Raw genomic sequence first — 72,089 nt, 5'->3', positions numbered from 1 at the left:
GTTTTGGTGTGCTAGGGTAGTCAGCGGCGGTCGTGGCAACGTTGGAGATGCCCTTTGCTCACATGCGATCCCCGCATGTCATTGAAAAAGCAAGACGACCCGGCATGGTCTCAGGTCCAGAGGATGCAGTTGGCCGCGCACACCACTCCGTAGACGTGTCGCGGCGCCCCGTGCATCCTCGACGAGCCGGGTGTTGGGGTGTGTTTGGATTGTGGCCAAAGTGCACCTTACCAAAATTTTGGTCATCACCCAAAGATTGGTCTTTGTTTGGATGGTTGCCATTTTTTGGCATGCCAATGAACTCTAGCCAACTCTAGTACATTTTTCTTGCCAATGTCGGCCAAATCATGGGCAACCAATACCTCAACCAAAATTTTGGTCATGACCCAAAGATTGGTCTTTGTTTGGATGGTTGCCATTTCTTTGGCATGCCAATGAACTCTAGCCAACTCTAGTTCATTTTTCTTGCCAATGTCGGCCAAATCATGGGCAACCAATACCTCAACCAAAATTTTGGCTACCCAATGCTTTGATGGGGCAACCTTGGGCACAAACCAAACATACCGTTGGTCGTGCCACAGCACTAACGCCACCCTCGGCACACTGAAACCGACCGTGTCTAGCGACGATATGAGCGTGTCACTCACCGCGGTCGCCGTGTCCAGAGGCGGTGCTGGAGCTGCGCCCCGTTGTTGGCCCCAACGACCCACATGAACGGTTGTCGGTGGCGAGGAGTTCGTGGGCCAGCTCCTCCATTGGACTAGTCTGCGCTACGTCGTCCCGACGGGTGTGCCCCACATGTCAGTTTCCCTATTTTCTCGACCATAAGTGCTCTGCGTTGCGCATTAGGCCTTTTCACTATGTAGGCCAAGCGAGACAACTTATTGTTTATTTGAGCCATTCAAGTATAATCATGTGGCGTTTGCTTATTTCTCATTCCTATCCAACCCTCTTCTCCATCGATCATGTCGCCCTCCAGTCGAGTCCATCCTGCCGCATGCCTCAGTTGAACATTCCGTCGAGTATCATTCGCATGTACCCACCCTAGTCCTCTTTCAATAGATCTCCGAACCCCGAGATGAAAAGAGGGAACGAGTGGGGGCACGTGATACCTAAGGCGGATTCAAAACTTTGAACCGGTGATCATAGCATCCGCAAATCAAATATAAAGGGTATTTAATGTTTGTTTCGTTTTTGAACGTACAATATACTCCCCCTATCCTTTCTAGTTTAGATATAAGTTTTATGTGTAGTCAAAGTATCTCTACTTTGATAAAAAAGGTATCAACATTCAACAACGCCCAATCAATATTGTTAGATTCGTACGTACTCCTAGATTTGTACTCGAGATGGTTTCCAATTTGACTATTGACAAGATTAATAGTACATGAGATGTATAATGTGAAAATTATATCATTGGAAACTCCTTTCACATACGAATTTGACCGTATGCTTTGTGTAAGTTGCATGTCATATATTATTACTCTAACATTTGGTCAAAGTTAGCCTCGAAAACCGCATTAGACACTGTATGCTTTGTGTAAGTTGCATGTCATATATTATTACTCTAATATTAGTGTAAGTTGCATGTCATATATTATTACTCTAACATTTGGTCAAAGTAGTATAGTGGAAGTGGATCCTCTGACCTAGGTATCCCTGCCTTACCCTCCCTTTCGGTCACTTACTGGTGGACCCCATGCTTGCTAAGCCCCGCATGTCAGTTACTCAATGGGTTCCGCCACGTCAGGGGATCCTCATCCGTAGTATACTCCCTCTGTTTTTATTTACTCCGCATAAAATAGAGGGAGTGGTGGTATAATAAATGACGCGGGCGGGGGAGGGGAGGGACGTCGGTCTGCTCTCAACTGCAGTCCCACAAGCGAGCGAAAACGCAAGACGAAGCGCGTTCCATTCGGTGAGCGACGTGGAGGGTCCAGCGTGCCGGGCTGCAACGCGAACGCGACAAGAGTAATGTACAGTCAAAACCGATTGACCGGTCGTCACCGGAACCACTATTCACACCAGAACCTTCGCTGCTCGGCCTACGCCAGCCACTGCCCTAAAACAACACCAAATCTCCAGCCCATTACCCCACCTTTCAATCCCCTAGCCCGCATCAAGCGTCCCCTAGTTCGCCGAAAAGCCATGGTGCGCCGCAAGATCACTTACTACAAGATGCTGGCGCCGGAGCGCCGCGCAAAAATCGCGGCGGCGGTCGGCGCCACAAACCTCTGTTCCCAAGCTCGCTTTGCGGCGGGCCAATCCCCGAGTTCTCTGGAGCCAAGCTACGAGGAGGAGGAAGCCGATCCAATGTTCATGGCGGAGGTCGCGGCGCAGAAGGCCCCCGATGGGTATGAGACGATGGACATCGACTTCATGTCGGCGTCCGAGTCCCCCATGGTGCAGGTGGACCAGCGGTTCAACATGGCGATACTAAAGGAGGACCGGGAGGCAGAGGCTCAACTCGATGCGGATCGCGCGCATTCCGCTGCTATCGAGGCTCTCCTGCAGGCGGAACCGGATGTCGTGCATGTGAACCGGGCGGCGGAGGCTCAACTTGAGGCGGAGCGCGCGGATGCCGCTGCCATCGAGGCCCTCCTGCAGGCGAAACCGGACGTCCTGGACTTGAACCGGGCGGCAGAGGCTCGACTCGACGTAGAGCGCGCGGATGCCGCTCTCATCGACGCCCTCCTGCAGGTGGAACCGGATGTCCTGGACTTGAACCGGGCGCAGAGGCTCGACTCGACGCGGAGCGCGCGGATGCCGCTGCCATCGAGGCCCTCCCGCAGGCGAAACCGGACGTCCTCGACTTGAACCGGGCTGTGCTCTCGTCCGTGTAGAGCGCCCACACGCTCCGCTTGAACGAGTAGCTGGAGGCCGAGGACAACCACGGTGCGGAGACACACGCCGGCAGCGACGGCTGGTTCGCGCCGGCAGCCAAAGACGACGAGGTCGTCTCTTTCCGCGAGCAGTGATAGTTTTTCTTTATGTTGTTGTTTTTATGGATCTTTTGCTGTGTAAAAACATATATTTGTTATGCAAGTCGCCTGACTTGGGTCAGTCTACCATTTCAGGCGGTTGGATGAATACCCTACGTCTCCTAACCCTTCTTTCCTTCTTCCTCACCTCTTCTTCTTCCCCAACAGACCACCGCACGGGCCGTACGGATACTCCCCAACATGCGGTTGGATAAACATACTCTATGAACGAAAATTATGTGTCAGCGATAGGATGGCTGAGTTTGGTTTGTTCACATGCGATAGCACGTGTCAGTGAGGGTGCGTTCCCTTGGTTGGGTTTGCGGCCTGCAGGAGCGACTGTGTGAGGGTGCGGTGCGACCGCGGCGTGCAGGAGCGACCGTGTGAGGGTGCGGTGCGACCGCGACAGCCGTGCGCAAGTGTGCCTCCTTCTCATTTTGAAAACTTTAGGCAAGCTTGGCAAAAATGTGTGGCGAAGTTTGGCAATGCAAGGCCTAGACCCAAACAGGATAAGTACGTACGTACTAGGAGTACTAGTGTTAAAAAAGAAAGGCGGGGTTTTCCTTCGTGGGATTTAATCGATACAAATCCTCATTTCACGTGTCAATTAATGCGTATTTTTTTCTCCAAAGACCAAAGAGCTAACCATCTCACTCCTCATCGCTTGATTAATGCAGCGCCATGCAAACCAACCTTCTCACTTCCGCATGCATGCAGGGGATATTAATGTCCTTGGTTGCTAACCCCATCAATTTTGCCTCGATTAGTGTTAGTGGCCCTTTGCAAATTGTAATTTTGATATACTGGCCTTGTGTACAAAAAAATGGAGGTAGTAACTATATTTGACTTCCTTCCCTATTGCGGTGACGTCGACGATATCTTTTTTTGGTGGTTTGGCGAAGTGCGTTCGAGGGAGAACACCATTGAGGGAGACCATGGTAAGTCGTTCGCAAGTGCCTCCTGCAAGCCGAGACAACCGCCTTATTTGCATCCAGGAAGTCCTTTACTAGTACTACTAGGAGTACTAATGCGGTGAGATGGTTTCTCGAAGAAGACGATGGAGAAGCGGAGTCAGTGAAGAGTGAAATGATGGTTGCTTCGTCCGTGCTTTTGTGATTTGACACCTCACTGCTTTGTGATTTGTGATAGAAGGGACAGGGGAGTAGACTCTGAGCTCTATACTGTACTACATGCGTCCAAGCATGGGAGAAAGAGGAGAGACGTTGCATTTTTCTATTCCTTCAATCAATCAATCAGGGAGCTTCGGTTTCATCTTTTTGGCTTTGGCTACACCGTCCACAATGGTTCCCACGATGCCAAAAGCTATTTTCACATTTGGCTACACATTGTGGATGCCCTTAACCGTACCACTTGGTTTTGCTCCTGTGTGCTATCTATACAAATCTCAATTATATTGATCTAAAAAATTATAGAATCAAGATTAGTAAAAAGGAGGTGATTTTGCCACGCGGATGGCGGGGGAGGTTTCTTATTTGAGCAATGCTACACCCACGTAATGGTTTACGTAAAGTTACGAACTGATGTGATGTGGGACATTTGATTGGATTAAAGGAGAGGATTAGGCCCACCCCACCTGAAAATCAGAGGGGCATATATAGATTAGATGGAAAGTATACGTAGCAGCTACGTAGCCCTTTGTAAGTCTAGGATTAGGCTTCTTATTTTCGGAGGACGTTGTCCTGGCGGTTTGCTAACATGCGGTCCCACGTGTCAGTCTTTATCAAGCCGATCCGCGTCCCACATGAGGCAGAACAATGGCAGAAGCAACACGTGGTTAAGTTGAAGAAGATGAGGGAGAAGTGGATTCAGCAACGAGTGAAATGATGTGATGGTTGCTTCGTCCCTCCAACTTAACTGCGGGAAAGGTGCAGCTTTGTGATTTGACGCATCATTGCTCATTACTACGCCGGCGCCATGACTGGGGTGCTTCACCCCGGCTGCTCTGCACTGTATTCTGGTATGGCATGTGGACCCGGTAGCTTGATGTCCCACATGTCGGTGAAAGGGACTAGAAGATTTATGAAAGCGAGCGCTCCACTCTTACGACGGAGGAGTAGACGACACGACGGCCCAGTGAACTGTCACTTGTAGTACTGTATAGTACTATAGTTTTGTTGCTTCGCATGATCCATCGATACAAACCCAATTAAACAGGAAAGGGCGGGATTTTTCCCGCGCGGTAGATGATACTGGCCATACATTTCAAAGGCAATTTTAATGTATGCAAACTGAATAATTATAAGTAACAATATGATATCTAGTAAAACTAAAAACACATATGATTTATTGTGTTAGAGTGTAGTAGTTGTTGTATTGCATAGTTGTTAGATGTAACATGCGAGAACGTGTAGAGATGTAGTTTTGGAGGGCCTACAGAGAGAAAAGCGTAATACGGTCACCGAACTTCAGAATAAGCTGATTACGGTCACTATATACTTTTTGCGGTGATTATACGGTCACTTGCTCACAGTTCAGCATCGGATTGCACTCTGTTGACCGGCCAAATAGTCTGCGTGGCGCCATGTTGACTAGTTAAATTGACCACGTTCCTTGTGGGTCCCACCTGTCAGTTCGCATAGGCAAAAGGTCAGATAAACACAAATTTACGCAGGCGCGACAAGGCTCCAACCCGTTGGCGGGAATCACCTGGTTGTGTATGTGTCTGTCAGGGCCTGATGTGTGCGCATGCACGTGTAGGTCGAGCACTTGAGCGTGAGAGAGTGTGTTGGTCGTGTGGTGTACTGGTGTGTGCATGCATGCGTGCGTGTGTGCATGTGAGTGTTGCGTGCGTGCGTGGCTCCGTGTGTACGTGTGAGTGTTGCGTGCGTGCGTGGGTGCATGTGTTTGTGTGAGTGTTGCGTGGATGCAGTTCGTGTGCATGCGTGCGTGTGTGTATAATCACCACACCAGCTCCTGTGTGTTAAAACAGACGGCTCAGCATACCAATACAAGGCCACCTTGTCCGTTGTGCCCGCGGTCATGACTTCGAACCACCGTCCAAATATTTTTTTGTCGTTTGTTTTCATTCTTACTAGCAAGATGCCCGTGCGTTGCACATAACATCAAGATGCATTTGTATGACTTGTTTATCTTGTGAGAGAAAAGGATGAACGAGGGAAGGCCTTATTTGCAAATGTGGAGAGGTGTGTGGATACCTTTTTGCAAAATTGTCATAGTTTCTTTCCTATCCGTCAGATATAAATCGGACGGCCTGTATTGCAGGATGGCAGGCACACCATCATCACCAACTCTGTTTTTTATAAGAGTGTATTTTATGTATTTTATAAGAGTGTAGATGTAGAGTAGATACAAGTCGACAGGTGGGCACGATGGTAGTGAGATAATGTGATGCAACACTAGAGGTGCCATGTGCAGCGTTTAACTGGTCAACTAGTCATGTCATGAGCAAATACAGAGTTGTACGGTGAGCCCGTGACTGTATAATAACCATTAAACGTAAATGGTGACCGTAATGAGTGGATTTTGAAGTCCAATGTACGTATCATGCTTTCGCTTCAAATACAATGATCGCCATTGCATATATTGCGAGAGAAAGATGAAACATGCGTGAATTTTCTGGAGGCTTACTTTTAGAGGACCTGGAGATAGTTTTGTGTGCATATGTGAAAGGGGCGTACAGGGGGGGTATGCGATGGAGAGAGAGATGCTCTTCATTTCTCTTTATTATGACTAAATTTGTATATAGTATAAAAATATACAAATTCACAGTGCGGAATAAATATCATTGTGGGCACCATGCAATGCAAATTAGCGTTCGTACTCCTCCATATAACTTTGTAATGTTGTATATATGTAGAAACTCTAAAATAATTTTTTGGCCACACTTTATTCAAAAGGAATCTTGTATGTGAAATAAATGTGAAGAGAGGGCTTTTGAGATCAATGGGGTATGTGATGTAACATGTGTGAATGTGTAGTTGATGCATTTGGCAGGGCCTAGAGAGGTATGTGTGTGTATTACGTATTCGAGAGAGGCATGGATAGAGGGGCCGACGGGGGGCGTGGGAGAGATAGCACGAGAAATGAGAGTGGTCTAGAGAGAGAGACGAATATGACGTCACGACAAGAGATTCCATTCCCTTGAGTGTGTATATGCAAGGGGGGAGGAAATAGAGGCACCAGGAGAAATTTTCTGTGTGTGTGGTGTTTGTGTTGGTATGTGTGGGTGTGAGAAGATAATGAGACTTGGGGGCAGAGGGTGTGTCACCGCGTGAGGTCCGGTGGGTCGAGGTGAGGCCCTTCGTTCGGTTCCGTCCTGCGCCACATCGGTCGGCCCGTGACGCATTTAGGAAGACCCATGGATGACTAGTCATACAAGACAAAGATAGCAGAATTGTGAAGGACTCTGTGTCCACAGACAAAGCCGGCTAGGATTTGTAACCCTAGGTTCTCGGACTAAGGTAACCCCTTTATCTCTGATATTACTATTCATCCAACCTAACTTTAAGGGGCATCCTACAGAATGCTCTGCTAGAATCGTACTCATCGATTAGGAAGAGAGGTGTGAGACAATGTGTGAGAGACAGGCGTAAAGATAATGTGCGTACATGAGACACGTAGGCAGGTCCATGTATATAGAAAGGGTCGATGAGGATTGTGCGTGTGTATGTTTGCGAGAGGAAGAGTGCTTGTGATAAAGGTTAGTGAAAACAGTTGTAAATGGTTACGAGAGGGAGGGAGGGTTATATCTAGAGCATGTGTGCGAGAAAGACACCTCGGGAGAGAGTGTGTGAGCATGTGTGAGAAACCACCGATGGAGAGTGAAACTACACGTAAAAGACTACTCTACACATTGATTAAAGATATAAATTGTATCCAAATATTAGGATGAGATCATGATATTTGCAATTCGCGTAAGGAGCGGTCATTGATCCATCGGACATCTAGATTCTATCGAATTTGAGCATGTCTATGTTATTATTCGACACAATTGATCCACATAGTTAGTATTTTGAACTCCAGACAATGCATCGCTTTAGCAATCGAATATAAACGTGAGTATAGTTCATGTTGTGTGTGTAAAGCACATTATACATACGAAAGTTACACAATGGACATTATAAATAGCTACCTATGAACTAGCATACATTTGAATTCAACTTAAGGTGGTTTAAAAAAATCGAATTCAACATGAAGTCCATTCAATTATTTGAATTTGATATCATGGCATTTGTAAACCATACCTAAATTATGGGGGCACCAATCTTTGCTCAGATTTTGTACATAATAGCATATGTAGTCGTGTACAAAATAGATTCAAATTTAGCTCCTCCATTCCAAAATAATCGTAGTTATAGGATTTTCAAGTGTCAAAATTTCAAAAAGAAGCGGATAATTTAATGAGGTTTTCAAACATACAAGGTCAAATATAACGTTGTCTATTTAGGTCAATCCTCATAGTTCAAGAGTACTCTAAACGTGAATGCTTGTGTTTCAAAATTTCGAACGAAGCGCCAAAAGAGCCTCTACTCACCCGAAACCGCGTGAGACCAATGTTTGGTAGTACAAGGAAATTACATTTCTAATAACTCCGACCCGTGAAACCTACCGGCCCGTCGTCCAAAGGTCTAAACCGGGGTAGGTTTGTAGCTTCATCTAGACGCCACGCAACCGCATCCGAAAAACATTCATACACAATGGCCGCCTAAGCACACATGCGCGCGGCCGAAATCGCTCCCGCCCACTATTTGGGACACCTGGGATTACCATCCTACCCCCGACCCGCAGTAGGTCCGAAATTTAAGAGGGGGCAAAGTTTGTACTTTCCCCAAATTTCAAACAAGCGCGTCCCATCTTCTGTTCAAAAAAGCCAAAAACAAGCACGTCCCAGACCGAAACATGGTTCCCCCCCACCCGTCTGATTCCCCATTCGTACTCCGTGGGTGCCAAAACTACCTCTCCACCAGCCGCGAAACCCCGGCGTCCTCCGTCCGCCACCCCATCCCACCCATCAACCGCCGCCCTCCTCCATCATGCCGGAGCCGATACCCCAACGTCGTCGTCCACCGCAACCTCAACCGCAACGCCCTCCACGGCTAGTAGTTGAAGCCGAGGCCGAGCCGTCCGTACCAGAGCCAGTTCAACCACGCCGTCCTGCGCCTCACCGCTGCCGCTCCAACTTCGCCACCCTCCACCGCACCGGAGATGTTCCTGCTACGCCGTCCTTCGCCGCCTCAGATCTGCTTCCCCTCCGCCAACATACAGCCACGGCAACACAGTCAACAATTTGGCCATGGGTTCGTCCAAGCCTGCACCCTCCAGAACATCGGTTTCCCCAGTAAAAAGAAGAAGATCGGCGCGACATGCGGAGGTGACCACACCGGCAACCGAAAAAGGTACTCCTCTTCCCTTATTCATGCAAATCTTACGTCTCTGCTTGCACGGTATTCATCCCACAGAAGACACTAGTTGACCGCTTCTTCTTGATACTAGATGTTCCTAGTAACTCGCGATGCACAAGGTTTCTCCTCATATACTATTTCACCTTAGCTAGAGGTCCGTCGCCCCCCTGAATTTCAATTCCTGGCCAGTTGATTCCCAATTAATGGAAGCATTCCCAGGCGTAACAGGCGCTAGTATGCCTATTACGCCGGGGAAGCAGCGCCTTGGTGTTTATCTTAGGGGCGTGTGCGGCCTAGAGCTACTGGCGGCCGATCTGGAGGTCGGCCGGGATTAAAGGGATGGCCTGGGGGCGCTGCCAAGCACGGCAGTGGTGTGAGGTCGATGGGAGGGCGGGGCGGCGGAGGCAGGGGTCTGGGCCGGTGGTCGCTGGCGGTTCGAGAAAGATCGTCAACAGTGACTGGCGGGAGGTAGACGAAGGCCATCTGCCCGTTCCTTATAGATCGGACGGTTCATTAAAAAAATCGACTAACCTATTTATTTTCAGTCGACTGTTATCTTAGATATGACCACATGTGGTGGTGTGCTGGAGGAGTACTTGCATTTCCTGTGCTCATATATTACAAAATCATACGGAGTAGAATCTAATTTTGTTTGCCATGCAATGTTGTAGAGCTATCATATGTCTCCATGCAATGTTACAGTGCACTAGTTCTGCACACACTTCACCCTTACTCTCACTATTGTGTTTTTATGCAAGGGTATTTCAGATTCTGCTGCCATGAGAGAAGCCAAAAAGAAAAGAGAGAAGTCGCTCCAGCTTCGTATGCGGGTAGGCAAGACACGTTACAGCGCTATAAAGGGTGCAGTGTCAGCAGATGGAGATGGTAAACGTAGCTCTGGAGTTGATGACCTCGCTCGCAATGAACCACCATCCCAGGTGCTTGCTTTAACTTCACGGTGTCATATGTGGTTGCATGTTCCATATGGTGTCTAGCTTGTATTCGAAAGGCCGAAGTCGGTAAGATAAGGAAAGATATTTTTTTACATGAACCACCATCCCGTGAGCACCAGAAGACAAATAGCTAGTCAGGGCACTGGCCGAGCCTGTGACAAGCCCAGGAAAGATAGGCATCACCTGGAAGCCAACTAAAAAGCTGCGATGGTGGCGAAGCAGCCCGCCTCCCACCAGGCTCTCAGGTCCTAGATGATCATGCTCACCACTCCTGCTGGATGTCTAGCTTGTATTGCTTCCAATTTGGTTAAATTGCATCTGCTTAGCTTACACATTATACCTTTGAATATGACATACCTTTTTGTTTTTGGTACATACTAGTACATCTGTGTATTAACCATGTTCTTACATCAAACTAATGTTCTTGTGTATCCCTCATCAATCACTTATGACGAGGCAGGCAGGCAAGGGGACTACTCCTCATTTAACGAATGCAGCGTCAGCCTCCCGACATGATTCTCAAGAAACAGAAATGCTAGATGAAGATAGTGAACGTAGCTCTGTAGTTGATTACCGCATTTCCCCTACACTAGCATCGCAGGTGCTTGCTCTAACTTGGCAGCGTGATATGTGGTTGCATGTTGCATATGGTGTCTAGATTGTAATTCTTCCAATCTGGTTAAACTGCATGTGCTAGTCTGCTTAGCTTATACATTATACTTGTTAATGTGACATGCCTTCCTGTATTTAGTACATAGTACATCTGTCTATTAAGCATGTCCTTACATAAAACTATTGTTTTTTTGTATCCCGCATCAATCAACATGACGAGACACCTTTATTATATGCAATGCGATATTAGTTGCATCTTTCATATGATTTATAGCATGCGCTGCTTCTAATTTGTTGAAATTCCATTTATGATGGGACGCAATTAACTTGGCGGAGTCATATTGGTTGCTTCTTTCATGTGGTGTCTAGCTTGCATTGCTTCTTATTTGCTGGAATGGTTTCTGCTTAGTTTACACAAACAGTTGTGAACATGCCATGCCGTCCTGTTTTTGGTACATATTCCATCCTGGTATCATGTGTTTGCCTTACATCAAAGTAGTGATTGTCAGTATCATGCATGAATGAGTTATGAAGAGAGAATTTTATTGCTTTTTCTTGTCGGTTTTACTTGACAATTCAAAATCAATAAAGCGGAAGGAAGTTAGCAAGGCAGCGGATAAAGGTGCTCCTTCCGAACGGAGGGCCTCTATAGTTTCTACTCCTCCACACCCCCAAGATGATTTCCAAGACAACACATGCATAGACACTCAACAAAGCTGTGTTTATGATGAGCACGTCTCCCCTAGTGTAGCATCACCGGTGCTCCCTCTAACTTGGCACTGTTATATGTGGTTGCATGTTATTTGTGATGTCTAGCTTGTATTGCTTCTAATTTTGTTGAATTCCATCTGCTTACTTTACACATTACACTTGAATAAGACACGTGTTCCTGTTTCTAGAACATACAATATCTGTCTATCACACCATGTTCTTACATCAAATTACTACTGTTGTGTAACCTGCAATAATCACTTATCATAAGACACGTTTGACTTCGGAGTGTGATATAGGTTACATCTCACATTCTTTTCTAGCTTGTACTACTAATTTGTTGAAATGGCACTTATGACGAGACAGTTTTAACTTGGTAGAGTGATATTTGTTGCATCTTTCATATGGTGTCTAGCTTTCATTGCTTCTAATTTGTTGAAATGCCTTCTCCTTAGTTTACACATCATAAGCTGTGAATATGCAATGCTGTGAATATGCAATGGAACTAATGACGAGAGACCTCTAACATGGTAGTGTGATGTTGTTTGCATCTTGCATATGATTTATTTCTTGTACTGCTTCACATTTGTTTAAACGCCATTTATGATGAGACACTGTTAACTTGGCAGAGCGATATTTGTAGCATCTTTCATATGGTGTCTACCTTCCATTGCATTGCTTCTAATTTGGTGAAATGTCTTCTTCTTAGTTTACACATCATAGTTCTGGTTATCTCTTCCGTCCTGTTTTTCATACATATTACATCCTCCTATCATGTGGTTGTCTAACATCAAAGTTCAGTTCGTCTGCATCACGCATCAATTTGTTCTGAAGAACTAAATTGTTATTCATTTTTCTTGTCGGCTTGACTTAACATGGCACAGAGAAAGAGGAAGAAACACAGAATGGCAGGGAATGAGAAGCGGATGAATCCTGCAGATTCTGCTGGTATTGATGGTGCAATAGAAGGTCAAAGTCCAGCGGAAAATTCTACAAACACGGCATCCCATGCTACACGAGTTGCAAAAAAAGCCAAACAGAAACAAATAGCTGCCACCAAACAAGTAGAGACAGCCCTAGTTCTTGCAACACCTACCACAGTACTACCAGCTGCATGACTTACTCGTGCGTCAACTGAGCTAGCAGCACGTTCCCAAGCTCCCTTGCCACCTGACACTACTTCCCAAGCACTCTTGACACAAGACGAGTTGGCAATATCAGATGAACCTTGTGAGCTTCAACAGCAAGAAGGTAGTTGCTGGAGTCAAGTTACAGTTGCATGCTTTTTTATATGTAGTCTCACAGTTTGATGTACACTAACACTTCCTATGTTCGTTGTTGGACTAGCACCTAGGCGCAAGAGGAAACAAACATCAGGGATAATGCTCGATAGGTTAACTAAATCTAGAGGAGGAAGAATGAAGATCCATTTTGAGGCAGGTTTAAAAAGGCCACGTGATGCTACAGAGTCAGCCAAGTTAGTATCAGAGGCAGCGGTTGCCGTTAGGTGTCATGTATGTATCCTCCCAACATGGATTCAGTACAGGAATGACAAAGACGAAACCCAGTTCAACACCTTCCTCGACCATTTATCTGTAAGTATGGTTATTTATGGAAACTAGTAATATCGTCTTGCTCTGTCCCATACTTTCTAGGTTGCTGATAATGAGACTCCCATAATTTTCAATAGATGAGGTTCAAGTTGGATAGCCAAGATGATGCAACCAGACAAGCTTGCACCCATGTTTTCAAGTCTGCTTTGCGACAGTATCGGTATAACTTGAGGAAAACTCACTTTGAAGGCAAGGCTAACAGTGAACTTTCCCAAACATCTCCAGTGGAAAATATATCGGATGAAGACTGGAGGGGCCTTGTTAAACACTGGTCTGATCCGAAGTGTTAGGTACATTATATATATGTGATTAGATCACATGTTGAAGTCCTATTTACGCATGTGCCACACAAATCTATCTTCTTGTAGGTGAAATGTTCAAAGAACAAGGCCAACCATACGAAAGTGAAATTCCAACAGACAACATGATCTCGTAGCTATATTGCACACTGCGAGCTCTTGTAATTAGCTGTTGTTTCACTCTTTTCGCTGTACCATATTATCAGATCTATATTGACTTGTTCGAAATGCAAAGGAAAGCCCGCAAGGACCAAAAAGTACCTGAACCAAATGATGTGGAAATCTTCAAGGACTATCACACCAGCAAGAAGAAGGGCATGACTACACCAGTCAAAGCCGTTGTTGTAAGTCCTTAATCCTCATGCCTTTTAACTACTACTTACTCTGACTTGTGCGTTGAACAGGATGGTTTGCAGCCAATGTCTATTACTCTTTTCAATTTTATACACAATTGTCTTAGCGTATCATTGCACCTTACAAGGTTTAAAAGAGAGGAGTGATGTTTTTTGATCTTGACCCGTAATCTAGTTCCGTCCTGGACTTGCCCACACAACGTTACAATTGCATGTTTGTCTGTTCTCAGTTGTTTTGCGATATGAATGATGACATACTATGCTTACCGTATTATAAACTTCGTCTCTTTATCCTTAGCCCTCAATACAATGTGAAGAAATAGACAATACATTAGCGATGGTACATGGTCATATGTTTGGAACCTGGTTTTATTATGTACTTTGCAATAAAATACAACTAATATTTTACATAGGTTCACCAGAATAAGTTCTGTATATAGACCAAAGCTATTTATTTTGGTTTTGCTGCCTCCTTAATATCTTCTGTTCTGGTACTACTAATGTAAAACCTCAACTTTTCAGCGAGCTATGGGAAAAATGGTGGAACTGCCACCTTCTGAAGGTGGCGAGGCAACTATAACCGCAATGTCAGCTCTTGCTGCAGTGGGTCAGTACCTGTCCACTAACAGTGCCAAAAGCACGTTCCTGCGTAATACTGGGTTGGTTGTTAAGGCAATATCATCCAAACTGCCTCATGATCAAGATATGCAAGCTCAAAGCAATGTTGTATCTGCGCTCTAGACACAAATCCATTCCCTAACAGAGACCCTTTGTGAAACAAGGAGAAACATTGCTCAATGTCGTCTAGATATGCATGGTTTTGAAACCAGACTATCAGACATTTGCTATGTTGTTCAGGAGCCTAGGGGAAATGAAGGCGAGGGTTATGGTGCTCCATCGGACAATACAGCATGAAAACGTAACAGTCAGGTCAAATGAACTGAGCTTCTGAACTTCTGGTGGTGCATTTATCTGCTAGACTGTTAAGTTTTATGCCAACCTTCCTTTTGTTATATAGTTGTAATTTGTTTTGGTGCGATACAAAATTTATTCTTAACGTGCAGCCACCGGCTGAAGAAAACAGCAAGCCATTTTTGTATAGTGTAGGGTGTTCCCTATATTTGCACTGGTGGCGATCTTTGATGCCAAGTGGATGTAATCTGTGCAATCGCCTTAATAGCCTAGCGTTAGTTTCGGCCTTATTTATTTCCTAGTCTTCTTTTTCCCTGGTTTGCTAGTGGCCGCAACTACCATGGGCCATATACGGGCCGTAGGATCCATGGGTCTCCTATGGGCCGTCGATAAATGGGCCTGTAATCGGTGGGCCTCGGGCCGTCGGATAAATGGGTCTACATGGGCCGTAATTGGTATCGGCCCAGCACGGTAATAGGCCGTTAACAGGCCGTAGGACAGCAAAGGCTTAATTCTGTCACAGGCATAATGGGTCATTAATGGGCCAGAATATAGGACGGGCTGGAAACAGCGCAACGGTTTAACAGGCCAGAAACAGGCCGACTCTTGCCATGGGCCGAATTTGGCCCATTAGGGTAACAGGCCAGTAACGGGCCGACTCTTTCCATGGGCCGAATTTGGCCCATTAGGGGAACAAGCCAGTAACGGGCCGACTCGCCATGGGCCGAATTTGGCCCATTAGGGGAACAGGCCAGTAACGGGCCGAAAATAATCGAGGGCCGAAAAGGAGCCCAAGAACGTATGGGCCGTCAATAGGCCAAAAGCTAACACGGGCTGGAAACGGCCCATGTAAATCACGGGCCGTTAACGGGTATAAAGAAAATTACTGTTCATTATGGGCTAGAGTCACCGTGGGCCTGTAAAGGGCCAAAAGATACGAAGGCCTCATATGGGCCGAAAGACGTCGTGGGCCATACATGGGCCGAAAGTGAAACGGGCTGGTGTTATATTCGACGGCCCACATGACGTTGTTGGGCCGATTTCGTTTAGGGCCTAAAGGGCCGTGAGTTAACGGGCCGTAAAATGGGCTATTTGCAAAGAGACCGTTAGCAGGCTTTTCATGGGCCAGCCCATTAACTTTTGACCAAGTCAAACGGGCCGGCTTTGTAAGCTAAATGGGCCAATGGTGGGTCGTGGCAAGTGTCGACATATCATGGGTGCCTATCTGACCCACTGACGAGCTGACACGTGTTTCGTCCGGCCAATAAGAATTTTACACGTGGAAATTTCCCATTGGTCGGGGCTGTTAATGGGTTATCGGATCCAAAACCCGACCCGATAGCTTAACGGCGTTCCGTTACTGTGGATGCCACGTGTCGGTCACCCTTGACGAAAGCACTTCTGTGACACGCGATTTATCGTCATGGAAGTGGACACTTTCGTGATGATAATTTTGGTAATGTCATGGAACACTTCTACGACAGCACAGGTATGACTATCTTGATTCTGTCATAAAATCGTCATGGATGTACATGCATGACAAAAAATGCGACCTACTGTGACAAACACATATCATCACGGAAGTGTATTTTTTTGTAGTGTACCTCTCGACTCGGGCATGAGTCTGAAATACCAATTTCAGCTCTTGGAACATCTTATATGCTCCGTGGCGTTCAAAACGTTTTTTAAGTCCCGGTTCTTAGCCGTAAAGCATGGAGCACTAAACTATCAAGTAGTTATCATACCAGGCTTGCCAAACATTCATAACGTCTGCATCTGCTCCTGCAATAGGTCCGTAACCTAGCGGTGCATCAAGGACATAATTCTTCTGTGCAACAATGAGCATAATCCTCATATCACGGACCTAGTCCGCATCATTGCTACTATCATCTTTCAACATAGTTTTTCTCTAGGAACATATCAAAAATAAACGAGGAGCTACATCGCGAGCTATTGATCTACAACATAGATATGCTAATACTATCAGGACTAAGTTCATGATAAATTAAAGTTCAATTAATCATATTACTTAAGAACTCCCACTTAGATAGACATCCCTATAATCATCTAAGTGATCACGTGATCCATATCAATTAAACCTCCGATCATCACGTGAGATGGAGTAGTTTTCAATGGTGAGCATCACTATGTTGATCATATCTACTACATGATTCAAGCTCGACCTTTCGGTCTCAGTGTTCCGAGGCCATATCTGCATATGCTAGGCTCGTCAAGTTTAACCCGAGTATTCTGCGTGTGCAAAACTGGCTTGCACCCGTTGTATGTGAACGTAGAGCTTATCACACCCGCTCAACATGCAGTGTCTCGGCACGATGAACTATAGCAACGGTGCATACTCAGGGAGAACACTTGTACCTTGAAATTTAGTGAGAGATCTGTTGGGGAACGTAGCAATAATTCAAAAAAAGTTCCTACGGGTCACCAAGATCAATCTAGGAGATGCTAGCAACGAGAGAGAGGGAGTGCATCTTCATACCCTTGAAGATCGCTAAGCGGAAGCGTTGCAAGAACGCGGTTGATGGAGTCGTACTCGCGGCGATTCAAATCGCGGAAGATCCGATCTAGCGCCGAACGGACGGCGCCTCCGCGTTCAACACACGTACAGCTCGGGGACGTCTCCTCCTTCTTGATCCAGCAAGGGGAGAGGAGAAGTTGAGGGAGAACTCCAGCAGCACGACGGCGTGGTGGCAATGGAGCTCGTGGTTCTCCGGCAGAGCTTCGCCAAGCTTCGCGGGAGGAGTAGGAGGTGTTGGGGAGGGGGAGGGTTGCGCCTTGGATGTGGTGCGGCTGCCCTCCCACCCCCTCACTATATATAGGGGAAAGGGGGCCGGCCCCTCTAGATGCATCTAGAGGAGGAGGCGGCGGCCAGGGGAAACCCTAGATGGGTTTGGGCGCCCCCACCCCCTAGGAAACTTGCCCCCCAAGCCGGGAGGGGCGGCTGCCCTAGGGGTGGCGCCCCCACCTCTCCTGGTTACGTGAGAGGGGTTGGGAGGGGCGCACAGCCCCTTAGTGGGCTGGTTTGCCCCTTCCCCTTGGCCCATAAGGCCCCCCCAACACTTGCCGGGGCCTCCGAAACCCCTTTCGGACATGCTGGCCATAGCCTGGTACCCCCGGAACAATTCCGGACTCCAATACCCTTCGTCCAATATACCGATCTTCACCTCCGGACCATTCCGGAGCTCCTCGTCATGTCCAGGATCTCATCCGGGACTCAGAACAACCTTCGGTAACCACATACTATTTCCCATAACAACTCTAGCGTCACCGAACCTTAAGTGTGTAGACCCTACGGGTTCGGGAACCATGCAGACATGACCGAGACACCTCTCCGGCCAATAACCAGTAGCAGGATCTGGATACCCATATTGGCTCCCACATGTTCCACGATGATCTCATCAGATGAACCACGATGTCGGGGATTCAATCAATCCCGTATACAATTCCCTTTGTCCATCGGTATGTTACTTGCCCGAGATTCGATCGTCGGTATCCCAATACCTCGTTAAATCTCGTTACCGGCAAGTCTCTTTACTCGTTTCGTAACGCATGATCCCGTGGCTAACTCCTTAGTCACATTCAGCTCATTATGATGATGCATTACCGAGTGGGCCCAGAGATACCTCTCCGTCATACGGAGTGACAAATCCCAGTCTCGATTCGTGCCAAACGAACAGACACTTTCGGAGATACCTGTAGTGCACTTTTATAGCCACCCAGTTACGTTGTGACGTTTGGTACACCCAAAGCATTCCTACGGTATCTGGGAGTTGCACAATCTCATGGTCTAAGGAAGCGATACTTGACATTAGAAAAGCTCTTAGCAAGCAAACTACACGATCTTGTGCTATGCTTAGGATTGGGTCTTGTCCATCACATCATTCTCCTAATGATGTGATCCCGTTATAAATGACATCCAATGTCCATGGTCAGGAAACCATAACCATCTATTGATCAACGAGCTAGTCAACTAGAGGCTTACTAGGGACATGTTGTGGTCTATGGATTCACACATGTATTACGGTTTCTAGTTAATACAATTATAGCATGAACAATAAACAATTATCATGAACAAGGAAATACAATAATAACCATTTTATTATTGCCTCTAGGGCATATTTCCAACAGTCTCCCACTTGCACTAGAGTCAATAATCTAGTACACATCACTATGTGATTGTAATGAATCCAACACCAATGGGGTTTGTTCATATCTCGCTTGTGAGAGAGGTTATTAGTCAACGGGTCTGAACCTTTCAGATCCGTGTGTGCTTTTACAAGTCTCTATGTCATCTTGTAGATGCAGCTACCACGTGCTACTTGGAGCTATTCCAAATAACTGCTCTACTATACGAATCCGGTTTACTACTCAGAGTCATCCGGATTAGTGTCAAAGTTTGCATCGACGTAACCCTTTACGACGAACTCTTTTACCACCTCCATAATCGAGAAAATTCCTTAGTCCACTAGTTACTAAGGATAGGTTCGACCGCTGTCATGTGATCCATTCCTAGATCACTATTGTACCCCTTGACTAACTCATGGCAAGGCACACTTCAGGTGCGGTAGACAGCATAGCATACTGTAGACCCTACGTCTAAAGCATAGGGGACGACCTTCGTCCTTTCTCTCTCTTCTGTCGTGGTCAGGTCTTGAGTCTTACTCAATACTCACACCTTGTAACACAGCCAAGAACTCCTTCTTTGCTGATCTATTTTGAACTCCTTCAAAATCTTGTCACGGTATGTATTCATTTGAAAGTACTATTAAGCGTTTTTTGATCTATCCTTATAGATCTTGATGCTCAATGTTCAAGTAGCTTAATCCAGGTTTTCCATTGAAAAACACTTTTCAATTAACCCTGTATGCTTTGCAGAAATTCTACATCATTTCTGATCAACAATATGTCAACAACATATACTCATCAAAAATTCTATAGTGCTCCCACTCACTTCTTTGGAAATACAAGTTTCTCATAAACTTTGTATAAACCCAAAATCTTTAATCATCTCATCAAAGCGTACATTCCAACTCCGAGATGCTTACTCCAGTCCTTAGAAGGATTGCTGGAGCTTTGCATACTTGTTAGCATCTTTCAGGATTGACAAAACCTTCTGGTTGTATCACATACAACCTTTCCTCAAGAAAATCGTCGAGGAAACAATGTTTTGACATCCTATCTGCAAGATTTCATAAATAATGCAGTAACTGCTAATATAATTCCAACAAACTCTTAGCATCGCTACGAGTGAGAAAGTCTCATCGCAGTCAACTCCTTGAACTTGTCGGAAAACATCTTAACGACAAGTCGAGCTTTCTTAATGGTGACACTTACCATCATTGTCCGTCTTCCTTTTAAAATCTATCTGCACCCAACAGCCTTACGAACATCAAGTAGTTCTTCCGAAGTCTATACTTTGTTTTTATATATGGATCCTCTCTCGGATTTTATGGCCTCGAGCCATTCGTCGGATTCCGGGCCCACCATCGCTTCTCCATAGCTCGTAGGTTCATTGTTGTCTAGCAACATGACTTCCAAGACAGGATTATGTACCACTCTGAAGTAGTACGCATCCTTGTCGACCTACGAGGTTTGGTAGTGACTTGGTCTGAAGTTCCATGATCACTATCATAAGCTTCCACTTCAATTGGTGTAGGTGCCACAGGAACAACTTCATGTGCCCTGCTACACACTAGTTGAAGTCATGGTTCAATAACCTCATCAAGTCTCCACCATCCTCCCACTCAATTCTTTCAAGAGAAACTTTTCCTCGAGAAAGGACCCGTTTCTAGAAACAATCACTTTTGCTTCCAGATCTGAAATAGGAGGTATACCCAACTGTTTTGGGTATTCTATGAAGATGCATTTATCCGCTTTGGGTTCGAGCTTATCAGCCTGAAACTTTTTCACATAAGCGTCGCAGCCCCAAACTTTTAAGAATTTACAGCTTAGGTTTCTCTAAACCATAGTTCATATGGTGTCGTCTCAACGGAATTGCGTGGTGCCCTATTTAAAGTGAATGTGGTTGTCTCTAATGCCTAACCCATAAACGATAGTGTAATTTGATAAGAGACATCATGGTATGCACCATATCCAATAGGGTGCAGTTATGATGTTCGGACACACCATCACACTATGGTGTTCCAGGCAGTATTAGTTGTGAAACAATTTCCACAATGTCTTAATTGTGTGCCAAACTCGTAACTCAGATATTCATCTCTATGATCATATCACAGACATTTTATCCTCTTGTCACGATGATCTTCAACTTCACTCTGAAATTACTTGAACCTTTCAATAATTCAGACTTGTGTTTCATCAAGTAAATATACTCAGCATCTACTCAAATCATCTGTGAAGTAAGAACATAACGATATCCACTTCATTCCTCAGCACTCATTGGACTGCACACATCAAAATGTATTACTTCCAACAAGTTGCTTTCTTGTTCCATCTTACTGAAAACGAGGCCTTTCAGTCATCTTGCCCATGTGGTATGATTTGCATGTCACAAGTGATTCATAATCAAGTGAGTCCAAACGATCCATCTGTATGGACTTTCTTCATGCATATATACTAATAGACATGGTTCGCATGTCTCAATTTTTTCAAAAACGAGTGAGTCCAAAGATCCATCAACATGGAGCTTCTTCATGCGTTTTATACCAATATGACTCAAGTGGCAATGCCACAAGTATGTGGTACTATCTTATATCTTTTGGCATGAACATGTGTATCACTACGATCGAGATTCAATAAACCATTCATTTTAAGTGCAAGACCATTGAAGGTATTATTTAAATAGACACAGTAACCATTATTCTCCTTAAATGAATAACCTTATTGCAATAAACATAATCCAATCATGTCTATGCTCAACGCAAACACCAAATAACAATTATTTAGATTTAACACCAATCTCGATGGTAGAGGGAGCATGCGATGCTTGATCACATCTACCTTGGAAACACTTCCAACACATATCGTCATCTCACCTTTAGCTAGTCTCAGTTTATTCCGTAGCCTTTTATTTCGAGTTACCAACACTTAGCAACCGAACCGATATCTAATACCCTGGTGCTACTAGGAGTACTAGTAAAGTACACATTAATATAATGTATATCCAATATACTTCTGTCGACCTTGCCTACCTTCTCATCTACCAAGTATCTAGGGTAGTTCTGCTTCAGTGACCGTTCCCCTCATTACAGAAGCACTTAGTCTCGGGTTTGGGTTTAACCTTGGGTTTCTTCACTAGAACAGCAACTGATTTGCCGTTTCATGAAATATCCCTTCTTTCCCTTGCCCTTCTTGAAACTAGTGGTTTTACTAACCATCAACAGTTGATGCTCCTACTTGATTTCTACTTTCGCGGTGTCAAACATCGCGAGTTGCTCAAGGATCATCATGTCTATCCCTGATATGTTATAGTTCATCACGAAGCTCTAATAGCTTGGTGGCAGTGACTATGGAGAACCATCACTATCTCATCTGGAAGATTAACTCCCACTCGATTCAAGCGATTGTAGTACTCAGACAATCTGAGCACATGCTCAACGATTGAGCTTTTCTCCCTTAGTTTGCAGGCTTAAGAAACTTGTCAGAGGTCTCATACCTCTTGACGTGGGCACTAGTCTGAAATCCCAATTTCAGTCTTTGGAACATCTCATATGTTCTGCGATGTTTCAAAACGTCTTTGGTGCCACAATTTTAAACCGTTAGCATTACGCACTGAACTATCACGTAGTCATCAAAACGTGTATGTCAGATGTTTCACAACATCTACAGACGACGCTCGAGGTTCAGCACACCGAGCGGTGCATCAAGGACATAAGCCTTCTGTGCAGCAATGAGGACAATCCTCAGTATACGGACCCAGTCCGCATAATTGCTACTGTCAACTTTCAACTAAATTTTCTCTAGGAACATATCTTAAACAGTAGAACTAAAGCGTAAGCTATGACATAATTTGCAAAGACCTTTTGACTATGTTCATGACAATTAAGTTCATCTGATTATTTAATGAACTCCACTTAGATAGACATCCCTCTAGTCATCTAAGTGATACATGATCCGAATCGACTAGACCGTGTCCGATCATCATGTGAGACGGACTAGTCATCAACGGTGAACATCTCCATGTTGATCGTATCTACTATACGACTCATGTTCGACCTTTTGGTCTCTTGTGTTCCGAGGCCATGTCTGTACATGCTAGGCTCGTCAAGTCAACCTAAGTGTTTCGCATGTGTAAATCTGGCTTACACCCGTTGTATGCGAACGTTAGAATCTATCACACCCGATCATCACGTGGTGCTTCGAAACAACGAACCTTCGCAATGGTGCACAGTTAGGGGGAACACATCTCTTGAAATTTTAGTGAGGGATCATCTTATTTATGCTACCGTTGTTCTAAGCAAATAAGATGTAAACATGACAAACATCACATGCAAATCATAAAGTGACATGATATGGCCAATATCATCTTGCGCCTTTGATCTCCATCTTCGAGGCGCGACATGATCACCCTCGTCACCGGCATGACACCATGATCTCCATCATCGTGTCTTCATGAAGTTGTCTCGCCAACTATTACTTCTACTACTATGGCTAACGGTTAGCAATAAAGTAAAGTAATTACATGGCGTTTTTCATTGACACGCAGGTCATACAATAAATTAAGACAACTCCTATGGCTCCTGCCGGTTGTCATACTCATCGACATGCAAGTCGTGATTCCTATTACAAGAACATGATCAATCTCATACATCACATATATATAATTCATCACATCCTTTTGGCCATATCACATCACATATATACCCTGCAAAAACAAGTTAGACGTCCTTTAATTGTTGTTGCATGTTTTACGTGGCTGCTATGGGTTTCTAGCAAGAACGTTTCTTACCTACGCAAAAGCCACAACGGTGATATGCCAATTGCTATTTACCCTTCATAAGGACCCTCTTCATCGAATCCGATCCGACTAAAGTGGGAAAGACAGACACCCGCTAGCCACCTTACGCATCAAGTGCATGACAGTCGGTGGAACCTGTCTCACGTAAGAGTACGTGTAAGGTCGGTCCGGGCCGCTTCATCCCACAATGCCGCCGAATCAAGATAAGACTAGTAACGGTAAGCAAATTGAACAAATCATCGCCCACAACTACTTTGTGTTCTACTCGTGCATAGAATCTACGCATAGACCTAGCTCATGATGCCACTGTTGGGGAACGTAGCAATAATTCAAAAAAATTCCTACATGTCACCAAGATCAATCTAGGAGATGCTAGCAACGAGAGAGAGGGAGTGCATCTTCATACCCTTGAAGATCGCTAAGCGAAAGCGTTCCAAGAATGCGGTTGATGGAGTCGTACTCGTGGCGATTCAAATCGCGAAAGATCCGATCTAGCGCCGAACGGACGGCGCCTCCGCGTCCAACACACGTACAGCCCGGGGATGTCTCCTCCTTCTTGATCTAGCAAGGGGAAAGGAGAAGTTGAGGGAGAACTCCAGCAGCACGACGGCGTGGTGGCAATGGAGCTCGTGGTTCTCCGGCAGAGCTTCGCCAAGCTTCGCGGGAGGAGGAGGAGGTGTTGGGGAGGGGGAGGGCTGCGCCTTGGATGTGGTGCGGCTGCCCTCCCACCCCCTCACTATATATAGGGGAAAGGGGAGAGGGGGCCGGCCCCTCTAGATGGATCTAGAGGAGGAGGCGGCGGCCAGGGGAAACCCTAGATGGGTTTGGGCGCCCCCACCCCCTAGGAAACTTGCCCCCCAAGACGGGAGGTGCGGATGCCCTAGGGGTGGCGCCCCCACCTCTCCTGGTTACGTGAGAGGAGTTGGGAGGGGCGCACAGCCCCTTAGTGGGCTGGTTTGCCCCTTCCCCTTGGCCCATAAGGCCCCCCCAACGCTTGCCGGGGCCTCCGAAACCCCTTTCGGACATGCTGGCCATAGCCTGGTACCCCCGGAACAATTCCGGACTCCAATACCCTTCATCTAATATACCGATCTTCACCTCCGGACCATTCCGGAGCTCCTTGTCATGTCCGGGATCTCATCCGGGACTCCGAACAACCTTCGGTAACCACATACTATTTCCCATAACAACTCTAGCGTCACCGAACCTTAAGTGTGTAGACCCTACGGGTTCGGGAACCATGCAGACATGACCGAGACACCTCTCCGGCCAATAACCAATAGCGGGATCTGGATACCCATATTGGCTCCCACATGTTCCACGATGATCTCATCAGATGAACCACGATGTCGGGGATTCAATCAATCCCGTATACAATTCCCTTTGTCCATCGGTATGTTACTTGCCCGAGATTCGATCGTCGGTATCCCAATACCTCGTTAAATCTCGTTACCGGCAAGTCTCTTTACTCGTTCCGTAACGCATGATCCCGTGGCTAACTCCTTAGTCACATTCAGCTCATTATGATGATGCATTACCGAGTGGGCCCAGAGATACCTCTCCGTCATACAGAGTGACAAATCCCAGTCTCGATTCGTGCCAACCCAACAGACACTTTCGGAGATACCTGTAGTGCACCTTTATAGCCACCCAGTTATGTTCTGACGTTTGGTACACCCAAAGCATTCCTACGGTATCCGGGAGTTGCACAATCTCATGGTCTAAGGAAACGATACTTGACATTAGAAAAGCTCTTAGCGAGCGAACTACACGATCTTGTGCTATGCTTAGGATTGGGTCTTGTCCATCACATCATTCTCCTAATGATGTGATCCCGTTATCAATGACATCCAATGTCCATGGTCAGGAAACCATAACCATCTATTGATCAACGAGCTAGTCAACTAGAGGCTTACTAGGGACATGTTGTGGTCTATCTATTCACACATGTATTACGGTTTCCAGTTAATACAATTATAGCATGAACAATAGACAATTATCATGAACAAGGAAATACAATAATAACCATTTTATTATTGCCTCTAGGGCATATTTCCAACAAGATCATCTTATAATGCTACCCTCGAACTAAGCAAAATAAGATGCATAAAGGATAAACATCACATGCAATCAATATAAGTGATATCATATGGCCATCATCATCTTGTGCCTTTGATCACCATCTCCAAAGCACCGTCATGATCACCATCGTCTCCGGCGCGACACCTTGATATCCATCGTAGCATCGTTGTCATGTCGCCAACTATTGTTTCGACGACTATCGCTGCCGCTTAGTGATAAAGTAAAAACAATTACAGGGCAATTGCATTGCATACAATAGAGCAACAACCATATGGCTCCTGCCAGTTGCCGATAACTCCGTTACAAAACATTATCATCTTATACAATAAAATTTAGCATCATGTCTTGACCATATCACATCACAACATGCCCTGCAAAAACAAGTTAGACGTCCTCTACTTTGTTGTTGCAAGTTTTACGTGGCTGCTACGGGCTGAGCAAGAACCGTTCTTACCTACACATCAAAACCACAACAATTTTTCGTCAAGTGTGCCGTTTTAACCTTCAACAAGGACCGGGCGTAGTCACAGTCGATTCAACTAAAGTTGGAGAAACTGACACCCGCCAGCCACCTGTGTGTGAAGCACGTCGGTAGAACCAGTCTCATGTAAGCGTACGCGTAATGTCGGTCCGGGCCGCTTCATCCAACAATACCGCCGAATCAAAGTATGACATGCTGGTAAGAAGTATGACTATTATCGCCCACAACTCATTGTGTTCTACTCGTGCATATAATATCTACGCATAAACCTGGCTCGGATACCACTGTTGGGGAACGCAGTAATTTCAAAAAATTCCTACGATCACGCAAGATCTATGTGATGCATAGCAACGAGCGAGAGAGTGTTGTCCACGTACCCTCGTAGACCGTAAGAGGAAGCGTTATATCAACGCGGTTGATGTAGTCGTACGTCTTCACGATCCGACCGATCCTACCACCGAACGTACGGCACCTCCGTGTTCAGCACACCTTCAGCTCGATGACGTCCCTTGTAATCTTGATCCAGTTGAGGCCGAGGGAGAGTTCCGTCAGCACGACGGCGTGGCGACGGTGATGATGAAGTTACCGGCGCAGGGCTTCGCCTTAGCACTACGACGATATGACCGAGGTGTGTAACTGTGGAGGGGGGCACCGCACACGGCTAAGACAAATCTTGAGTGCCTTTGGGGTGTCCCTTGGCCACGTATATAAAGGAGGGCAGGGAAGAGGTGGCCGGCCCAAGGGGGGCGCGCCAGGTGTGGGGAATCCTACTAGGACTCCCCAGTCCAAGTAGGATTCCCCTCCTCTTTCCTATTCGGAGTAGGAGAGAAGGAAAGAGAGGGAGAGGGAGAAGGAAAGGGGGGCCGCGCCCCCACCCCTTGCCCAATTCGGTTTGGGCAGGGGGAAGCGCATGCCACCTCTTGGCCCTTCTCCCCTCTCTCCACTAAAGCCCAATAAAGCCCATTACTTCTCCCGGCGAATTCCCGTAACTCTCCGGTACTCCGAAAAATACCCGAATCACTCGGAACCATTCCGATGTCCGAATATAGCCTTCCAATATATCGATCTTTACGTCTCGACCATTTCAAGACTCCTCGTCATGTCTGTGATCTCATCCGGGACTCCGAACATCCTTCGGTACATCAAATCACATAACTCATAATACAAATCGTCATCGAACGTTGAGCGTGCGGACCCTACGGGTTCGAGAACTATGTAGACATGACCGAGACACATCTCCGGTCAATAACCAATAGCGGAACCTGGATGCTCATATTGGCTCCTACATATTCTACGAAGATCTTTATCGGTCAAACCGCATAACAACATACGTTGTTCCCTTTGTCATCGGTATGTTACTTGCCCGAGATTCGATCGCCGGTATCCTCATACCTAGTTCAATCTCGTTACCGGCAAGTCTCTTTACTCGTTCTGTAATGCATCATTCTGCAACTAACTCATTAGTCACAATGCTTGCAAGGCTTATAGTGATGTGCATTACCGAGAGGGCTCAGAGATACCTCTACGATACACGGAGTGACAAATCCTAGTCTCGATATATGCCAACTCAACAAACACCTTCGGAGACACCTGTAGAGCATCTTTATAATCACCCAGTTATGTTGTGACGTTTGATAGCACACAAAGTGTTCCTCCGGTATTCGGGAGTTGCATAATCTCATAGTCAGAGGAACATGTATAAGTCATGAAGAAAGCAATAGCAATGAAACTGAAATGATCATAATGCTAAGCTAGCGAATGGGTCTTGTACATCACATCATTCTCTAATGATGTGATCCCGTTCATCAAATGACAACACATGTCTATGCCTAGGAAACTTAACCATCTTTGATTAACGAGCTAGTCAAGTAGAGGCATACTAGGGACACTCTATTTGTCTATGTATTCACACATGTACTAAGTTTCCGGTTAATACAATTCTAGCATGAATAATAAACATTTATCATGAAATAAGGAAATAAATAATAACTTTATTATTGCCTCTAGGGCATATTTCCTACATGTAGACAGTAACATTACCGTCAGTGTCAGTCTTCTTCCTGAAGATCCATTTATTCTCTATGGCTTGCCGATCATCGGGCAAGTCAACCAAAGTCCATACTTTGTTCTCATACATGGATCCCATCTCAGATTTCATGGCTTCAAGCCATTTCGCAGAATCTGGGCTCATCATCGCTTCCTCATAGTTCGTAGGTTCGTCATGGTCAAGTAACATGACCTCCAGAACAGGATTACCGTACCATTCTAGTGCGGATCTTACTCTGGTTGACCTACGTGGTTTTGTAGTAACTTGATCTGAAGTTTCATGATCACTATCATTAGCTTCCTCACTAATTGGTGTAGGAATCACTGGAACTGATTTCTGTGATGAACTACTTTCCAATTTGGGAGTAGGTACAATTACCTCATCAAGTTCTACTTTCTTCCCACTCACTTCTTTTGAGAGAAACTCCTTCTCTAGAAAGGATCCATTCTTAGCAACGAATATCTTGCCTTCGGATCTGTGATAGAAGGTGTACCCAATAGTCTCCTTTGAGTTTCCTATAAAGACACATTTCTCCGATTTGGGTTCGAGCTTATCAGGTTGAAGCTTTTTCACATAAGCATCACAGCCCCAAAATTTAAGAAATGATAACTTGGGTTTCTTGCAAAACCACAGTTCATAAGGTGTCGTCTCAACGGATTTAGATGGTGCCCTATTTAACGTGAATGCAGCCGTCTCTAAAGCATAACCCAAAACGATAGCGGTAAATCAGTAAAAGACATCATAGATCGCATCATATCTAATAAAGTGCGGTTATGACGTTCGGACACACCATTACGCTATGGTGTTCCAGGTGGCTTGAGTTGCGAAACTATTCCACATTGTTTCAAATGAAGACCAAACTCGTAACTCAAATATTCTCCTCCACGATCAGATCGTAGAAGCTTTATTTTCTTGTTACGATGATTTTCCACTTCACTCTGAAATTCTTTGAACTTTTCAGACTTATGTTTCATCAAGTATATATACCCATATCTGCTCAAATCATCTGTGAAGGTCAGAAAATAATGATACCCACCGCGAGCCTCAACACTCATCGGACCGTATACATCAGTATGTATTATTTCCAACAAGTCTGTTGCTCGCTCCATTGTTCCGGAGAACGGAGTCTTAGTCATCTTGCCCATCAGGTATGGTTCACAATCATCAAGTGATCATAATCAAGTGATTTCAAAAGCCCATCAGCATGGAGTTTCTTCATGCACTTTAAACCAATATGACCCAAACAGCAGTGCCACAAATAATTTGCACTATAATTATTAAACTTATATCTTTTGGCTTCAATACTATGAATATGTGTGTCACTACTATCGAGATTCAACAAAAATAGACCACTCATCAAGGGTGCATGACCATAAAAGATATTACTCATATAAATAGAACAACCATTATTCTCTGATTTAAACGAATAACCGTCTCGCATCAAACAAGATCCAGATATAATGTTCATGCTTAACGCTGACACCAAATAATAATTATTCAGGTCTAAAACTAATCCCGAAGGTAGATGTAGAGGTAGCGTGCCGAAGGCGATCACATCGACTTTGGAACCATTTCCCACGCGCATCGTCACCTCGTCCTTAGCCAATCTTCGCTTAATCATAGCCCCTATTTCGAGTTGCAAATATGAGCAACAGAACCAGTATCAAATACCCAGGCGCTACTATGAGCATTAGTAAGGTACACATCAATAACATGTATATCAAATATACCTTTCACTTTGCCATCCTTCTTATCTGCCAAATACTTGGGGCAGTTCCACTTCCAGTGACCAGTCCCTTTGTAGTAGAAGCACTCAGTCTCAGGCTTAGGTCCAGACTTGGGTTTCTTCACTTGAGCAGCAACTTGCTTGCCGTTCTTCTTGAAGTCCCCCTTCTTCCCTTTACCCTTTTTCTTGAAACTAGTGGTCTTGTTAACCATCAACACTTGATGTTCCTTCTTGATTTCTACCTCCGCAGCTTTTAGCATTGCGAAGAGCTCGGGAATTGTCTTGTTCATCCCTTGCATATTATAGTTCGTCACGAAGCTTTTGTAGCTTGGTGGTAGTGATTGAAGAACTCTGTCAATGACACTATCATCAGTAAGATTAACTCCCAGTTGAGTCAAGTGGTTGTGGTACCCAGACAGTCTGAGTATATGTTCACTGACAGAACTATTCTCCTCCATCTTGCAGCTGTAGAACTTATTGGAGACTTCATATCTCTCAGTCCAGGCATTTGCTTGAAATATTAACTTCAACTCCTGGAACATCTCATATGCTCCATGACGTTCAAAACGTCGTTGAAGTCCCGGTTCTAAGCTATAAAGCATGGCACACTGAACTATCGAGTAGTCATCAGCTTTGCTCTGCAAGATGTTCATAACGTCCGGAGTTGCTCCTGCAGCGGGTCTTGCACCTAGCGGTGCTTCCAGGACGTAATTCTTCTGTGCAGCAATGAGGATAATCCTCAAGTTAGAGACCCAGTCCATGTAGTTGCTACCATCATCTTTCAACTTAGCTTTCTATGGGAACGCATTAAAATTCAAAGGAACAGTAGCACGGGCCATTGATCCACAATAACACAGACATGATAAATACTATCAGGTACTAAGTTCATGATAAATTAAAGTTCAATTAATCATATTACTTAAGAACTCCCACTTAGATAGACATATCTCTAGTCAACTAAATGATCACATGATCCATATCAACTAAACCATGTCCGATCATCACGTGAGATGGAGTAGCTTTCAACGGTGAACATCACTATGTTGATCATATCTACTATATGATTCACACTCGACCTTTCGGTCTCAGTGTTCCAAGGCCATATCTGCATATGCTAGGCTCGTCAAGTTTAACCCGAGTATTCTGCATGTGCAAAACTGGCTTGCACCCGTTGTATGTGAACGTAGCGCTTATCACACCCGATCATCACGTGGTGTCTCGGCACGACGAACAGTATCAACGGTGCATACTCAAGGAGAACACTTGTACCTTGAAATTTAGTGAGAGATCATCTTATAATGCTACCGTCATACTAAGCAAAATAAGATGCATAAAAGATAAACATCACATGCAATCAATATAACTGATATGATATGGCCATCATCAGCTTGTGCCTTTGATCTCCATCTCCAAAGCACCGTCATGATCACCATCGTCACCGGCTTGACACCTTGATCTCCATCGTAGCATCGGTGTCGTCTCGCCAACTATTGCTTCTACGACTATCGCTATCGCTTAGTGATAAAGTAAAGCAATTACATGGCGATTGCATTCATACAATAAAGTGACAACCATATGGCTCCTGCCAGTTGCCGATAACTTTTACAAAACATGATCATCTCATACAGCAATTTATATATCATCACGTCTTGACCATATCACATCACAGCAAGCCCTGCAAAAACAAGTTAGACGTCCTCTACTTTGTTGTTGCAAGTTTTACGTGGCTGCTACGGGCTTCTAGCAAGAACCGTTCTTACCTACGCATCAAAAACCACAACGATTTTTCTTCAAGTGTGTTGTTTTAACCTTCAACAAGGACTGGGCGTAGTCAAACTCGATTCAACTAAAGTTGGAGAAATAGACACCCACTAGCCACCTGTGTGCGAAGCACGTCGGTAGAACTAGTCTCATCAACGCGGTCATGTAATGTCGGTCTGGGCAGCTTCATCCAACAATACCGCCGAATCAAAGTATGGCATGCTGGTAAGCAGTATGACTATTATCGCCCACAACTCTTTGTCTTCTACTCGTGCATATAACATCTACGCATAAACCTGGCTCTGATACCATTGTTGGGGAACGTAGTAATTTCAAAAAAATTCCTACGATCACGCAAGATCTATCTAGGAGAAGCATAACAACGAGCGGGGAGAGTGTGTCCACGTACCCTCGTAGACCGAAAGCGGAAGCGTTATATCAACGCGGTTGATGTAGTCGTATGTCTTCACGATCTGACCGATCCTAGCACCGAACATACGACACCTCCGTGTTCAGCACACATTCAGATCAATGACGTCCCTCGTACTCTTGATCCAGCTGATTTTCGTCAGCACGGCGGCATGGCGACGGTGATGATGAAGTTACTGGTGCAGGGCTTCGCCTAAGCATTACGACGATATGACCGAGGTGTGTAACTATGGAGGGGGCACCGGACATGGCTAAAAGATCAACTTGTGTGTCTATGGGGTGCCCCCTCCCCCGTATATAAAGGAGGGGAGGAGGAGGCCGGCCGGCCCTAGGGGCGCGCCCAAGCAGGAGAGTCCTACTAGGACTCCAAGTCCTAGTAGGATTCCACCAAAAGGGAGAGAGGGGGAAGGAAGGAGAGGGAGAGAGGGAGAAGGAAAGGGGGGCGCCGCCCCCCTTCCCTTGTCCAATTCGGACTGAAGGGGAGGGGGGCGCGGCCTGCCCTGTCTGCCCTTCTCTCTCTCCAATAAGGCCCATGGTGGCCCATTAGTTCCCCCGGGGGGTTCCGGTAACCCCTCCGGCACTCCAGTTTTACCTGAAATCATCCGGAACACTTCCGGTGTCCAAATAACGTGGTCCAATATATCAATCTTTATATCTCGACCATTTCGAGACTCCTCGTCATGTCCGTGATCTCATCCGGGACTCTGAACAACCTCCGGTCATCAAAACACATAACTCATAATACAAATCGTCATCGGACGTTAAGCGTGCGGACCCTACGGGTTTGAGAACTATGTAGACATGACCGAGACACATATCCGGTCAATAACCAATAGCGGAACCTGGGTGCTCATATTGGCTCCTACATATTCTACGAAGATCTTTATCGGTCAAACCGCATAACAACATATGTTGTTCCCTTTGTCATCGGTATGTTACTTGCCCGAGATTCGATCGTCGGTATCCTCATACCTATTTCAATCTCGTTACCAGCAAGTCTCTTTACTCGTTCCGTAATACATCATCCCGCAAATAACTCATTAGTCACATTGCTTGCAAGGCTTATAGTGATGTGCATTACCGAGAGGGCCCGGAGATACCTCTCCGACAATCGGAGTGACAAATCCTAATCTCGATCTATGCCAACTCAACAAGTACCATAGCTAACGGATGGGTCTTGTCCATCACATCATTCTCTGATAATGTGATCCCGTTCATCAAATGACAACTCATGTCTATGGCTAGGAAACTTAACCATCTTTGATTAACGAGCTAGTCAAGTAGAGGCATACTAGGGACACTCTGTTTGTCTATGTATTCACACATGTACTAAGTTTCCGGTTAATACAATTCTAGCATGAATAATAAACATATATCATGATATAAGGAAATATAAATAACAACTTTATTATTGCCTCTAGGGCATATTTCCTTCACAATTATATTGTAGGGGCCTCCCTTATAGTCTTCTCTCAAAAAAAGCTGCAACGACTAAAGATCGTGATTGGACGAAACTGTGGGGAATTTAGGTGCCATCGAAAATTCACATCTTCTTATGGAGATTATCCCATCACACCGTTCCAAATTTTGACGTACTTGACAAAAGGAAAATGGCATATGACCCTCATTGTGTTCTCTGTGGGCAACCAGATTCTTGCGGCATATGCTCTGATGGAGTGTTGAATGGCTAGGTGTGCTTGGGCTCTTGCTAATCCCGAGCTAGTAGAACTTATGATCATGACTACATAGGCTCATGCAAAACAATGTCTCTTCTCTATGCACGGCTCTTTATCGCATGTTGAATTTATGGAGATGGTTGTCACTTTGTGGTCCATTTGGTTTGCACGGAGGAAAGAGGTATATGGATTTCATTTGCCACAGACAACACACATGTTCATGAAGCACTTTATCGGAGCTCGGTACACTTGAAAGTAGCAGGTTACTGGCAACACATTACGTGGCATCCGCCATGCAGAATCAAGATTGGGTTCCTCCACTCCTGGGAGTGGCCAAACTGAGCATAGACGGTGCAGTGGCGAGACGACAGGGGATCCTCGGCAATCGTTTGTAGGGATGCAAATTGTAGAGAATCGATAGGATGCAGTTCACACATATTCACGAGCATTCAGTGCCAATATATAGATGTACAAGGGAACCTCCATGTCCAAGACAACGCACAAGAGATTAGATGGACGAAGATTAGAGTACACAATATACACGTGCATGGCCATGCACGTAGGGCACTCAACACCAATGGTCATTATCTGGGGTCTCGTCAGTTACTTTTTCCGGAATAATCGACCCTACTATCTTAGAGGCTCTTGCGTGCCGCGAAGCCCTGGCTTTGGCGAAGGATCTCCTCCTCATCAATATTATCATCTCATTTGATTGTCAAGTGATGGTGCAAGATATAGAACGCAACACAAGGCCAACATGCGTCGATCGTTAAGGAGTTACAAGCAAGTGCATCTGAGTTTAAATCGTGCAAGTTCATCTTTGAAGGCCGAAGCACTAATATTGATGTTGATACTTTAGCTAAATTTTCATTACCTGTTGTCATAGGTACACATCTCTAGCTTCCTCAGCCACATGATATTGTAATTATTCCTTGGGACATTGCTCACCAATAAAGCCTTTTTGTTCCCTCTAAAGAAAAACTGCCGCAGCGAGCGGCATATAGGACCTCCCCTGGAAAAAAACCAAGACCCAACCATCACATCCCCTTCTTGCATCGGTTGGGCCGGCACACTAGTAAGCATGCACGCGCGCTGGCCCAGGAACTTTCTGCTGTTTTCCGCGTACCGTTTGCGCCAGCGGATGAGAGCTCCTTTTTAGCGTCGGGCGCGCTGGCGAACAAGCCAGCGCATACCCTCCCTTCCAGCGCTGCGTCACTTTAGGCCGGCCCATTTGCGGGACTCGACGCGCCCTATTTTTTATCCTTTTTTCCTATTTTTGTTTTAGTCTTCTTTAAAATAATTTGAGATTACAAAAAGGTTCTAAAATTCCAAAAAAGTGAATATTGAAAAAAATGTTCAATAAATCATAAAATCTTCACGCATTCAAAAAAAATTATTGATTTAAAAAATATATTCATATATTAAACATGTTCAGGAGTTTCAAAAAAATGTTCATGAATTTCAAAAAAAATGTTCATGAATTCAGAAAATGATCAAGAATTTATAAAAAATGCTCGTTTATTCATAAAATGTTTACAATTTGATAAAAAATATTGTGAAGAAATGATTGGGGTTCAGAAATGTTTCTGAATTCAAAAATGTCCATGATTTTCTTTAAATGTTCGCAAAAGTAAAAAATTGTTGCAAAATTTCAAAAAAGTTATTATTTTTAAAATGTTTGACAATTCAGAAAAATGGTCATGTGTTTCAAAAAATGCTCAAAATTTTAGAAAATGTTCACGAACTTCTAAAGAAAAGTGCACAAAATTGAAAATTGTTTGCAATTTCAAAACGAATATTCACGAATTTGAAACATATCCATGATTTCCAAAGTATCTCAGGATTTAGAAAATGTTCACAAAATTGAAATCTATTCACAAAATAAAAAGGGAAAATGAAAGAAAAAAATAAAAAGAAAAGGAAAATAAAAAATAAACGAAAAAGAATAAAAAAAATCTGGTTCCCAAAGGTTCTAGAACCTTCCCAAAACCGAAAACGTGCGATGTGGGCCGGCCTAAACATGCGCAGCGTCGAAGCCGGCTGCGCTCGCGATCGCTAACTAGCGACCCGCGCGCCAATCCCCGCCCGCGGACCGGCCGGGACGAGTGCCAGCCAGCCAGCATCTCTCTCTGCCGGATTGCCTAAATAATATTTTTTGCCGGAGCTCGACCACGCGTACGTCTCGTCTGATCCGATGAATCTTATCCGCGGGCGCGCGCGGCCGGCCGACCTCACCTCACATCGGTCGTGACTCGTGACGATGCGCGCATGAACGCGGTCGTCGCTACGTCCGCGTCGCCGCTTTAACTCCCCGTGTTGTCATTTGGCGGCAGCAGCTCTGACGTCGACGGGGTCGGTCACGGCCGGCCGGCAGCTGGCTGGCTCGTTAGGTCAGGCCGTTGGGACTCGGGACGATCGACGAGGGGGCGCGCATCGTCTGGCTGAATGATTGCGGCGATGGTGATTTTTTTGCGGCGATGGTGATGGTGCGTTGCATCTGGCGATAGTGTCCACGGGCCGAAAACGTCCGGCGCCCCACCACGGGCCACAGTGTCCACGGGCCGAAAACCGCGGAGCCGGGCTGGCCTCGCCGCACTGCTGCACTGCAGGAGGACGACGGGTGCGTTGCCTGAGTCGTTGATTAGTCTTGGGGTGAGCTCTGCGGGTCCTCCTTGATTTGATTTGATTTGATTGGAAGTGTGTCAAGATATTCAGATGTTTGTCCGGTGACTGATCCAGGCGGCTCCGAACAGGGTGCTAGCTCTAGTGCTCGCCGAGCCTGGCCCGTGAAATCAACGCACGCAGCGACCAGGCTACAAGATGGCCAGCTGAGGTAGCACGCCCATTTGCCGTTTGCCCTCCGGTTGCAGCCGATCTGAAAGTAATGTGCCAAATGGAACATGTTGGTAAAAGCCAAGGTTGCAATCGCCCATCCTCCTCGTCATCTCACGCATGCAAATATCTAGTAGTAACACTCCACTAGATCCTTGGCAAAATCCATACTCTCCCTCTCTCTCCTCGGCTCTAAATTAAGTTTGGATATACAGTAATACTGGATATTGGATCTTTGTGTTTTTGTAGCCGTCAGGCATTGGCAAGTTTCAACAAAGCTTCATGGGGACTTGGAGGATCATTTCTTGTCGGGTGGTTGGTGCGACATATGCCAAGGGATGGCTTATCATTGTGGGAGCCAATAAAACGTCGCCGGTGCCTGGAAACGGGATGAGGCGAAGACATGCACGCCGGCGGATCTTACCCAGGTTCGGGGCTCTCCGAGGAGATAACACCCCTAGTCCTGCTCTGCGGGGTCTCCGCATGATCACTAGATCGATAAAAGGTAGCTACAATCGCTCCTGGAGTTGTTGAGATCAAGGGAGAAGAAGAACAAGGCTAGCTCTTGCTTCTCTCTGTCTATGGTGTGCGTGCTATGCTTAGAAGGGAACTCTATGCTCAGAGTCCAACTATGCTTAGGTGCCAACCCTTTGCATGGGTGCTCCGGGGGTTTATATAGGCCTACCCCCCGGGGGTACAATGGTAATCCGGCTGGGCTCTGGTCCCAGCCGTCAGTGTCTACGCTCGTCAGCTTCTCCGCCGGCCGCTGGGTCCCGCCGGCTGGTGGGTCCCGCCGGCTGCCGGCTACTTGGTCGACAGGCCGACCCCACCGCCTAGGGTCTTGTCGGCGGCTGCTTACTGTAGCCTCGCCTGTGATGACGAGGGCTTTGTCGAGGTAAGCGTGGCTACAGTGGGCCGCCTCGGGGGCTATCACTGTAGCCTTACCTCGTCTTGTCTCCTTAATGGGGCTCCTGCTTCGAGGAAGGGAGTAGCCGGCTTCTGGAGGCCGGCTACGCTCTTGGCCGACTAGGAAAGGCCGGGCCGCCTTCACGCCTCTCTCTGGCTGAAGGGGCCCGCCGCCCGCGGGCCGTACGGGAGTCGGTCGTGGGTGACGTCGAGGCTAGTATGGCTACAGTGCCGGGCCGCACGGGAGTTGGCCATCCCGTACGGCCTCCTGTAGCCATGCCCGCCTCGGGCTTTGGGGGTAGTGGGCCGCACTGTGGCCACACCCCGTCGCGTCGCCGTTATGTGGGAGCGGCTTCAAGTGGTTGTGGTCTTGGCCGGCTCCTAGGAGTCGGCGTCCTTCTTGGCCGGCTTCTTGGAGTCGGCCACCCCGTAGTCGTCCTGGGGAGGAGTTGGTGAGGCTGGGTCGCCTTCCAGGAGCCGGCTTCAGAGGTAGCCGGCCAGGGAAGGCGGCCCAAATACTCGGAGTGCTTGGAGGCCCGAAGGCCTGATAATTTTTTCAGAAGAACCAGGGGCAGTCGGTTAGGCTACCCGTGGCCATTTACTCCGACAGTAGTCCCCGAAGCTGATTGGGCTTCGAGGCGGAGTGGGGGTTGAGAAGCTCGATCAGCTTCCTATCGTGACAAGCCGGCAGCTGGGAGCCGGCCTTGGTCGGGCGCGTTGCCTGAGTCGAAATCTTCTGGAGTCGGAGGGCGGGAACCCGCTGGCACGTGCACCGGGCCGCGGGCCGGCCACGGGCCGTCGGCGAACCACGTGGCCGGAAAGCCTGCCAGCCCACGCGCGTGACGGGACGTCGCCGCAGGGAGGGGGCCCGCCACGTCCGCGCCCCGGCCCGGGCGCGGATCCTTTGTATCCCGAAACCGCCCGCACGTTCTGTGCGGCAGTTTCGGCTCGCACTTATGCGCAATAATCGCGAGACGTGGGGGAGTGGGCGTAGTTAATCCCACGTCCCCCCCCCCACGTCCGGCGTCTTCGGCCTCATGAGGCTATAAGTAGGGGGAGGTGGAGGGCGGCAGGCCCTCGCACGCTCCTCCTACTCCCACCGTCTTCTTCGTCTTGTTAGTTCTTGCGACAGCGCCTCGCCGCCGCGCTCTTCCACTGCACGCTCCTCCGCCGCCGTGCTTGCTTTCGCCATGCCTCCCACCGTAGAGCAGCTTGGCGGGGATTGGGACGGCTCCAACGTCCATGACGACCACGTCGACTTTCTCCGCGACACGCGGCGGCTGCCCAGCGCGGACAAAGTGGAGGTCCGCCTCGCGCCGGCGAAGGAAATCAGGCCGCAGCCGCAGGAGGGCGAGCGGGTAGTCTTCCGCTCGCACTTCTTGCGCGGCTTCGGCCTGCCAGTGAGCGCCTTCTTCCGCTCCTGGCTCGAATTCTATCAGCTTCAGCCGCACCATCTCACCCCCAACGCGGTGGTGCTGCCGTCGGCCTTCGTCACCCTGTGCGAGGGCTACCTCGGCGTCCTCCCCACCCTTGAGCTCTGGGGGGAGTTCTTCCAGTCGAAGCTGGGCACGCGCAGTAAAGGCGTGCCGGCTCATACTGGCGCCTTCATCGCGTCGCGGAGATCGGGCGCCGACAACCCCTTCCCCGTCATCACGCTGATCCAATCGGTGAAGAAGTGGCAGAAGTCGTACTTCTACGTGCGGAACATCGCTCCACGGGGCGACTACATCAACCTGCCGGCTTATGTAGCCGGCCCACCGGCGGGGAGGCTGCCCCAGTGGTCCTTCCGGGCGGTGACGCTGTCGCAGGCTGGAAATGCCGCCATTGCCCGACTGCGGGTGATGGTCCAGTCGGAGGGCCTAACGGGGCCCGATCTTCTGGCTGCGTTCGTCATGCGCCGGGTCCTTCCGCTCCAGAGCCGGCCTCATCTGATCTGTCAGATGAGCGGCCAGCTCGATCCGAGCCGGATGTGCACCAAGGAGATGCCGCGCCATGAGGTCGCCTACATGGTGAACTACCTTGCAAACTGCCAACTCACTGAAGAGTGGCAGTTCGGCAAGGAGCCATATAGCCGAGCCAATCCTCCGCCTACGGTACGCTCCCCTTGTCTCTTTTTCTCTCTCTCTCTCAGCCTTGTTGCCGAGCATCTCTTGGCCGACTCTGACTTAGTCGGCTTGTTCTTTGACAGAGCCCTCTGCTTCGGCCGGCCGGCGGGTCAGACGTGGAGCGCCGCTTCGTCCCCGACCGGACCGAGCACGACCTGGAGGACCCCGATCTGGGGGCGGTCCATATGGACGACGTCGTCGAGCCGGGCGGTGGCCAAGCCGGCGGCGAAGCCGGCGGCTCCGGGTTCACTGCTACCTTCGACGACTGGCCGGACGAGGATGAAGCCGAAGCCGCCCCGCGCCGCCAGCCGGCATCTGGACGCGGCGTGGGTTCCTCCGCCACGCAGCCTGCTCGGGGTGGAGGGCAGAAGCGTCGCGCCACCCAGGGTCTATTCGGCAGCCGAACGAAGAAGCCCAGGGGCGGGGCGGCAGCCACTAGGCGGGAAGAGGCGGCCGCGAAGGCGGCTCGTTTCCGCAAGGTGGTGAAGCAACCGCAGACCATGTCGGCGTAAGTTCTCTTTCTCTGTGTACTCTCTTTCTTTCTTTTCTTTGGTGGTTCTTGAACCTTTGTCTTCTTCTCCAATGATCAGGGCTCCATTGTCGCTTGAGCGGGCGGCTGCTGGCTCCGTCGTTGAGTCGCCGAGGGGCTCTGGGAGCACCACCCGCCGCGTGGACCCCCGCGCCGACCTCCAGGAGGCGACGGAAAGGAACGCGCGGGAGGCGCGGGAGGAGCAGGAGGCACGGGAGGCGGAGGCACGGAAGGCGGCCGCCGCCCAGGCGGCTCGGGAGGAGGAGGCGGCGAAGGCACTCGCCGAGGCCGCAGCCAGGGCCCAGGCAGAGGCTGAGGCCGTGGCGGCGGCAGGGGAGGTTTTGATGGTCACCCCCCTGCGCACCATGGCGCCTGGGGACACGGAGCCCTCGCCAGGGGGAGCCAGCGGCGACGACGTCATCATCTTGGAGAAGGTGCCGGAGCCGACCCCTCCGACTGGGGCGGCCCAAGGCGACCGGCCTGAGCCTGCGCCCGCACAGTCAGCGGAGGGCGAGCCGGCTGCGAGGGCTGAGGTGGCGGTCCGGATTCCGCCAAGCCGGCGTGCGGGGAAGGCCGCGTCGGAGCCGCAGAAGGCTGCGTCGGAGCCATAGCCGGCCGTGGGCTCCAGCTCGTCAGCCCAAGATGCGGAGGCAGCCAGCGCTACCTCGGGGTGGACACCAGGCGGAGGGACGGCCGTGGGGAACGTGGCTGCACAAGACGTCCGGACCCGGCTCCAAAGCCAAGCCACGGCGCTGAGGCAGTTCATCGACGAGTTCCTCGCGACTCGACTCGGGCGGCCATCCGGGTTAGTATTCCCATCTTGATCTTGATTTCTCTTCTTGATCTTGATTTCTTCCGTGGGGGCGCGTCAGCGCACCCACTGGGTGTAGTCCCCGAGTTCCGAGTCGGCTGCTGAGCAGGCGGCTTGGAACTTCTTGGAGGTTTTGTCTTTGCTGTTTTTGTTCTTACTTCGGTCTTCCGTCCATCTTGCAGGACTATCACAACCTTCGAGCGGCCGCCTTCAACTCCCAGGCTCGGGAGCTGACTCAGAAGACCGCCGACCTTACTGAGAGCCGAGGTATGTGACTTGATCTTTATATCATGTGGGGGCGCGTCAGCGCACCCACTGGGTGTAGTCCCCGAGATTCGGGCCGACTGCTGAGCAGTCGGGTCGGATCTTCCTTGACGACTTCTTACTTTTCTTCTTCTTCTTCCAACTTTGCAGCGGCCAACGCCAGTCTGAGGGCACAGCTGGGGGAGTCCCAGACTGCTCTTCGTGCCAAGGATGCCGAGCTCGCGGCCTTGGTGCAGGAGCGCAACCGCCTGGTCAAGAAGCTGGCCGACTAGGAGGAAGGCCACAAGGCGGCGCTGAAGGCTGCGCAGGATCGCGAAGCCGCTCTCCAGGACGAGTTCGATACGGAGGCGGCTGGCTGGGCTGAGGCCAGGCAGACTCTGGTCTCTGGCTACTGCCAGATCGAAGATCTGGTTGACGGTAAGCCGCCTACCTCTCCGTCCTCTCTTGCCGTATGCCACTTTGGCTTGCTTTCTGATTTTGGTGTTCTTTTCTTCCTTTCTTCTTGCACAGAGTATTTCCCTGGCTATTTAACTGCCGCCAACCAGGCCATCGAGGCCCTTCGCCAAGCGAAGAGGCAAGCCGGCTTTGAGATCTCGCCAACCGCCGGCCGCTCGCTGGAGGAACAGCTCCTGGCGATCCAGGCTCGCATCCAGCCGGCTCACCGGCTGCTCCGCCGGCTTCAGCGTGCCGGGGCGCAGGTCATGGCCGCCCTCTGGCCCGGCCAAGCGGTCCCTCACACCCCCAGTCGGACCGCCGACTGGCTGGAGGTGGCAGTCGGCCGCTTCGAGGCTTGGAAGGCGTCGGCGGCTCGCTCCGGTGCCAGGCGGGCGCTGGAGTTCGTCAAGGCCTGGTATCCCGGCCTGAACCTGGACCAGATGTCTACCTGGCGGCAGCAAGCCGACGCGGAGCTGGAGCCGGCGCGGCCGGCCATCATCCGGCAGGCTTCGGCGATCGCCGACTACACCGACACCAGCATCTTCACCCCCGAGGTGGACGACAATGGAGTTGCCCAGCCGGAGGAGTGGTTCGGGCTGGACCCGGCGTACGGCGAAGACTCGGTGGAGGAGATTGACTCCAGCGACGAGGGTGAAGAGGAGGAGGAGGAAGGTGAGGACGCCGAGCCGGCTGGTGGAGCAGCTGGCCAGCCTCAGCCTGACCGCACCTCCAGCACCACATCGCGCGCGAGTGCGCCGCCTGCCGTAGGTGGTGGCCAAGCCGAGACCCGCTAGGCGGCCCCTCCTTCAGCCGACGAGGCCGCCTTCACCGACCAACTCGGCCTCCATGTCGTGCCCTTAGTCCGCCATTTTTTGCTTTTCCTGTCTTGTTATGCTTTTCAGCTGTAAAATCGTCTTAGGAGGTTTGCATTCCATGGTCGCTCCGACTCCTTGCCGGAGTCGTCTCTCTTGTGTGCTCTTGGTTTTTGCGCGTCGATCAAGTAGTAGGAGTCGTTGCCGAGTGCCTTGCTGACGACGAAGGGGCCTTCCCAAGGGGCCGAGAGCTTGTGCTGACCGGCTGTTCGCTGGATCAGCCGGAGCACAAGGTCGCCCTCTTGGAAGGATCTTGGCTTGACCTTGCGGTTGTAGTAGCGGCGCAGCCCTTGCTGGTAGATGGCGAACCGGCTGAGGGCTAACAGCCGGCCTTCTTCCAGTAGGTCGACGCCGTCTTCTCTTGCTTCTTTGGCTTCCTCCTCCGTGTACATGGTGATCCGAGGCGAGTCGAACTCGATGTCTGTTGGGATGACAGCCTCGGCACCGTACACGAGGAAGAATGGAGTGAAGCCGGTTGACTTATTGGGTGTAGTGCGCAGACTCCAGAGGACAGCCGGCAGCTCTTCGAGCCAGCAGCCGGCCGATCGCTCCAGTGGTACAACCAGTCGGGGCTTGATGCCGGAGAGGATGAGTCCATTTGCTCGCTCGACCTGGCCGTTTGACTGCGGGTGGGCAATGGACGCTAAGTCCAGTCGGATGCCCTGCGTCGCGCAGAAACGTGCCAGTGCTCCTTTGGCGAAGTTCGTGCCGTTGTCGGTGATGATGCTGTGCGGCACGCTGTACCGAGTAGTGATGTCGGTGATGAATGTTACGACAGTCGGCCCATTGGGCTTCTTGATTGACTTTGCTTCAATCCACTTTGTGAACTTGTCCACAGCAACAAGTAGATGTGTCAGGCCACCGCGGGCTGTCTTGAAAGGGCCCACCATGTCCAGTCCCCAGACGGCAAAAGGCCAAGTGAGGGGAATGGTCTTGAGGGCAGAAGCCGGCAGGTGTTGCTTGGAACTAAAAACTTGGCATCCTCTGCAACTCTTGACTATTTCTTTAGCATCCTCCAAGGCAGTAGGCCAGAAGAAACCGTGGCGGAAAGCCTTGTCCATGAGGGATCTTGAGGCTGCGTGGTGGCCGCATTTGCCTTGGTGGATGTCTTTGAGGATTGCCACTCCTTTTTCTGGCTCGACACAACGCTGGAAAACTCCAGTGACGCTGCGCTTCACAAGCTCTCTGTTGATTATTGTGTATGCTGCGGCTCGTCGTTGCACTAGTCTTGCTGAGATCTCGTCAGCCGGCAGCTCTCTACTGACTAGGAACTTGAGGATGGGCTGGGCCCATGAGGGAGTTGTGACTTCTTCTTCTGTTAATGTGGCCACCATGACTCGGGTGGGTGGGTTGGGTGTTGCATTGGAGTCGGCCACCGCTTCTTGTGTCGTTGCAATCCCCGGGCCGACTGCTGCAGTCCCCGAGCCGGGTTCTGAAGTCCCCGGGCCGGGTGCGACTGCGGTAGTCCCCGGGCCAGTCGTCGAAGTCCCCGTGCCGCCTGCGGGATTTCTCCAGTCGGATCCGGCTGTTTCTGGTGCAGGCGGTACGAAGATGGAATCCGACTCTGGAGACGGCTTGATGGATGGCTTGAGGAGGCGCTGGAGGGAGACGCCAGTCGGTATGGCTTGTCGGGTGGAGCCGATCCGTGCTAGGGCATCTGCTTGGTCGTTGTCGGCCATTGGCACGTGAAGGAACTCGCACCCTTCGAAGTATCCGCTTATCTGCTGGACGAGGAAACGATAGCTCGCCATGTTCGCGTCCTTGGCGTCCTAGTCGCCAGATGATTGCTGGACCACCAAGTCTGAATCGCCGTAGCACAGGATCCGGCGTATGCCGAGTTCTTTGGCTAGCCGGAGCCCGTGTACGAGCGCCTCGTACTCGGCGACGTTGTTGGAGGCGGCGAAGTGGATCTGCAGCGTGTACTTGAGCTTGTCGCCTTTGGGAGAGGTGAGGACGATGCCGGCTCCCAAGCCGGTGCGCATCTTGGACCTGTCAAAGTGCATCCGCCAATGGGTAGAGTCGGGAGCCGGCGGTAAGTATTGGGTCTCGGCCCAGTCGACGAGGAAGTCGGCCAATGCTTGCGACTTGATGGCGGTGCGGGGTTGATAGAAGATCGTGTAGGGCGCCAAGGCAACGGCCCATTTGGCCACCCGGCCGGATGCATCCCGGCTGCCTATGATCTCGGCGAGCGGGGCAGTGCACACGACCGTGATGGGGTGCTCTTGGAAGTAGGGCATCAGTTTCTTGGCAGCGAAGTACACCCCATAGCACATCTTTTGGTAGTGCGGGTAGTTTTGCTTTGAGCTGGACAGTACTTCGCTGAGATAGTAGACCGGCCTCTGGACCAGCTGGGCTCGGCCTTCCTCCGGGCGCTGGACCACAACAACAGTGCTGACGACTCGGCTAGTCGCGGCGATGTAGAGGAGCATGGGCTCCTTCTCAGTCGGCGCAGCCAGGACAGGCGGAGTGGTCAACATTTTCTTCAACTCATGGAAGGCTTGGTCGGCTTGATCATTCCACTCAAAGTGAGTGGACTTCTTCATGAGTCGGTACAAGGGGAGAGCTTTTTCTCCTAGTCGGCTGATAAAACGATTCAGGGAGGCTAAGCAGCCAGTGAACTTCTGCACATCTCGCAGCTTGGTGGGAATCTCCATCCTCTCGATGGCCTTGATCTTGATGGGGTTGCACTCAATGCCGCGTTCGGAGACCAGGAAGCCTAGCAGCTGGCCGGCTGGCACTCCGAACACGCACTTCTCGGGTTTGAGCTTGATTTGGAATCGGCGCAAGTTGGCAAATGTTTCTTTCAGGTCTTCCAGCAAGGTACCGCGCTTCTCTGTCTTCACCACAATGTCGTCTACATAGACATGGGCATTTCTGCCGAGTTGTTTCAAGAGACATTTCTGCATGCAACGCTGAAAAGTGGCACCGGCATTTCTCAAGCCGAATGTCATTGTCAGGTAGCAGAAAGCTCCAAAGGGTGTGATGAAGGCAGTCTTCAGGCGGTCAGCCGGGTCCAACTTGATCTGATGATACCCTGAGTATGCATCCAAAAAACTTAACAGCTTGCATCCGGCTGTGGAGTCTATCACTTGGTCAATCCGCGGCAGAGCAAACGGATCCTTTGGGCAGGCCTTGTTCAAACTTGTGTAGTCTATACACATGCGCCACTTGTTATTCTTCTTCAGAACCAGAACTGGGTTGGCAAGCCATTCTGGAAAGAACACTTCCATGATAAAGCCGGCTGCAAGGAGCCGGGCTATCTCTTCTCCCATAATTCTCCGCTTCTCTTCTGACAGTCGGCGGAGGGGTTGCTTGACCGGCTTCGCGTCAGCTCGGACATGTAATTTTTGCTCGGCGAAATCCTTCGGGACACCCGGCATGTCCTTTGGGGACCATGCAAAGATGTCTCGATTCTCACGGAGGAAGTCGACGAGCTCGCCTTCCTATTTACTGTCCAAGTTCGCCCCAATCACAGCGAATCTCTCCGGGTTCTCCGGGTCCAGAGGTATCTTCTTCGTCTCTTTTGCAGGCTGGAAGGAGCCCTGCGCATCACAATCCTTGGGGTTGGGGGACAAGGCCGGCTGCTTGCCGGCCATGGCCACAACCCGTTCCAACATCTTCTTCTCTTCTGCCACCACGAGGGACTCGGCCAGCCGGCTACTGGCCATGGCGCACTCGATGGACTTCTTGTAGTCGCCGGCTACCGTGATGATCCCCTTCGAGCTCGGCATCTTCATCTTCAGGTAGGCATAGTGGGGCACAGCCATGAACTTGGCCAGAGCAGGTCGGCCAAGCAGTGCATGATAGAGGCTCTCCAAATCCACTACCTCGAACCATATTGCTTCCCGGCGAAAATGATCTTTGTCTCCGAAGAGAACATCCATTTTGATCTTGCCGATTGGAGAGCAAGATAGGCCGGGTACGATACCATGGAAGACGGTGCGGCTCGGCATGAGCTGCTTCGCTTTGATGTTCAGCTTCTCCATGGTATCGCGGTACAGTATGTTGATACTGGTTCCGCCGTCTATCAGGACGCGGGAAAATCTGGCAGCTCGCCTCTCCGTCGCGAGGGTGACGTCCAAGACCATCGCATAGGAGCCAGGCGAAGGCATCACCTCTGGGTGGTCGGCCTGGCTCCAGCTGATTGGCTTTTCTGACCAGTGCATGAACTCGGCGGTGCTAGAGGCGACTGCATTCACTTCTTGGTGCTGTCGGCGTCGGCTGCGCTTGTCGTCGGCTTGACTTGTGAAGACGACGTAGGCGGCGTGCTCTTCGGGGAATTCGTCTTGGATGGCGCCGACTGCCGGCCTAGCCGCCGGCTGCTGGAGGGCTGGAGGCGGAGGCGGCAACATTCCCTCACCCTTGGTGATGCGGGTGAGCCAGTGGCATTTTCGGGTTGTGTGATTGGACGGCTTCGCGCCGCTGTGGAACTTGCAGGGGGCATCGAGTGCTTGCTCGTAGGAGAAAGACGGATGCCAAGCCGGCCTTCCACCCTTCTTCTTGGGAGCGGGCCGCTCTTCGGGCTGCTCGTCTTCAACTGTGGCCACCTGCTGACTGGAGGAAGTCGGCATGGGGCCCTTGCGCTTGTGGTCGTTCTGGTAGGGGCGCCGATTAGGGTCGCCAGCCGGCGTCTTGGGAGCCGGAGCAATCACCTTCCCAGAGGCGTCTACTCTCAGCTCGGTCTTCATCGAGGAGTCGGCTGTGGCGTACTTGTCGGTGATGACTAGTAACTCGTCGAGGGTAGCCGGCTCGTCGCAGAGGAGTCGGTGCTTGAGGAGGGTGCCCTCTCGGCACCCGGCGGTGAAGTACTCGATGGCCTGGACCTCGTGCACTCCCTTGCAGGAGTTGCGGAGCTCGGCCCATCGCGTGAGGTAGTCGCGGGTCGACTCGTTGGGCCCTTGGACGCAGAGGGAGAGCTGGCGAGGCTTGGGAGGCCGCTTGTAGGTGCTGGTGAAGTTGCGGACGAAAACTTCGGTGAAGTCCAGCCAACTGTTGATGCTGTAGGGCTTGAGGCTGTTGAGCCATGTGCGCGCAGTGCCTTGCAGCATGAGGGGGACGTACTTCACGGCGACGCGCCGGTTGCCGTTGGCTATGCTGACGGCCGTGGAGTAGTCGATGAGCCAGTCCTCCGGCTTCACTGAGCCGTTGTACTTGGGCGTGTCTCTGGGGAGCGAGAACCCTTTGGGGAAGGGCTCGTCGCGGATGCGGCGGCCAAAGCATGGCGGGCCGACATCATCTTCTTCTTCTAACGCCAAGGATCGAGCAAGGCAGTCGATCCTGTGGCGGGCGTCGTTCTCGCCGACTCCTTCTCGGCGGCCGAGTCGGTCGCCAAGAGTCGGATGTGTGATAGGCGGCGGAGTGAGGCGTCTTTCTCTTCGAGGCGGGGGAGGAGGCAGGTTTCCTTGGTGCTCTACAGCTCGAGGGCGGCCATCCGCGTCGCGCTCGATGGTGATGCGAGTCCGGCTGCGGCTGGCAGCCGGCTCCTTGTCTTTCTTCTGGCGCACGCCGCTCGCAGTCGGCGAGCGAGACGTCGCGGCGTACTCCCGGCGCGGGGGATGACTATCAGCACGGGCGCCGGCTTCGTGCCGTTCTGCAGCCGCGTCGAGCAGCTGTTGGATCCGTCTCGTCATGTAGGATAGCTCATCGGCTCCCAGCCCATTGAGCTCTTCTGCAGCCGCCTGAGCGGCTCGCAGATTCTCGAGCGGGGTGGCGTAGACGGGGCGATCTGCGCCCAGCATGCTGGCAACGGCTGCGCCGCGCTTCTGGACGAGGCCGGCTCGGCTCGGGCCGCTAGGGGGCGGCGTGCCGAAGGCGGCGCGGTCGACTTCGCGCTGGTGGGCCTCGGTGAGGCGTCTCATCGAGGCTATCTTCTGGCCCTCCGCGATGAGGGCAAGGCGGCGTGCCTCCAGGGTCTCGGCGTCGGCATCGGCCAGGATGGGGATGGAGAGGTCGTGCATCGCCTCTTGCTGAGCGTCGCGGGCATTCTCGCCCGAGTTGGAGACGTGGCTGATGACCAGCACTTCGGTGACAGCACTGCTGCCGCTGTCAGCTCGAGGGAGGGGGCGTCGAAAACCACCACGTCGGAGGGGTAGGCGTCAAGCGATGCGGTGTCGGAGTCGATGAGCATCGGGTCGGTGGAGCCGACCGACTCCATGTCCGCAGCAGGCTCGCTGGAGACGTGAAGTTGGTCGAGGAGGCTGACGAGGCGGCTCTCGGGGTAGTCGGTGCCTGCGTCGGACGTAGGCTCATCGAAAATGCGAGTCTCGCCGAGCAGACCGGCGAGGCGGCTCGCTGCGCAGGCGTCGTCGACGCCTTGCAGCGCGTCGAGGCAAACGCCATCGGGCGCAGCAGGCTGGCTGTGCTCGCGGGGGAGGAAGAGGGTTCCCATCCAGAACAGGTCTCCGGACGACGGTGCACCTGGCCCCACGGTGGGCGCCAAATGTTGGCTGGTTGGTGCGACATATGCCAAGGGATGGCTTATCATTGTGGGAGCCAATAAAACGTCGCCGGTGCCTCGAAACGGGATGAGGCGAAGACATGCACGCCGGCGGATCTTACCCAGGTTCGGGGCTCTCCGAGAAGATAACACCCCTAGTCCTGCTCTGCGGGGTCTCCGCATGATCACTAGATCGATAAAAGGTAGCTACAATCGCTCCTGGAGCTGTTGAGATCAAGGGAGAAGAAGAACAAGGCTAGCTCTTGCTTCTCTCTGTCTATGGTGTGTGTGCTATGCTTAGAAGGGAACTCTATGCTCAGAGTCCAGCTATGCTTAGGTGCCAACCCTTTGCATGGGTGCTCTGGGGGGTTTATATAGGCCTACCCCCGGGGGTACAATGGTAATCTGGCTGGGCTCTGGTCCCAGCCGTCAGTGTCTACGCTCGCCGGCTTCTCCGCCGGCCGCTGGGTCCCGCCGGCTGGTGGGTCCCGCCGGCTGCCGGCTACTTGGTCGACAGGCCGGCCCCACCGCCTAGGGTCTTGTCAGCGGCTGCTTACTGTAGCCTCGCCTGTGATGTCGAGGGCTTTGTCGAGGTAAGCGTGGCTACAGTGGGCCGCCTCGGGGGCTATCACTGTAGCCTTACCTCGTCTTGTCTCCTTAATGGGGCTCCTGCTTCGAGGAAGGGAGTAGCCGGCTACGCTCTTGGCCGACTGGGAAAGGCCGGGCCGCCTTCACGCCTCTCTCTGGCTGAAGGGGCCCGCCGCCCGCGGGCCGTACGGGAGTCGGTCGTGGGTGACGTCGAGGCTAGTATGGCTACAGTATCAGGCCGCACGGGAGTTGGCCGTCCCGTACGGCCTCCTGTAGCCATGCCCACCTCGGGCTTTGGGGGTAGTGGGCCGCACTATGGCCACACCCCGTCGCGTCGCCGTTATGTGGGAGTGGCTTGAAGTGGTTGTGGTCTTGGCCGGCTCCTAGGAGTCGGTGTCCTTGTTGGCCGGCTTCTTGGAGTCGGCCACCCCGTAGTCGTCCTGGGGAGGAGTTGGTGAGGCTGGGTCGCCTTCCAGGAGCCGGCTTCAGAGGTAGCCGACCAGGGAAGGCGGCCCAAATGCTCGGAGTGCTTGGAGGCCCGAAGGCCTGATAATTTTTTCAGAAGAACCAGGGGCAGTCGGTTAGGCTACCCGTGGCCATTTACTCCGACATTTCTCTTTACTGAGTGGATCAGGACTTGGGCCTAGTTTTTTTTCCAGCTTTTCATTCTCCAGAATCAACTGACAAATTGCTCATAGAATCTAGTGTCTAGTTCTTTTCTGAGATTGCACTATGAGATTTTGAAATGAATTGTGTGCTGAAATATATGTAATGTTCCTGAACTGAAACTGTGTGCTAAATTGCTAACAGTTAATTGTTTCGATAATTTCTCGTTGAATATTAGCACGAAAACTATTTACGAACATTATAGAGTGCTAAATATTACAATGAAGATGGTTTTGAAGTTTCCTTCGCTACAATATAGGGTCAACTACAAATAGAATGACTAATCTCATGGTACAAGACTAAAGACCGGTAGCAATAGCCTCACGTGTAGCGATCTTGGTAGCATCATCTTCTGGTGTTAGAGCATTGGCACATGTAAATGGAATGGAGGTTGCACATGCGCATTCTTGTTAAACTTGTCAAAATACTCATCACACAACTTGCTATCACGAATGATTGAACACCTCAATTGAATGAAAATCTAAAAGCACACAATCCCTTCATGGTTTTGATAATTCATGTCAACATACATATCCCTAGACTAATATTGTTCTTGAGTATATTTCAGGAAAAGTCCGTTTAGTTACAAACTTGGAAAGTGGAATAGATCCCTCAAGATGCTAAGGACATGTGTTGGTCAATGCCTCAAGACTTCCTTTTATATTTAAGTGACCAAAGATCACATTGAATCCATATAGGCATGTTAATACTGTCAAAAGAGGTTGATGTTGTGAAGATGAGTTTCTTGCTCAAGTGCTTAAAAATCAAACTCCAAAAGCCTCATATCGTTTCACATGATTCCACTATATCACAAACCAAACATGCAGCTCGGACTCATCGAACCAAACTCATAACAGCCATCGAGTCACATAGCTATAATTGTTGTCCTAAACCCTAGACTTTCGGTCTCACTGAGTTGACCCTTTGGTCTCACCGAAGAGCTCTTGCCAACCTTCAGTTGCCTTGTGAAATTCGTTCAAAATTTTCGACCAGTTTCAGTTGGTGACGCTGAAGTGTGGAAAGTGCTTAGGTTGGCACAACTCGGAGTCAGCGAAATATCTATAGTTCGAATCTTTTATATAGTTCGGTCTGACCAAGTGTTTCAAACAGTCTCACCGAAATGCATTAAAAGGTGAGCAACTGTCTGATTTTTGGTGTTGCCTCTATGTACCCCCACCCACTCCACCATTCTCTCGAAGAAAACACATTACACGTCCATATTTCTGTTGGGAACGCAGTATTTCAAACAAATTACTTACGATCACGCAAGATCAATCTAGGAGATGCATAGCAACGAGTGGGGAGAGTGTGTCCACGTACCCTCGTAGACCGAAAGCGGAAGCGTTTAGTAACGCGGCTGATGTAGTCGAACGTCTTCACGATCCAACCGATCCAAGTACCGAACATACGGCACCTCCGCGATCAGCACACGTTCAGCTCGATGACGTCCCTTGAACTCTTGATCCAGTTGAGGCCGAGGGAGAGTTCCATCAGTACGACGGCGTGGCGACGGTGATGATGAAGTTACCGGCGCAGGGCTTCGCCTAAGCACTACGATGATATGACCGAGGTGTGTAACTATGGAGGGGGGCACCGCACACGGTTAAGAGAAACTTGTGTGTTCTAGGGTGCCCCTCTGCCCCCGTATATAAAGTAGGGGAGGGGAGGCCGGCCGGCCCTCCTAGGGCGCGCCAGGAGAGGGGAATCCTACTAGGACTCCAAGTCCTAGTAGGTTTCCACCTAAGGAAGAGGGGGAAGAAGGAAAGAAGAGGGGGAAGGGAAGGAAAGGGGGGCGCCGCCCCCTTCCCCTAGTCCAATTCGGACCCAAGGGGGGGCGGCCAGCCGCTCCTGGCCCTTCTCTCTTCCCACAAAGGTCCATCGAGGCCCATCAGTTCCCTCGGGGATTCCGATAACCCTCCGGCATTCTGATAATTATCCGGTACCTCTCGGAACTCATCCGGTGTCCGAATAACATCGTCCAATATATCAATCTTTATGTCTCGACCACTTCGAGAATTCTCATCATGTTCGTGATCTCATACTGGACTCCGAACAAACTTCGCTCATCAAATCACATAAATCATAATACAAATCATCATCGAACGTTAAGCGTGCGGACCCTACGGGTTCAAGAACTATGTAGACAAGACCAAGACACATCTCTGGTCAATAACCAATAGCGGAACCTGGACGCTCATATTGGTTCCTACATATTCTATGAAGATATTTACCGGTTAATCCGCATAACAACATACGTTGTTCCCTTTGTCATCGGTATGTTACTTGCCCGAGATTCGATCGTCGGTATCATCATACCTAGTTCAATCCCGTCACCGGCAAGTCTCTTTACTCATTCCGTAATGCATCATCCCGTAACTAACTCATTAGTCACATTGCTTGCAAGGCTCATAGTGATGTGCATTACCGAGACGGCCCAGAGATACCTCTCCGATACACGGAGTGACAAATCCTAATCTCAATCTATGCCAACTCAACAAACACCATTGGAGACACCTGTAGAGCATCTTTATAATCACCCAGTTACGTTGTGGCGTTTCATAGCACACAAGGTGTTCCTCCGGTATTCGAGAGTTGCACAATCTCATAGTCTGAGGAACATGTATAAGCCATGAAGAAAGCAATAGCATAAAAACTAAATGATCATTATGCTAAGCTAATGGACGGGTCTTGTCCATCACATCATTCTCTAATGATGTGATCCCGTTAATCAAATGACAACACATGTCTATGGCTAGGAAACTTAACCATCTTTGATTAACAAGCTAGTCAAGTAGAGGCATACTAGGGACACTCTATTTTTCTATGTATCCACACATGTACTAAGTTTCCGGTTAATACAATTCTAGCATGAATAATAAACATTTATCATGATATAAGCAAATATAAATAACAACTTTATTATTGCCTCTAGGGCATATTTCCTTTAGTCTCCCACTTGCACTAGAGTCAGTAATCTAGTTCACATCGCCATGTGATTTAACACCAATAGTTCACATCACCATGTGATTAGTTCACATCGCCATGTGACTAATACCAAAAAGGGTTTTACTAGAGTCAATAATCTAGTTCACATGGCTATGTGATTAACACCAAAAGAATACTAAGGTTTGATCATTTTTTGCTTGTGAGAGAAGCTTAGTCAATGGGTCTGTCACATTCAGAGTCGTAGGAATTTTGCAAATTTTCTATGTCTACAATGCTCTGCATGGAGCTACTCTAGCTAATTGCTCCCACTTTCAATATGTATCCAGATTGAGACTCAGAGTCATCTGGATCGGTGTAAAAGCTTGCATCAGCGTAACTCTTTACGACGAACTCTTTATCACCTCCATAACCGAGAAATGTCTCCTTAGTCTTCTAAGGATAATTTTGACCGCTGTTAAGTGATCCACTCCTGGATCAATATCATACCCCCTTGCCAAACTCATGGCAAGGTACACAATAGGTTTGGTACACATCATAGCATATTTTATAGAACCTATGGCTGAGGCATAGGGAATGACTTTTATTCTCTTTCTATTTTCTGTCGTGGTCTTGTTTTGAGTCTTACTCAACTTTACAACTTGCAATACAGGCAAGAACTCCTTCTTTGGTTGTTCCATTTTGAACTACTTCAAAAATCTTGTCAAGGTATATACTCATTGAAAAATCTTATCAAGCATCTTGATCTATCTCTATAGATCTTGATGCCCAATATGTAAGCAGCTTCACCGAGGTCTTTCTTTGAAAAACTCGTTTCAAACACTCCTTTATGCTTTCCAGAAAATTCTACATCATTTTCCGATCAACAATATGTCATTCACATGTACTTATCAGAAAGGCTACAGAGCTCCCACTCAGTTTCTTGTAAATACATGCTTCACTGCAAGTCTGTGTAAAACTATATGCTTTGATCAACTTATCAAAGCTTACATTCCAACTCCGAGATGCTTGCACCAGTCCATAGATGGATCACTCGAGCTTGCACATTTTGTTAGCACCTTTAGGATTGACAAAACCTTCTGGTTGTATCATATACAACTCTTCTTTAATAAATACATTAAGGAATGCAGTTTTGATATCCATTTGTCAAATTTTATAAGATGTGGCAATTGCTAACTGATTCGGACAGACTTTAAGCATCGATACGAGTGAGAAAATCTCATCGTAGTCAACATCTTGAATTTGTCAAAAAAACCTTTTTGAAAAGTCGATCTTTGTAGATAGTAACACTACTATCAGCGTCCGTCTTCCTCTTGAAGATCCGTTTATTCTCAATGGCTTGCTGATCATCGGGCAAGTCCACCAAAGTCCACACTTTGTTCTCATACATGGATTTTATCTTAGATTTCATGGCCTCAAGCCATCTGTCGGAATCTGGGCTCATCATCGCTTCCTCATAGTTCGTAGGTTCATCATGGTCTAGCAACATGACTTCCAAAACAGGATTACCATACCACTCTGGTGCGGATCGTACTCTGGTTGACCTACGAGGTTCGGTAGTAACTTGATTTGAAGTTTCATGATCATCATCATTACCTTCCTCACTAATTGGTGTAGGCATCACTGGAACTCATTCTAGTGATGAGCTACTTTCCAATTCGAGAGAAGGTACAATTACCTCATCAAGTTCTACTTTCCTCCCACTCACTTCTTTCGAGAGAAACTCCTTCTCTAGAAAGGATCCACTCTTAGCAACAAAGATCTTGCCTTCGGATCTGTGATAGAAGGTGTACCTAACAGTTTCTTTTGGGTATCCTATGAAGACACATTTCTCTGATTTGGGTTCGATTTTATCAGGTTGAAGCTTTTTCACATAAGCATCATAGCCCCAAACTTTAAGAAACGACAACTTGGGTTTCTTGACAAACCACAATTCATATGGTGTCGTCTCAATGGATTTAGATGGTGCCCTATTTCACGTGAATGCAGCCGTCTCTAAAGCATAACCCCAAAATGATAGCGGTAAATCAGTAAGAGACGCCATAGATCGCACTATATCTAATAAAGTACGGTTACGACGTTCGGACACACCATTACGCTGTGGTGTTCTAGGTGGCGTGAGTCGCGAAACTATTCCATATTGTTTCAAATGAAGGCCAAACTCGTAACTCAAATATTCGCCTCCGCGATCAGATTGTAGAAACTTTATTTTGTTGTTACGATGATTCTCAACTTCACTCTGAAATTCTTTGAACTTTTCAAATGTTTCAGACTTGTGTTCCATTAAGTAGATATACCCATATCTGCTCAAATCATCTGTGAAGGTCAGAAAATAACGATACACGCCGCGAGCCTCAACACTCATCGGACTGCATACATCGGTATGTATTACTTCCAATAAGTCAGTGGCTCGCTCCATTGTTCCGGAGAACGGCGTCTTAGTCATCTTGCCCATGAGGCATGGTTCGCAAGCATCAAGTGATTCCAAAAGTCCACCAGCATGGAGTTTCTTCATGCGCTTTACACCAATATGACCTAAACGGCAGTGCCACAAATAAGTTGCACTATCATTATTAACCTTGCATCTTTTGGCTTCAATATTATGAATATGTGTATCACTACAATCGAGATTCAATAAACCATTCACCTTGGGTGTATGACCACAGAAGGTTTTATTCATGTAAACATAATTACAATTATTCTTTGACTTAAATGAATAACCGTATTGCAATAAACATGATCCAATCATATTATGCTCAACGCAAACACCAAATAACATTTATTTTAGGTTCAACACTAATCCCGAAGGTAAAGGGAGTGTGCGATTGTGATCTTATCAACCTTGGAATCACTTCCAGCACACATCGTCACCTTGCCCTCAACTAGTCTCTGTTCATTTTATAACTCCTATTTCAAGTTACTAATCATAACAACTGAACCAGTATCAAATAACCAGGGGTTACTATGAATACTAGTAAAGTACACATCAATAACATGTATATCATATATACTTTTGTTCACTTTGCCATTCTTCTTATCCGCCAAGTATTTGGGGCAGTTCCGCTTCCAGTGACCATTTCCTTTGCAGTAGAAGCACTCAATTTCAGGCTTGGGTCTAGCTTTGGACTTCTTCATGGGAGTGGAAACTTGATTGTCATTCTTCTTGAAGTTCCCTTTCTTTCCCTTGCCCTTTTACTTGAAACTAGTGGTCTTGTCAACCATCAACACTTGATGCTTTTCTTGATTTCTACCTTCGCCGATTTCAGTATCGCGAAGAGCTTGGGGAATCATTTTCATCATCCCTTGCATATTATAGTTCATCACAAAGTTCCAGTAACTTGGTGAGAGTGACTAGAGAACTCTGCCGATCACTAACTTATCTGGAAGATTAACTCCCACTTGATTCAAGCGATTGTAGTACTCAGACATTTTGAGCACATGCTCACTGGTTGAGCTATTCTCCTCCATCTTGTAGGCAAAAATACTTGTCAGAGATCTCATACCTCTCGACTCGGGCATGAGTCTAAAATACAATTTCAACTCTTGGAACATCTCATATGCTCCATGGCGTTTCAAAACATTTTTGAAGTCCCGGTTCTAAGCCGTAAAGCATGGTGCACTAAACTATCAAGTAGTCATCATACTGATAACCCACAAGTATAGGGGGTCAATTGTAACCTCTTTCAATAAGTAAGAGTGTCGAACCCAACGAGGAGCTAAAGGTAGAACAAATATTCCCTCAAGTTCTATCGACCACCGATACAACTCTACGTACGCTTAACGTTCGCTTTACCTAGAACAAGTATGAAACTAGAAGTAATTTGTAGGTGTTGTTGGATAGGTTTGCAAGATAATAAAGAGCGTGTAAATAAAAAGTATGGGCTGTTTAGATAAAGACACAACTAAGGTACTTTTACTAGAGAGCTTTTTGTCACGAGAAAGTTATTTGTCCCTAGGCAATCGATAACTAGACCGGTAATCATTATTGTAATTTTATTTGAGGGAGAGGCATAAGCTAACATACTTTCTCTTCTTGGATCATATGCACTTATGATTGGAACTCTAGCAAGAATCCGCAACTACTAAAGATCATTAAGGTAAAACCCAACCATAGCATTAAAGCATCAATTCCCCTTTATCCCATACACCATGACCCACTTATCCGTGTTTGTGTTTCTGTCACTCACGCAACGCAGACAATAAGCAAACCATGAACATATTGCAACACCCTACAGCGGGGATCCCTCACGCTTGCGCGACATGGAGAGCACCATAGGACAGCACCAATATTAAAACATGCAACTCAAACCAATCACGATCATCAATTAACCCATAGGACAAAACGGATCTACTCAAACATCACAGGATAGCCATACATCATTGGGAAATAATATATAGCGTTAAGCACCATGTTTAAGTAGAGATTACAGCGGGTAAAAGAGGGGTTACACCGCTGCATAGAGGGGGAAGAGTTGGTGATGATGGCGGTGAAGTTGTTGGTGTAGATTGCGGTGATGATGATGGCCCCGGCGGTGTTCCGGCGCCACCGGAAGCGAGGGGGAGAGAGCCCCCTCCTTCTACTTCTTCCTTGACCTTCTCCCTAGATGGGAGAAGGGTTTCCCCTCTGGTCCTGGAGATCCGTAACACCGACTGGGCTGAATTTTGGACACGATCTCTATCCGGATATTAGCATTCTTGCGGCAAAAGAAGGGAACCAACCGCCTTACGGGGTGGGCACGAGGGCCCAGGGTGCGCCTGACCCCCTGGGGCGCGCCCCCCTGCCTCATGGCCCCCTCGGGCATCGTATCGCGTTGATTCTTCTTCCCAAAAATCACATATATTCCAAAAAAATCTCCATCAGTTTTTATTCCGTTTGAACTCCGTTTGATATGGATTTTCTGCAAAACAAAAAACATGCAACAAACAGGAACTGGTACTGGGCACTGCATCAATATGTTAGTCCCAAAAATAGTATAAAAAGTTGCCAAAAGTATAAGAAAGTTGCATAATATTGGCATGGAAAAATCAAAAATTCTAGATACGACGGAGACGTATCAGCATCCTCAAGCTTAATTTCCTGCTCGTCCTCGAGTAGGTAAATGATAAAAAAAGATAATTTTTCATGTGGAATGCTACCTAGCATAATCTTGATCACATAATCTAATCATGGCATGAATATTAAGACACGAGTGATTCAAAGCAATAGTCTACCATTTGACATTAAGACAATAATACTTCAAGCATACTAATAAAGAAATCATGTCTTTTCAAAACAACATGGCCAAAGAAAGTTATCCCTACAAAATCATATAGTCTGGCTATGCTCCATCTTCACCACACAAAATATTCACATCATGCACAACCCCGATGACCAGCCAAGCAATTGTTTCATACTTTTGATGTTCTCAAACCTTTTCAACTTTCACGCAATACATGAGCGTGAGCCATGGACATAGCACTATAGTTGGAATAGAATATGATGATGGAGGTTGTGTGGAGAAGACAAAAAAGGGAGAAAGTCTCACATCGACGCAGCTAATCAACGGGCTATGGAGATGCCCATCAATTGATGTCAATGTGAGGAGTAGGGATTGCCATGCAACGGATGCACTAAGAGCTATAAGTGTATGAAAGCTCAAACTGCAAACTAAGTGGGTGTGCATCCAACTTGCTTGCTCATGAAGACCTCGGGCATTTGAGGAAGCCCATCAACGGAATATACAAGCCAAGTTCTATAATGAAAATTCCCACTAGTATATGAAAGTGATAACTCAAGAGACTCTCTATATGAAGAACATGGTGCTACTCTGAAGCACAAGTGTGGTAAAAGGATAGTAACATTGCCCCCTTTTTTTCTTTTCGCTTTTTTTTGGCGGGCTTCTTTGGCCCCCTTTTTTTATTTAGGCTTATTTGGCCTCTCTTTTTTTTCTTGGGGCAATGCTCTAATAATGATGATCATCACACTTTTATTTACTTACAACTCAATATTACAACTCGATACTAGAACAAAGATATGACTCTATATGAATGCCTCCGGCGGTGTACCGGGATGTGCAATGATCTAGCGTAGCAATGACATCAAAAAACGGACAAGCCATGAAAACATCATGCTAGCAATCTTGTGATCATGCAAAGAAATATGACAATAAATGCTCAAGTCATGTATATGATGATGATGGAAGTTGCATGGCAATATATCTCGGAATGGCTATGGAAATGCCATGATAGGTAGGTATGGTGGCTGTTTTGAGGAAGATATAAGGAGGCTTATGTGTGACAGAGCGTATCATATCACAGGGTTTGGATGCACCGGCGAAGTTTGCACCAACTCTCGAGGTGAGAAAGGGCAATGCACGGTACCGAAGAGGCTAGCAATGATGGAAGGGTGAGAGTGCGTATAATCCATGGACTCAACATTAGTCATAAAGAACTCACATACTTATTGCAAAAATCTATTAGCCATTGAAACAAAGTACTACGCGCATGCTCCTAGGGGGATAGATTGGTAGGAAAATACCATCGCTCGTCCCCGACCGCCACTCATAAGGAAGACAATCAATAAATACCTCATGCTCCAACTTCGTTACATAACGGTTCACCATACGTGCATGCTACGGGAATCACAAACCTCAACATAAGTATTTCTAAAATCCACAACTACCCTCTAGCATGACTCTAATATCACCATCTTTATATCGCAAAACTATTGCAAGGAACCAAACATATCATATTCAGTGATCTACAAGTTTTATGTAGGATTTTATGACTAACCATGTGAATGACCAGTTCCTGTCAACTCTCTAAATAGATATAAGTGAAGCAAGAGAGTTTAATTCTTTCTACAAAAGATATGCCCATGCTCTAACAAATATAAGTGAAGCAAAAGAGCTTTCTACAAATGGCGGTTATCTATGTGAAGAGAAACATGCAATCCAAACTTCAAATGATATAAGCGAAGCACATGAAGTATTCTATAAAGCCACACTCAAAAGATTTAAGTGAAGTGCAAAGAGCATTCTATAAATCAACCATGGACTATCTCATACCAGCATGGTGCATAAAAGAAAAGTGAAAACTAAATGCAAAAGACGCTCCAAGATTTGCACATATCGCATGAACGAAACGGATCCGAAAACATACCGATACTTGTTGAAGAAAGATGGGATGCCTTCCGGGGCATCCCCAAGCTTAGACGCTTGAGTCTCCTTGAATATTTACTTGGGGTGCCTTGGGAATCCCCAAGCTTGAGCTCTTGCATCTCCTCCTTATCCTCATATCGAGACATCCTCGATCTTCGAACACTTCATCCACACAAAACTCAACAGAAAACTCGGTAAGATCCGTTAGTATAATAAAGCAAATCACTACTCTAAGTACTGTTGAAAACCAATTCATATTTTGTTTTTTCATTTTAGCTACTGTAATATAACTTTTACCTGGCTTAATCCACTGATAGGAATTGATAGTTTCATCAAAACAAGCAGACTATGCATCAAAAACAGAATCTGTCTAAAACAGAACAGTCTGTAACAATCTGAACATTCACCATACCTCTGGTACTCCAAAATTTCTGCCAAAATTAGGAAAAATAAAAAATTTGTATAGAAAGATAGTGAAAAAAGTTTCAGAACCATTTGACGTTCCAGTAAAAAATGTAAAATCACGCACTACAGCCAAAGTTTCTGTCCTGCACCGCACAAACCAACAAGCAATGTAAACATCCTAAAGGCAAATCTTGGCACATTATTTTTATAATACAATGGAATTGTACAAGGGGATAATTATTTTTGTTGAAAAGTTTCTGTAATCAAGATTTACAAAGTTTCCGTGAGCATGAACAAAGTTCAAGGCTAGCTCCCACTTTAACAATGCTCGTCTTTCTCACTTTCGCTTTTCTTTTTGAAAAAGTTTTAGGTTCCCCGTTTTATTATTTTTTGTTTTTAAACTTTATAAAAGCACTCAACAGAAATGAATGACTCTCTAAAACTTCCGGGTTGTCTCCCTGGAAGCGCTTTCTTTAAAGCCACTAAGCTAGGCATATAGTGCTCAAGTAATGGATCCACCCGGATCCCAAGGTATATCAAAGCCAATTTTAATTAACAATGATTTGTAATTTAGTATTGAGCACAAAGTAACATATATCATGTAATGATGAAGTCTAACTCTCTTCCTATGCATCGGCATGTCATAAAAGAACAATTCATGCACACAAAGTAAAGGCCAATGCATAGTATAAACAGTTTCTTGCAATTTTATCATGTTGGAAACATAGAGAGGCGGAGATGTAGTTCCTCTCTCATAATAGTTGCAAGTAGGAGCAGCAAGCACATGCATATTATATCTATCAAAATCATCGTCTGTAATAGTAAAACACAACGCATCAATATAATCCTTAATAAGGGCAAACTTCTCCGATATAGTGTAGTCGGGAGAATTCAAAAAGATAATAGGACTATCATGCGTGGGTGCAATGGCAACAATTTCATGTTTAACATAAGGAACTATAGCAAGTTTATCTCCATAAGCATAATTCATATTGGCATCTTGGCCACAAGCATAGCAAGCATCATCAAAAAGGGATATTTCAAAAGAATCAACGGGATCATAACAGTCATCATAGCAATCATCCTTTGGTAAGCACGAAGGGAAATTAAACAATGTATGAGTTGAAGAGTTACTCTCATTAGTAGGTGGGCACGGGTAGCTAATCCGCTCTTCCTCCTTTTGTTCTTCGCTCTCCTCATCATCTTTTTCATCCAATGAGCTCACAGTGTCATCAATTTCTTCTTCCATAGACTCCTGCAAAATATTAGTCTCTTCTTGGACAACGGAGGAGTCCTCAATATATGGTTTAACATAGGCATTAGAAGCATAATTATCATAACAATATTTCAGTATGGCAAAATTTTCAGATTTGTGAAGAGTAGCATCATACTTTCCAATCAAAGAAGCAATTTCATAAGCACCCTTAAAAGCAACAAATTCTTCAATTTGTTGAACATCATAGTAATTATAAACACCCTTAGCATACGAAGATATGATTCCATTATCACTAAACTCACATTGGTAGGGAAGGTGTTTCTTAGGATCTTCAGAACAACAAGTAAAATCATATATTTCACATAAATTCCAAGCATAGAATTGCAAACGATGAATTTGATAAAGTAAAAGTTCCCCTTTTTTAGATAAGTTGTGTCGCACATAACAAGCATGCTCATCTAAAGATTTGCCCTCAACTAAGCTAGTTGGGGTTTCAGCACGAGCACATAGCGATCGAATTTGATCCAAGTAAAAAGCTTCAGGAGTAAAAAGCCCCAGGTACCCCTCGCAGAGGGTGACGAAGCCGGAGAGCTGGACGATGGCGCCGGCGCCAAGATGATGCGGCTGGAGCCCGAAGAACTCCAGGAACGCGCGGAAGAAGGTGCTCGCCGGCAGCCCGAACCCGCGCTCGAAGTGCATGAGGAAGACCACGCGCTCCTGCCCCTCGGGCCGAGGCCTCTGCCCGCCGCCCGGCAGGCGGACACCGACGTCCGTCTCCCGCGGCAGGCGCCGCGTCGCCCGGAGCTGGGTGATGTCCTCGGAAGTACTTTGTAGGTGTTGTTGGATAGGTTTGCAAGATAATAAAGAGCGCGTAAATAAAAAGTAGGGGTTGTTTAGATAAAGACACAACTAACTTAGTTTTAGTAGAGAGCTTTTTGTCACGAGAAAGTTATTTGTCCCTAGGCAATCGATAACTAGACCGGTAATCATTATTGCAATTTTATTTGAGGGAGAGGCATAAGCTAACATACTTTCTCTTCTTGGATCATATGCACTTATGATTGGAACTCTAGCAAGCATCCGCAACTACTTAAGATCATTAAGGTAAAACCCAACCATAGCATTAAAGCATCAAGTCCCCTTTATCCCATACACCATGACCCACTTATCCGTGTTTGTGTTTCTGTCACTCACGCAACATAGACAATAAGCAAACCATGAACATATTGCAACACCCTACAGCGGGGATCCCTCATGCTTGCACGACACGGAGAGCATCATAGGACAGCAACAATAATAAAACATGCAACTCAAACCAATCACGATCATCAATTAACCCATAGGACAAAACGGATCTACTCAAACATCATAGGATAGCCATACATCATTGGGAAATAATATATAGCGTTGAGCACCATGTTTAAGTAGAGATTACAGCGGGTAAAAGAGGGGTTACACCGCTGCATAGAGGGGGGAAGAGTTGGTGATGATGGCGGTGAAGTTGTTGGTGTACATTCCGGTGATGATGATGGCCCCGACGGTGTTCCGGCGCCACCGGAAGCGAGGGGGAGAGAGCCCCCCTCCTTCTACTTCTTCCTTGACCTTCTCCCTAGATAGGAGAAGGGTTTCCCCTCCGGTCCTTGGTCTCCATGGCTTGGGAGGGGCGAGAGCCCCTCCGAGATTGGATCTGTCTCTCTGTCCCTCTCTGTTTCTGCGCTCCTATTCTGCCCTTTCACCGTTTCTTAAATTCCCGGAGATCCGTAACTCCGTTTGGGCTGAACTTTGGACACAATCTCTATCCGGATATTAGCTTTCTTGCGGCGAAAGAAGGGCACCAACCGCCTTATGGGGTGGCCACGAGGGCCCAGGGCGCACCTAACCCCCTCGGCCGCGCTCCCTGCCTCGTGGCCCCCTCGGGCATCGTATCGCGTTGATTCTTCTTCCCAAAAATCACATATATTCCAAAAAAAAATCTCCGTCAGTTTTTATTCCGTTTGGACTCCGTTTGATATGGATTTTCTGCGAAACAAAAAACATGCAACAAACAGGAACTGGCACTGGGCACTGGATGAATATGTTAGTCCCAAAAATAGTACGAAATGTTGCCAAAAGTATAAGAAAGTTGCATAATATTGGCATGGAACAATCAAAAATTATAGATACAATGGAGACGTATCACATACCGAGCTTCTCAAACGTTCATAACGTCTGCATTTGCTCCTGCAATAGTTTTGTCACCTAGCGGTGCATCAAGGACATAATTCTTCTGTGCAGCAATGAGGATAATCCTCAGATCACGGACCTAGTCCGCATCATTGCTACTATCAACTTTTAACTTAGTTTTCTCTAGGAACATAACATAAATGAAACGGGGAAGCTATACGCGAGCAATTGATCTACAACATAGATATGCAAATACTATCAGGACTAAGTTCATGATAAATTTAAGTTCAGTTAATCAGATTACTTAAGAACTCCCACTTAGATAGACATCCCTCTAGTCATCTAAATGATCACGTGATCCATACCAACTAAACCATGTCCGATCATCATGTGAGATGGAGTAGTTTTCAATGATGAACATCACTATGTTGATCATATCTACTATATGATTCACGCTCGACCTTTCGGTCTCAGTGTCCCGATCCCATATCTGCATATGCTAGGCTTGTCAAGTTTAACCCGAGTTTTTGCGTGTGCAAAACTGGCTTGCACCCGTTGTATGTTAACGTAGAGCTTATCACACCCGATCATCACCTGGTGTCTTGGCACGACGAACTGTAGCAATGGTGCATACTCAGGGAGAACACTTGTACCTTGAAATTTAGTGAGGGATCATCTTATAATGCTACCGCCGTACTAAGCAAAATAAGATGCATAAAGGATAAACATCACATGCAATCAAAATAAGTGATATGATATGGCCATCATCATCTTGTGCCTTTGATCTCCATCTCCAAAGCACCGTCATGATCACCATCGTCACCGGCTTGACACCTTCATCTCCATCATAGCATCATTGTTGTCTCGCCAACTATTGCTTCTACGACTATCGCTACCGCTTAGTGATAAACTAAAGTAATTACATGGCGATTGCATTTCATACAATAAAGTGACAACCATATGGCTCCTGCCAGTTGCCGATAGCTGTTACAAAACATGATCATCTCATACAACAATTTATATATCATCACATCTTGACCATATCACATCACAACAAGCCCTGCAAAAACAAGTTAGATGTCCTCTACTTTGTTGTTGCAAGTTTTACGTGGCTGCTACGGGCTTCTAGCAAGAACCGTTCTTACCTACGCATCAAAACCACAACGATTTTTTGTCAAGTGTGATGTTTTAACCTTCAACAAGGACCAGGCGTAGTCAAACTCGATTCAACTACAGCTGGAGAAATAGACACCCGCTAGCCACCTGTGTGCGAAGCATGTCGATAGAACCAGTCTCCTGAACGTGGTCATGTAATGTCAGTCCGGTCCGCTTCATCCAACAATATCGCTGAATCAAAGTAAGACGTTGCTGGTAAGCAGTATGACTATTATCGCCCACAACTCATTGTGTTCTACTTGTGCATATAACATCTATGCATAGACCTGGCTCGGATGCCACTGTTGGGGAACGCAGTATTTCAAAAAATTTACATACGATCACGCAAGATCTATCTAGGAGATGCATGGCAACAAGCTGAGAGAGTGTGTCCACGTACCCTCATAGACCGAAAGCAGAAGCGTTTAGTAACGCGGTTGATGTAGTCGAACATCTTCACGATCCAACCGATCCAAGTACCGAACGTACGGCACCTCCGCGATCAGCACACGTTCAGCTCGATGACGTCCCTCAAACTCTTGATCCAGTTGAGGCCGAGGGAGAGTTACCGGCGCAGGGCTTCGCCTAAACACTACAACGATATGATCGAGGTGTGTAACTGTGGAGGTGGGCACCGCACATGGTTGTAAGTGCATCTAGTGCCCCTTAGTGATTTTGGTGTATTGAATACTTATAGGTTAAGGGACTGATGTGTTTGTGACTGTACACAGGTCTATAAGTCTATGAGGAGTTTGATATTTACAGAGAAAGTCGACCCCTAAAAATGGAGTTCTTCGACTGAAGACTTTGGTATTCTGAAGACTTTCTGAAGACTTTGAAAGTGAAGAAATTGGTGTGACCTTGAAGACTTAGTATTCATTCGAGGAACATGAAGCATGAAGACTTTTGTTTTCGTAGTTTCATTTTCTCGTTCTTGAGTCATAGGAAACACCGTACTGTTAAAGGGGGTCGAGGAAATACTAAGGAAAAATTTCTAAGTGATGCTCAACTCAAATCCTACACCTACCAATCCCTTCGAGTGAAGCCATTGGAAATCTCATACAGCTCAGTCAATTTCTTCAGTGAAAGAGACAAAGTTCTTCTGGTCTCTGAGGAATTTGTTCTGACTGAGGAGTTAGGAATCGCCAGTGTGCATTGCCTACACAGTGAGGAACATGATAGCCCTGAGGAATTTGATACTCAAATTTCCGACCGTTGCTGTGCTACGCGCCAGCTATCCTAAAATATCTACCCACCTAACGGTCATATCATTGAAGGGCATTTATGTCTTATCATGTCGGTCTGCTCCCTAGGCTATAAATAGCCGCCCCCTACAGCCACTAGCTGGTTGGCTGCTCCGAGAGAAACTGACACTTGTCATTTGAGAGCATCCCATCCTCTAAGGACTTTGAGCGAAAATCATCAAGTGAGGAAAACCCAAACCCAAACACCTACAAACCCAAAGTGATTGAGCATCACTGAAGAGATTGATCCTGCATGGATCCGACGCTTGTTACCTTTGAAGACTGTGCATCTTCCAAATGGTTAGGCGTCATGGTCTAGAGCAGCCAAGAGGAAATTGTGGATCGCCGAGTGACCGAGTTTGTGAAGGTTTGGAAGTCACCTGAAGACTTACCACGAGTGATTGGGCGAGGTCTGTGTGACCTTAGCTCAAGGAGAATACGGTGAGGACTGTGTGTCCGGGACTGTATGTCCTCAGGTTTAAATACCTAGCCGCTCCAACCAGACGTACACCTATCACAGCAGTTGGAACTAGTCTACCAAATCATTGTCTTCACCAAGCTTACTGGTTCTATTTCCTCAACTCTTTCATTTCCTCATTACATATTGAGCATCAAGATCTATAGAGATAGATCAAGACGCTTGATAAGTTTTTTGAATGAGTACATACCTTAACAAGATTTTGAAGTAGTTCAAAATGGAACAGTCAAAGAAAGAGTTTCTTGCCTATGTTACAAGGTGTGAAATTGAGTAAGACTCAAAGCCCGACCACGGCAGAAGATAGAAAAAGAATGGAAGTCATTCCCTATGCCTCGGCCATAGGTTCTATAAAGTATGCCATGCTGTGTACCAGATCTATTGTATACCCTACACTGATTTTGGCAAGGGAGTACAATAGTGATCTAGGAGTAGATCACTGGACAGCGGTCAAAATTATCCTTACTGGAATAAGGATATGTTTCTTGATTATGGAAGTGACAAAAGGTTCGTCGTAAAGGGTTACGTCGATGCAAGTTTTGACACTAATCTAGATGACTCTAAGTCTCGGTCTAGATACATATTGAAAGAGGGAGCAATTAGCTAGAGTAGCTCCGTGCAGAGCATTGTAGACATAGAAATTTGCAAAATACTTATGGATCTGAATGTGACAGACCCGTTGACTAAAATTATCTCACAAGGAAAACATGATCACACCTTAGTACTCTTTGGGTGTTAATCACATAAGCGATGTGAACTAGATTACTGACTCTAGTAAACCCTTTGGGTGTTGGTCACATGACGATGTGAACTATGGATGTTAATCACATGGTGATGTGAACTATTGATGTTAAATCACATGGCGATGTGAACTAGATTATTGACTCTAGTGCAAGTGGGAGACTGAAGGAAATATGCCCTAGAGGCAATAATAAAGTCATTATTTATTTCCTTATATCATGATAAATGTTTATTATTCATGCTAGAATTCTATTAACTGGAAACTTGATACATGTGTGAATACATAGACAAACAGAGTGTCACTAGTATGCCTCTACTTGACTAGCTCGTTGATCAAAGATGGTTATGTTTCCTAGCCATAGACATGAGTTGTCATTTGATTAACGGGATCACATCATTAGGAGAATGATGTGATTGACTTGACCCATTCCGTTAGATTAGCACTCGATCGTTTAGTATGTTGCTATTGCTTTCTTCATGACTTATACATGTTCCTATGACTATGAGATTATGCAACTCCCGTTTACCGGAGGAACACTTTGTGTGCTACCAAACGTCACAACGTAACTGGGTGATTATAAAGGTGCTCTACAGGTGCTTCCAAAGGTACTTGTTGGGTTGGCGTATTTCGAGATTAGGATTTGTCACTCCGATTGTCAGAGAGGTATCTCTGGGCCCACTCAGTAATGCACATCACTATAAGCCTTGCAAGCATTGTAACTAATGAGTTAGTTGCGGGATGATGTATTACGGAACGAGTAAAGAGACTTGCCGGTAACGAGATTGAACTAGGTATTAAGATACCGACGATCGAATCTCGGGCAAGTAACATACCGATGACAAAGGGAACAACGTATGTTGTTATACGGTCTGACCGATAAAGATCTTCGTAGAATATGTGGGAGCCAATATGAGCATCCAGGTTCCGCTATTGGTTATTGACCGGAGATGTGTCTCGGTCATGTCTACATAGTTCTCGAACCCGTAGGGTCCGCACGCTTAAAGTTAGATGACGGTTATATTATGAGTTTATGTGTTTTGATGTACCGAAGGAGTTCGGAGTCCCGGATGAGATCAGGGACTTGACGAGGAGTCTCGAAATGGTCGAGACGTAAAGATCGATATATTGGACGACTATATTCGGACATCGGAAAGGTTCCGAGTGATTCAGGTATTTTTCGGAGTACCGGAGAGTTACGGGAATTCGTATTGGGCCTTAATGGGCCATACGGGAAAGGAGAGAAAGGCCCGAAAGGGTGGCCGCACCGCTCCCCATGGACTAGTCCGAATTGGACTAGGGAGGGGGGGCGCCCACTTCCTTCTTTCTCCTTCTCCCTTCCCTTCTCCTATTCCAACAAGGAAAGGAGGAGTCCTACTCCCGATGGGAGTAGGACTCCCCCCTTGGCGCGCCCTCCTCCTTGGCCGGCGGCCTCCCCCTTGCTCCTTTATATACGGGGGCAGGGGGCACCTCTAGACACACAATTGATCATTGATCTCTTAGCCGTGTGCGGTGCCCCCATCCACCATATTACACCTCGATAATATCGTAGCGGTGCTTAGGCGAAGCCCTGCGTCGGTAGAACATCATCATTGTCACCACGCCGTCGTGCTGACGAAACTCTCCCTCAACACTCAGCTAGATCGGAGTTCGAGGGACGTCATCGAGCTGAACGTGTGCTGAACTCGGAGGTGCCGTGCGTTCGGTACTTGATCGGTCGGATCATGAAGACGTACGACTACATCAACCGCGTTGTGTTAACGCTTCCGCTTTCGGTCTACGAGGGTACGTGGACAACACTCTCCCCTCTCGTTGCTATGCATCACCATGATCTTGCGTGTGCGTAGGAATTTTTTTGAAATTACTACGTATGTCTTGTCATGTCGAGCTGCTCCCTAGGCTATAAATAGCCGCCCCCTACAACCACTAGCTGGTTGGCTGCTCCGAGAGAAACTGATACTTGTCATTTGAGAGCATCCCATCCTCCGAGGACTTTGAGCGAAAATCATCAAGTGAGGAAAATCCAAACCCAAACACCTACAAACCCAAAGTGATTGAGCATCACTGAAGAGATTGATCCTGCGTGGATCCGACGCTTGTTACCTTTAAAGACTGTGCTTCTTCCAGACGGTTAGGCGTCATGGTCTAGAGCATCCAAGAGGAATTGTGGATCGCCAAGTGACCGGGTCTGTGAAGGTTTGGAAGTCACCTGAAGACTCACCACGAGTGATTGGGCGAGGTCTGTGTGACCTTAGCTCAAGGAGAATACGGTGAGGACTGTGTGTCCTCAGGTTTAAATACCTAGCCGCTCCAACGAGACGTACAACTGAGACAACAGTTGGAACTGGTCTACCAAATCATTATCTTCACCAATCTTACTGGTTCTATTTCCTCAACTCTTTCATTTCCTCATAATTGTGTTGTGCACTTGTTCATATCTGTGTTTGAAGACTTTGACTGAAGACTTTCTCAGTTTCCTCAGTTCAATTTCTTCAGTCTGTTTGTCTTCATCCTGTGTTATCCTGTGTTTACGCTTTCTGTACTCTTTGCTCGTCTTCATTTCATGATGATGACCATGCTTGTGTTCTGTTATGTTTACTTTTGAGTACTTATTCCGCTGCAAGTAGTTCTTCACTAAGGAATTTCCTCACCCGGAAATTCCTCAGTGAAGAATTCATAAAAATCGCCTATTCACCCCCCTCTAGTCGATATAACGCACTTTCAATTGGTATCAGAGCAAGGTACTCCCTTGTTCTGTGTGATTTTGGTTTGACCGCCTGGAGTTTTAGTTATGTCGACCGCAGGTATGATCAAGGTCTCTGCTGGGTGTCCTACCTTCGATGGGATGGATTACCCCTACTGGAAGAATAAGATGCGAATGCATCTTGAAGCAATTGATAACGATCTTTGGTATGTTGTGGAAAATGGTGTTCCCTCAGTCACACCTTCTCTGAACGCTACTGATGTGAAGAGATTCAAGCAACTCGATTCTCAAGCGAAGAACATCATATGTGGCCATCTGAGCAAAGGGGAGTATGGAAGAGTGAGTGCTTTGCAAACTGCTAAGCTCATCTGGGATAGGCTGTCCAAAGTAAATGAAGGAGTCTCGACTCAACGTGACTCTCGTGTTGACGTTCTTCGCAATCTCTTCAACCGCTTCAAGAGACTCGACAATGAAAATGTTCAGAAAACCTTCGATATCCTCATTGACATCTCAAATGAGCTTCAAGCACTTGGTGCCACCGACATCACCGACCATGAGGTGGTGAAGAAATTGTTGAGATCGCTTGATTCCTCATTTGATACTCTGGCCTTGATGATACAAGAACGTGGAGATTACAAGTCACTTGATCCCGCTGATATCCTCGAGAGGCTAAACACTCATGAGTTCCAGCTTGCTGAGAAGAGAGATCTCTATGGTTCGAGCTATGGCAGATCACGTGCCCTCAAGGCCAAGGCAGTTTCTGAATCTGAAGGTGAAGATTCTGGTAGTAGCCTTGGTGATCCTGAAGAACTGAGCCAGGAGCTAGCACTGCTCGTGAAGAAATTTCAGAAGTTCTCAAGACGTGGTCGCTTTGGAAAATCCTCAAGGAGTAATGATTCCTCATCCAGTGCCTATAAGAAGAGACTATGCCACAAATGCAAGAAACCTGGTCACTACATTCAAGACTGTCTCAGTGGGAAAAGGAATCAAGGAAGAAGAAATACAAGGATTACAGTTCTGATGACTCAAAGAAGAAGAAGACATCTTCAAAGTCTTCATCATCAAAATCCTCGAAGTCTTCATCTCACAAGAAGAGCAGCTCCAAGAAGGCTCGGGCATTCATTGGCAAGGAAATGGACTCTGAAGCTGAATCTGAGGAACATGAGGAAGAGGAGGCATCTTGTAACACCCATGATGCGGCTATATCTCCCACGTGTCGAGGCACGACTTAGAGCATAACCGCATTGTGGTTTTGTCGCAAGAAGGGTCATCTTCACACAATCCCATGTAATGAACAAGAACGGGATAACGAGAGTTGGCTTACAATCGCCACTTCACACAATACATAAATATAATTCATACATCATCAAAAATCCACACATAGACCGACTACGGTCAAATCCAAATGAAAATAAGATAACCCCAAATGCTAGATCCCCGATCGTCCCAACTGGGCTCCACAACTGATCATCAGGAAAAGAAACATAGTAACGACCACGTTCCTCATC

Source organism: Triticum aestivum, chromosome 6D (genome assembly GCF_018294505.1).
Source record: "Triticum aestivum cultivar Chinese Spring chromosome 6D, IWGSC CS RefSeq v2.1, whole genome shotgun sequence".
NCBI classification, from domain to species: Eukaryota; Viridiplantae; Streptophyta; class Magnoliopsida; order Poales; family Poaceae; genus Triticum; species Triticum aestivum.
This window is presented reverse-complemented; position numbering follows the sequence as displayed.